The sequence below is a fragment of the Paroedura picta genome, chromosome 1 (genome assembly GCF_049243985.1).
Source record: "Paroedura picta isolate Pp20150507F chromosome 1, Ppicta_v3.0, whole genome shotgun sequence".
NCBI classification, from domain to species: domain Eukaryota; kingdom Metazoa; phylum Chordata; class Lepidosauria; order Squamata; family Gekkonidae; genus Paroedura; species Paroedura picta.
In genome coordinates, this window is record NC_135369.1 from 14,793,083 (window position 1) to 14,856,273 (window position 63,191).

A 63,191-nucleotide genomic window follows, 5' to 3' on the forward strand; every position below is an offset into this window, starting at 1 on the left:
GCATCTGGATGCCACACACCTAGACCAGTTAGAATAATAGAATCTTAGCGTTGGAAGGGACCTCCTGGGTTGTCTAGTCCAGTGGTCCCCAAACCCCGGTCCGGGGACTGGGACCGGTCCGTGGATCAGTCAGTACCGGGCTGTGGCTCCTCCTCGTCCTCCTCCCCGGCTGGTGCCTCGGGGGCTGCCCTGCCACTCTGCCGCTGGCTCACCTTTGGTGCTCTCCAGCAGCCGCCATGGCTGGGACTCCCCCTTGGTGTGACACTGTGCAGCTGCTGCTGGCAGGGCCCCCCAGCGGGTGGCGGGAAGTCAGGGGCACCAGTGAGAAAGCAAGTGGAGCAGGGGCTCAGGCGGTGGTGGTGACGTCCCTCGGCAAAAGACTACCCCCTACCCGGGCCTCAGTAAAATTATCAAATGTTGACCGGTCCCTGGTGATAAAAAGGATGGGGACCACTGATCTAGTCCAACCCCCTGTTGGCAGGGTACAAATAAATGACAGAACAAATGAGTTAAATGTTCCATTTGGGTGCCAATCCCAAATCTTGGGAATTGTGTAGTAAGAATGTGGTTAGAATTCACAGAACTAGTTTTTTTATAAATTATTTATAATTTTGGGATGGTTCACAACAATTTAATGTTTAAAACCACAGCACAATAAAAGCATAATGCTCTGGACTTGAAGGCTGTGGTGAGGATCAATTAAACCAAAAAAAGCAGGCTGTGCTCCATTCTCATCGGATCTCGGATGCTAAGCAGGGTCAGCCTTGGAAGTCCAGATTTCCAGCGCAGAGGCAGGCCATGGCAAGCCACCTCTGAACGTTCCCTAGCCTTGAAAACCTCACTAGGGGTTGCCAGACGTTGGCTGCGACCCGGACTGCAAAAAAGTAAAAATATGAACGGATGGGTCACGGTTAGGTCAGTTGTGAAACCTTGACAATTGGCACCGGGAGATAAATGTGTAACTCATTTCCCTCCAGATGTTCTGTCAGGGGTTAGCAGGGGAGGGAAACACGGAGGAAGGAGGAAGCAGCTAGGAGTGCAGAAATAACAAGCGAGGAGTTCAAGAATCGGGTTGGCTGTTTGGGGGAAGATTTGGGGAATGAGAGGAGGAGGAGAAGTAGAAGGGAGTGAAGCCCCAGCGAGTGGAGACTGAACCCAGATCTCTTCTTCTGCTCATAAAGCACAAGCTTTCCAACCCAATGGCCCTTGGAAAAATCGGTGGACATCTGGAGTGCTATTAAAAGGTTAAATAGCAGTGCAGGACAGGGGTTCGAGAGCTGCCATAGGAGCTCAGAGGCTTCAGGTTCAAATCCCCAGAGAGCTCACTGGCTGATATTGGGTTAATCTCGCTGTTTTGGCCTAACCAACCTCACATATTTTTGCTCCTTGGCGAAGGAGGCAGTGATAAAAACTGAAAAAAAGTAGCTTGGGACTTGATTTGTGGGGGGGAGAATGGCAAGGGGGAATCAGTCTTTCTCCCTGTGCTGTTTTCCCAGTATCAAACGTCTCGGTGGAGTGGCTGTTTGCCCCACTGGAAAAACTGTGCAGATGTTTTGTGTCTTCCTAAAGGGAAAAATAACAGGTTCATGGGGATGCCAGTTCTGCATTGGGAAATATTTAAAAATTGCAGGCTTTGAAAGAAGGAGGGACTTGCATGGTAGCATTCCATACGAGTCTGCTTTTCAAAGCAGCCATTTTTCTCCAGCAGAACTGATTTCTTGCCTCCTGGAGATCAAAATTGCAGGCCTACAGCGATCACCCAGAGCAGGCTTTTGCAACCAGGGTTTCATGAAATCCTGGGGTTTCTTGATAGTCCTGGAAGGGTTTCCTGAATGGGTGGGACTTCATTAATTTCTCTATATATATTTTAAACATTTATCAGGTTATATGATCATATCTGGTCATGTTGCCCCCACCCCGCCAAAAATGGCCAATGATGGGCCTGGAGGGGGTGGGAAGGGGAGGGTCCCTGGGTGGGCATGTCCACAGCTCTGCTTCCCAACCGTGTTCTGCATGATCACACCACTTCTGGAGTTTCTTGAAGCCTGAAGAAGGTTTCAGAGGGTTCTCAAAGGTAAAAAAGATGAGTAAGGCTGACCTAGTGGTTAGAGTCTAACCACTAGGTAAGCCTTTCTCAACCTTTTTACCATTAAGAAACCCCTGAAATATTCTTCAGGCTTCGAGAAACCCCAGAAGTGGTGTGATTGTGTAGAACACGGTTGGGAAGCAGAGCTGTGGACATGCCCACCCAGGGCCCCTCCCCTTCCCACCCCCTCCAGGCCCATCATTGGCCATTTGGGGTGGTGGGGGGCAGGTCAACATGACCATATATGGTCATATCACCTGATAAATGTTTATCAAATCAAAAAAATATATAGAAAATTAATTAACTCCCACCCATTCAGGAAACCTTCCCTGTCAAGAAACCCCAGGGTTTCATGAAATCCTGGTTGAGAAACCCGGGACTAAACAAATGGATGACAACTCAGCAGGAGGATGAATAAACGAAGAAAGAAAAACACTTGAGTGTAGGCTTCCAAATTCAGCTGTGATAAGCATTACTTGTTAATTCAAAACAGCAGCTGGAATGGCTGAAAACCACACCGGTTAAGGTGGTTTTTCAATAGACTTCCTCAGCAGCTTCTATCTCAAAACACAACAATAAAGATAAATTCCACAGTAATGTTATAGGGGACCTAGTCTACAAAAAGGACACCGTCTATAAAGTGACTTTCGGTCTACCGCAGAAGATTACTGTGGGATTTGTCCTTATTGTTGTGTTTTGGGGTATTGGCTGCTGAGGAAGTCTAGCAAAAAAACAACTTAACCGGCGTGGCTTTCCAGCCATTATTTTGAATAAGCATGTAATGCTTATCACAGCTGAACTGGAAACCTATACTCGGTGTTTTTTGTTCTTGGTTTATTAAACCGCCTGTAGGGTGCCAACCCTATCTCTTGTGCTGCGTCCCCAGTCAGAATCAAGAGCCCCGCAGCTGCCTTTTTGCCAATAAGAAAAGCTTAACAGTCCTGTTTGTGCATTTCCCAGCTCTTCGTTGACTTTGATTTCATGTAGCAGCAGGAAAGAGCAAGAGTCCAGGAACATCTTAAAGTCTAACCATATTTGTGGCGAGGGAGGAGCTTTGGCGAGACACTGCCCACTTCATTTGAAATCAGTGACTCACGAAAGTTCCTCCCCCTACAACAGATTTGGTTAGTCTAGGTGCTACTGAATTCTTGCAACTGCTACTGACAGACTAATGCAACTACTCATCCTGATTTGACCTCATGGGTGAGCGCGTGTTGAAATGCCAGAAATTAGGGGAGAGGGAGAGAGCTGGAAAAGGGAACAGATTTCCGCACAAGCTTCTGCAGGAGTTTTCAGCGTTCTGCAGGGCCTGCAAAACGGAGCTCTTCCGCCAGGTCATTGGATGAGGCTGGGACACAAGGTCAATCTGCCCCGCCCCCCCACTATAGCATCTATAGCAGCAGTAGCGAAGAGCAACTGGCACCCTTTATCTCCCCCCCTAGGATGGGTATTGGGGGCGGGCTAGTTTTGGTTTATGTGTTTTTGCTGTATCTTGGTTTATTGTGTTTAAGTATGTTTATTGTTTTTCTGTGATTTTATCAAATGTTTTTTTACTGGGGTTCTTATCTGCTGTAACAAACCTCGAGTCTTCGGGGAGAGGCGAGTAACAAATATAACAACAATAATAAAAAGTTCCAGGCTAACTCAAACTTACTCCGTTCTAGGTGGTCGACGGAACGCCCTGTTCCCCCGAAACGACCTGGGTCTGTGTTCAGGGACGCTGCGTCCATGCCGGCTGTGACCGCGTCATCGGCTCTAAGAAGAAGTTCGACAAATGCATGGTGTGCGGAGGGGACAACTCACGGTGCACCAAGACCTACGGTGCCTTCACGAAGCCCAGGTGAGTGGCGCTCTTTTCAGGTGTCGTTGGGAAGGAGAAAGCATTCGGCCAGGTTCAAAATGGCCAGCAGTGCCCTTAGCCAGGTACAGGCGGAAAGGACACCTCAAGTAAGCGCTCCCATCAAAAAGCAAATCAATATTCAAGCATTTTCCCATGGTACAGAGAGTTTTCTACTAGGCAAGAATGCTCCTTTCACCAGGGACCAAACCACTGTGAGCAGAAGGGATCCACAAGATGCAGCATGGTGTAGTGGTTAAGAGGGGCGGCCTCGAATCTGGAGAGCTGGGTTTGATTCCCCACTCCTCTACATGCAGCCAGCTGACCTTGGGCCATTGCCCAGTTCTATAAGAGCTGGTATCAGAGCAGTTCTTGATGAGCTCTCTCAGCCCCAACTACTTCACAGGGTGTCTGTTGCGAGAAGAGGAAGGGAAAAGTGTTTGCAAGCTGCCTTGGGGCTCCTTCCAGCAGTGTAAAGCAGGGTATTAAAAATCTACTCTCTTCTTGTGTACAGTGCACTGACATAGAAATTTGTACGAAATCTTGTCAGATATTGAAAGCAAATCCAGGTTGGCCCTGATTAGACTTTCGAGGGGAGACCACCAAGGAGGTCCAGATCTCTGCTAATCTTAGCATAATTCCACACAATTACAATTCTCCATGGTGTGATTATTGCTGCTTCTGATGCACTTCCTTCCATGGCCCACTCTGGAGTCTAGCTGTAATCCCAGGAGTCCCCCAGCCACCACCTGGAAATTGTCAACTACCCCTTCCATAGTTCTTTCCCTCAAGGGTGCCAAGATATTCTCCTCAGTTTCTGACACGTCTTGCCTTCTGCCCCTCAGGTACGGCTACAACGACGTGGTGACCATCCCGGCGGGAGCCACCAACATCCTGGTCCGCCAGAACAGCGGCTCGGACTCTTCCAACGATGGCGTCTACTTGGCCCTGCGCCGGCAGGACGGCTCCTACGCCCTCAACGGCAAGTACGTCCTCGTGCCTTCCGAGCAGGACGTCCACATCCAGAAAGGGGTGACCCTGCGCTACAGCGGGGCCACCAAGGCCACGGAAGTCATCACAGGGCGTGGGCCGCTGAAGGAACCCCTCACGCTGCAAGCTTTGGTAGTGACGGACCAGAGGGCCCCTCGCCTCAAGTACACCTTCTTCGTCCCCAAGCGCGCCAAGAGTCCGTCGAATCAGTGGCTGAAGCAGAGGGCCCGCATCTTAGAGGTCCTGAGGAACCAGCGAGGCCGCAAATAAGAGCCGTGAGGCGATTCAGGGCAGGCCTCGTGGGCCATCCCGGGCCCTTCTCAACCGCAAAGTGACGGGTTTTTTTGAGGGAAGAAAGGGGCCCGGAGGCAGACTCTTCCAAAGATGACAAACTGCGCCAAACCAGCAGTACAAGGGGTCCTAACTAGTATCACCGTTGGGGTTTTGTCGTTGTTGTTTTAAGGTTAACAAACAGGTACCATATTGGCCCCTGCTTGACAGCTTCCAGTTTCTCTGGGCCCTTCTAGAACTTTCCGCAGCTTGCCGGACTTTTCTCCTTTGGGGGGACCCCCAACCTGGTTATGCCTGGCAATGCAGAACGTTAACCAAGCGGTCCCTCAGAGGCCTACGGAGGACGCTGCTCACATGGATGATGCTGGCTTTCCAGGCCTGCCTGCTTCCTCCCTGAGGGGAATGAGAGACTTTGGGGACGACCAAACCAGGCTTTAGAAAGAAACGGAGGGAAAAGGAGAATGAGAAATCTCTCTTGTGCTCGAGCCCGGCTTGACCAGAAAGGCTGGTTTGCGGCCCACGAGCACAAAGGGAGACCGAAGCGCTCAGGCAGCACGGCTGGAAGGATTCCATTTTGGCTAGTTGTAACTTTCGAGAGGCCTGGTCCCACGATGCATTGCGGCTGTGCCGTTGGCTCGGACTGGCTCCTGACCACACCTCTACTGTATTTATTATCGGATTTATTTATTGGCCATCCTGGATATGCAGAGCATGACTTGTGGGGAGGTTTTCTGCCTTTTCTTCTTCTTTCAAAATGCCCTCACCACATCTTGGCAGAGCCACGGCTCACGTTTTCTGGGGCAGCCAAGAAATGTGCTAGAGAGAGTCTACCTCGGCCCACGAGCACTGCCTCCTTTCCCCTCCCAAAGTAACTCTTCCCCCCGCCCTTTAAGGGCTGCGGTCTCCCGATCAGCCCCAGCCACGCCTCTCTGGTGTTTTGGCCCATGTGCGCTTTTTCTGGTGGCCGTGCGCCTAGGCACCATAGAAATTACAGGCCTGGCCTTGAGGGTAGCCGGTTCCCAGGCCTCACCCTGAAGACGCTGGACTCCGGCCCTCCCTCTTCGTACTGCCAAGAGGGAGGGGAAGGGCTCAGGCCTTTTGCCGGCAGGGCCAGCGAGATCCCCAGTGTGCACGCTGAGAAATTTCTCTCTCGCGCGCGCTGTCTCTTTTATTTTTATTTTTGGCTTTGAGAATCTTTTGCTTGGGCTGGTTCCAAATAAGGCAGGCGGCCAGCAGAGTCAGGAACCCTAACGTGAGGGCCGGACACAGCTCTCCACAGATGTAGAGGGAGAGTAAGCCTGGATCTTGCAAGGCGGCGGCAGCTAAATGAAACCCTTTTCTGCTGAGAAAGACAATGAAAGGGTGTTTGTGTATGGGGGGGGGGGGGGGGAAGGGAGGGAGGAGAGCTGTGCTCAGCTTGCAAGCCGAAAAAGGGGAGCAAAAGTTTAGCCGCCCAAGGAGTAGGAAGAAGCAACCAGTCTGCTGCTTGTGCTGCCTCTGAGGGGGAAAGAATTATTGTGGTGTGAGGCCCACTGCTAGGAGATACAGGTCTGAGTAGGCAACACAGCAGAGGTGGCCAAACTGTGCCTCTCCAAATGTCCGTGGACTACAATTCCCATGAGCTCTCCTGCCAGTGCTGGCAAGGCCTCATGGGAATTGTAGCTCATGGGCATCTGAAGGGCCACAGTTTGGCCACCCCTGAATACTGGTTTTGATGGACAAAGGGTCTGATTTGTTAGCTTTGTGGGAATACATTGATAAGGGAACGGAAAGGAGGCAGTCCTTGCAGGCTCTTCTCCCTGCTGGAACAAAGGAACCTTCATGGGGATTCTCTGCCAAGAATCAAAGAAATATCTTTGTGTGCGCCAAATCTGCCTGTTCGCTCCCTGGAGGGAGGGAATATATTTAACCCACCCCCCTCCGTAGAGCCGGAGGGGCCCTTCCCCTTGCTTCGTTATGATCTGGATCTCCACCCCACACCCAAAAAAACCCAAAAACATTTGCACCAAACTGCGAGGGGAAGGAGCGACATCCGCAAGTGTAATAATTTAATTAAGTTATAATTTAAAGGGAGAGGGGCAATGGCCAGGAACCCGAGGTGAGCCCCCCCCCAGGGGGGTGGGGTGGGGTGGGGGTCAGAGGGAAAAATTTTGCCACCCATTTCTGTATAAACAGCTTGTTAATATTTAGTAACGATGGTTGAGAGTCGGATTTTGTTGTTGTTTTTAAATAATAAAACTCTGCCAGGTTTATTTAATGCTATTTATAAAACCAGCTCTTGGGTGCCGTGTGTTTCTTCCGGTTTAAGCGGACGTATTAGCAGCCCGGCTACGGCGCGGTTTTGGGGAGGGTTGGGATTTGAAAGGGAAACTTGTGAAAGCGAGGGAAAATAGAGCCAGCAGTGCGGGGCCCGCAGCCCTCGGCTCAAGCCGTTGTGGCCCCAGCCTGCCTCGCCCATGGTTGCCCCGTTCGGTCCCCACCATCACCCATTAAAAGATTTCGGTGGAAGTCACTGGTGGGTTTGAACGTTCTCCACGATGCCTTCAAGGGGAATAACGTTTGTGCAGGGAAGGAGCTTTCGGGAGTCAGGGCTCACGCCTACAGATAGCAGCAACTCACGAAAGCTCACACCCTGCCACAAATTTTTGCTGGCCTCTAAGGCAGCCTTTCTCAAATTTGTAGCCATTGAGAAGCAAACCTTGTCACTTCAAAATGGTGCGATCGTGCAGAATATGGTTGAGAAGCATCGCTGTGGAAACGCCCACCTGGGGCCCTTCTCCTTCCCACCCCTCCAGCCCCATCACTGGCCATTTCGGGAGGAGGGGGGGCGGTTAACTTGACCATGTATAGTCATACCACTTAATAAATGTTAACAAATTTAAAATGTATATTAAAAAATTAACGCCCACCCATTTGGGAAACCCGTCCAGGGCCAGCAAGGAATTTCAGGGTTTCACAAAACCCTGGTTGAGGAAGCCTGCTCTAAGAGGCTGCTGGACTCCTGTTCTTTTCTACTAATAGTGCGATAACTGGACCTTGAATACCCAACAGGGTCAACCAGTTCTCCTGTCCTTTTATCTTCACAACCCTCCTTGTGAGGTGCAGTGGGGCAGCCAGTCACCCTTGGCCCAAGGTCACCCAACAACAGTGGATTTGAAGCCAGGTCTTCCAAATGCCGATCCAAAAGACCGCGCCAGCTCTCCGAAATGGCCCCCATGGTCTGTCAAAGCAGAGATCTGAACTACATTGGACTGGGCAATGATCCCTTAGGATTCCCAAGTGGGGACCGGCTGATGACCTTTGAACCGAGAGGACCGGCTGGCAGATGGTGAAGCAAACGTTGTCTCCGAAGAGACTCGAGTAAACATTTTGTTGAGATGTAGTGAAGACATGTGCCATTTTCCCACTGGCTAGAACATGTGAAAAGGGGGGAGGGGGAGTCTGCAGGAAAGCAAAAGAGAAGCAGTGCCCCCAACCCCCTCCAGTGTGTTTCTCTGGGTTTGGGATGCAAAGCCAGGTATCACCGTGGAAGGTGGTCTCAGCCTTTCTCTTTTTAGAGAAAGGCTGTGGGGCGGGTTCGGATGGCAATGTTAGCACATGCCACCTTTGTGACAGAAATCGGCCCTCCCTGCCTTGGAGGGAGACCCCCTCCCAGCCTACATCACTCCGCCTCACAGATGCACTGGTCAGACCTCACGTGGAGTCATGCGCACAATTCTGGAGGCCTCACTTCAGAAAGGACATGGACAAAATGGAGAGGGAGCAGAGGAGAGCAAGGAGGAGGATCCAGGCTGAGGGACTTGGGAATGTTCAGTCTGGAGAAGAAGAGGCAGAGAGGGGAAGGATGGCTGTCTTGAAGGATCTGAAAAGTTGGCACTTGGAGGGAGGGAAAGGAAAGGTTCCTGCAGGCAGCAGAGGACAAGCCCTGCAGTAATGGGTGGAGAACGGTACTGGCTAGATATCCGGGCAGTTCAGCAGTGGGAGGGGCTGCCTAAGGAGGTGGCGAGGTCCCCTTGCTGGTAATTTTCAAGCAACAGCTGGACAGAGATTTCTCCTGGATGCTTGAGGCTGATCCTGCATCGAGCAAGGGGTTAGACTAGATGCCCACTCAGGTGCCTTCCCACTTTCTGATTCTAAGGTTGCGTCTCCTTATCCATTTTAACCTGCACACAAAGGGGGAGAAAGAAAATCCTGCCTCCGGTCTGCAGAACCCAATGCCGTTCCTCCTCGTCCTCTTCCATATTCTCCAGCTTCCTCAGAGAAACACAAAACTGAAAGGGAGTTCAAGGCCCATCTAGTCCACCTGCACAACACAGGAAATTCACAACCTCCCCCCCCCTCCCCAAACACACACTCCCTTGCTCGCTCTCACACTCCCTCAATGACCCCTGGAGGAAAGCACAAAACCTCGAGGATCGCTGGGCCAATCTGGCCTAGAGGAAAATTCCTTCCTGACCCCAGAGCCTCCTCAGATCTTCTTTCCAGACATTCGCCTCCCCCTCCGTCGCTCTCTCTGACTCATCGCAGAACCAAAAGGCTGCCGGGCCCGGGTCCAGGCCCTTAATCCTCCCGAAAACCCTGGAGTTGCAGATCGAATTCCGGAGCCCGCAGCCTCGGATACAGTTTCCAAGCCTGCTCCTGGAAATGGGAGGGGGGGGGGTCAGAGGGCTGCTGGAACGCTTTCTAGCCCCCACGGTTGCGATTTTTTTGACACAGAAAGGGCCCCCTCCCCCTCTTCCGGGTGGGGAGTTATCAGGAGGGAGGCTGAGCCCACGAGCACAGAAGGTGGAATCGGCAGACAAAACCCAGCGAGATTTTTTTTTTTTAATACAAAATGTCTTACTGAAATACAAATAAGCAAACACAGAGATGCACTGTCGGCGTAAACACTGCTAGCTGCAGCTGCAACGGGTGGGGTGGGGTGGGGTGGGGTGGGGGCTTCAGCTGCATACCCACAGGACCCCTCCCCAAAACCATTTCTGGCAGTGCTGAGCCCCTTGCAAAAAAACACCCCTTTCCCCGTGTTACTGTATTGGCTCACACACATGCAAGCTCATCCCTTGGGACCCCCAGGGCCATGTTTGAGGCGATGGGGCAAGTCAACCTGTGGTCCCCCAGATGTCCGTGGACTACAATTCCCATGAGCCCCTGCCAGCTGGCAGGGGCTCATGGGAATTGTAGTCCACGGACACCTGGAGGACCGCAGGTTGACGACCCCTGCTGTAGAAGACCTGGCTGGTAGCGTTAGCTCTATCACAGGCCATTCAGAAGTGTGGATGACCACTAGACCTTAGCGCAGCCCGACGGGGGGGGGGGGGGACGTGTGCTGCATTTGGGGAAACCCACAGCTGCAGCAAAACACCTTGCCTCCCCCTACAGGCAGACCGTTCCTGCAGCTCGCCCGACCGCCTGGCGCACAAAGGCACATGCGTCGCTCCGGTCTCACCTCTACATATTCACGAACGACCTACTGAGGAGTGTCCGTAACGGGAGCTGCGCCTTTTCCCTGCGGCAAATTCAGTATCCGTCACGTCTTCATCATACCCATCCCCCAAGGTGCCTGGCTTCCTCCTCCGTTGTCCTCTCCCCAAACCCTGCCAAGTCGGTACGGCCGAGGAAAGCGGCTGCCGAGGAGACCCAGTGAACTTCCATGGCAGAGCGGGGACCAGAATTTGGGTATGGCCTGACGCTCTGGTCACTAAATTACACCAGGCAATGCGAGGTGCAGTCTGCAGGATCGACCTTGGGTGACCTTGGGCTCGCCAGATCTGACCGAGCAGTGATATCAGGGCTCTCTCAGCCTCACCCGCCTCACAGGGTGTCTGTTGTGGGGAGAGGAAAGGGAAGGCGACTGCAAGCCACTTTGAGACTCCTTCGGGTAGAGAAAAGAGGGATATAAGAACCAACACTTTTTCTTCTTTTATACCCCGCTTTTCACTGCCTAAAAGAATTTCAAAGTGGATTGCTATCGCCTTCAACAGACACCCTGTGAGGTAAGTGGGGCTGAGAGAGCTCTGGCAGAGCTGCTCTGTGAGAACAGCTCTAACAGGACTGTCACTAGCCCAAGAGTCACCCAGCTGGCTGCATGAGGAGGTACGGGGAATCAAACCCAACTCTCCAGATTAGAGGCTGCTGCTCTTAACGACAACACCATGCCGGCTTTTTTGAGCGGGATGGGGAGGGAATTAAAACAGTCATGGGAAGGGTTATACAATTTCAACATCATGTCACACGAGCAAAGGAATCAGGACAAGTGGAACTGAGGATTGCAAGACATTTAAAAAGCAAGTTTCTAGGCCTCAAGACTACAGAAGAGGGCATTGGGTGTGCATTTGGGGAACACTTGCCTATTCTAAGCAGCACTTGGTCCCGTAGTTCTATGACCTATGGAAGTAGAATAAAAATGGAGGACAGAGCCCATTGAGGGCAGCACCCAGCCATTTCCCATGCGTGGAACCTTCTTGTTCGGGTGAAACGGCTTCAGGGGCTGGCAGGGACTATTGCTACGACAGCGGAAAAGCTCTGCTTGAGCCTGACCTATGCAAATTAAGGATATCAGTGCAAAACTTGCACTTGGATTCGTAACGGTTGCAGAATTCGGTTTTTCTTGGCATAAAATCTAGCCTTACCTCACTTCTTATTTTCCCTGGGAACTGCACAGTAGGCAGAGAGCTGAATTCCAGACTCTCTTCGTCAAGGCTGACAGGCTGATAACGAAGCTAATTAAACTAATCATCCCGGCTGCACGACAGGAGCAAACAAGGTAAACGTATCCCGTAATATCCGTTCCCCGCTCACAAGTGGGATCACGGGCACCTTTGTTGTCTTGGGGGTCGTGGCTGAATTTTGATTGGGGCGGAAGGAGAAAAAGGAGAGACACAAAAACACATATCATTGGGGCCAAGTAAAAGGAAGAAGAGCAGCTCATATATTTGTACCCTGCTTTTTACTGCCCAAAGCAGCTTACAGTCGCCTTCCCTTTCTTCTCCCCACAACAGACACCCTGAGAGGGAGGGGAGGCTGAGAGAGCCCTGAGATTACTGAAGAAGAAGAAGAGTTGGTTCTTAGATGCCGCTTTTCTCTATCCGAAGGAGTCTCAGAGCGGCTTACAGTCTCCTTCCCTTTCCTCTCCCCACAACAGACACCCTGTGAGGGAGGCGAGGCTGAGAGAGTCCTGAGATTACTGAAGAAGAGTTGGTTCTTATGCTTCACTTTTCTCTACCCGAAGGAGTCTCAAAGCGGCTTACAATCGCCTTTCCTTTCTTCTCCCACAACAGACACCCTGAGAGGTAGGTGGGGCTGAGAGAGCCTTGGCTCAAGGTCATCCAGCTGGCTGCATGTGGAGGAGGAACAGGGAATCCCACCCGGTTCTCCAGGCTAGAGAGCCGCTCTTAACGACACCACGCAAACTTGCCTCTAGTGGCCAAACCGTGGCTCTCCAGGTGTCCCTGAACTACAATTCCCATGATGGACATCACAACACTAAAAGATTACTCTCCACAGCAATGAGGACTAGACTCTTGCTTTTTATAAATTAACAAAACCACACACACACACACGCACGCACATTAAAGCTGAAATTTTGTCCAGGCTGCTGGATTTCGCATCCCGTAGAACAGGGGTAAGTCAAACTGCTGCCCTCCAGATGTCCATGGTCTACAATTCCCATGAGCCCCTGCCAGCGAATGGCAAAGACCCCTGCCCGAGACCCTGGAGAGCCTGCTGCCAGTCTGAATGGGCACAACACTGACTTTGACAGACCGAGGGTCCGATTCAGTAGAAGGCGGTTCCATGAGTTTGTGGGCTGAATTCCCCTGAAGGATACCTTGGAGGTGTGTGGGCACCTTTTTTCTTAGCGCATGGATTGTGTAGCATCTCGCCACAGGACAAAGCTTCACGCAAGGAACTCAGCCTGACAAAACAGCCCAGCCACCGGGAGAGGAGGGGGGGGAAGAGATCCTCTGAATCTATTCCAAAAGCAGCATTACTTGGTAACATGAGCACTGGGGAGGGGGGGGGGTTGCAGCGCTGAACCAGCCCGTTTCCCCTCCCGCATGCACAAACCAGCAGCCCGGTTGGGCTCAGTTTGGAGGGGAGGGGGGCTACCCAGAACTTACGGGCAGGGCAGAATCTGGCTGCCGTTAAATTCCATTGCAAACATGAGCATGCCATTTTTGCATTCGTTTTGCAGTGGACTTCACAGTTTGTGACAGCCAGAGGGTCGGTTTGTTCCGTGGACTGGGGTGGGGGGCAGCTGTGGGGAGCCGGCAGCTTAAAATCTGTAGTGGGAGCTGTGAGGGCCATCAACCAAAACAGCCAAGAGGCTCCGGTGTACAGGCATATGGGAATGTGCACTAGGATCTTTCCGGGACTGAGACACACGAGATGGGGTCCCACAGCTCCCACCCACTAACAGTGGCATTTTACCTCCCAGCTTTCTCACTAGTGTGGCAGAAGGCGCTGGCGTGGGCAGTACAGATCCACAGGATCCAAGCCAGTGCGCAACACAGGAGTAAGCCCTGGGGCTCATACATCAGATGGGGGGGGGGGGGAGAAGAGAGGCCACGCTAAACGTAGTTTTAGCTGTGTTGGTCTGCACTAGAAGGGCAGGGTTAGAATCCAGAAGCACCTTGGAGAGTAGCGAGATCTCCAGGACCAAGTTGGAGTCCAGGGCCACCTTTCAGACCAGCCGAATTTAATTTCAGATGCAAACTTTGGTGTGCGGGCACGCCTCTTTGGATAAGGCGTGTGGAGAAGTGTGCTTGCACATGCATGCTTACATCTTGGCAGAATGCTTAGATCTGTTAGCAGCAGAGGAGAAGACCCACAGGAATGGGTTTAAGCCACATGTGGAGCAGCGCTGGCTAGAGATGAGGGAAGACGTTTTCGAAGTCAGAGTAGTTCGGCAGTGGAATGGGCTGCCTAAAGAGGTGATGTGCTCCCTTCAAGCAGCGGCTGGACAGCTAGTGATCCTGGATGCTTCAGGCTGATCCTGCCTTGAGCAGGGGGGGTTGGACGAGATGGCCTGTAGGGCCCCTTCCAACTCTATGGTTCTAGGGTTCTAACTTAATTTATTTTATGTATTTACATTTGTATTTATAGGCCGCCCCTCTTGAGCCAGTCATCTTGGGGTGGCGTACAGCGCTAGGAACAATAAAACACCATAAATACATTTAAAACTATTAAAATGTTAAGACGTGTTGGTTTTAAAGGTGCCACCGGATAAAAACTTTGTCCTGCTGCTTCAGACCAGCACGGCGACCCACCTGACCGTGTCTGAGATTTCCAGGGTCTGAGCTTTAGAGAGTCAAAGCTCCCTTGGTCAGATTGCACGGAAATCAGGGGGAAGGGCTGTGCGTGTGTATAAGGGTGCAGGTGGCCACGCATACTTGCATCTGACGAAGGGAGCTTTGACTCTGGACAGCTTCTGTTCCGAATATCTGGTTGGGTCTCTAAGGTGCTGATGGACTCCGATTTAGCCGTGCTAAAGGAAGCACTCTGCAAAGACAGAAGTTTCCACGGAAGAAAGAATTTGAGAGTATGCGCCTTCTTCCCCCTCACTGGCAGTCTTCAAGCAGCAGCTGGATGCATACTGATAATAGATGCTTTGGGCTGATCCTGCATTGAGGAGGAAGTTGGACAGGATAGCCTGGATGGCCCTGTCCAACTCTATGATTTTTATGTTCCTAAGAGGGGACCTCTATACCCTGTTGTTGGCCCTCCGGAGGAACTGGTGGGCAGTAGAATAGGCAGCCTAAAGAGGTGGTGAGCTCCTCCTCACTGGTAGACAGATACATACCCTGGATGTTTTAGGCTAATCCTGCACTGAGCAGGGGGTTGGACGAGATGGCCTGTAGGGCCCCTCCAACTCTATGGTTCTAGGACTCTATGATTCTATTAATCAACCAAAGCGTGAGGCTGGGAGCAACTGAGCCTACCAATTCTTCCTCTTTTTTGACTGTCAAAGGTTCAGGTACCTCAATCTAGACTTTTTGGAGGACAATGAGCAATGCACCAGCTAGTCTTGAAGGTCCTTCTAGGAGTGAGAAGGTCACCAATGGACCAATCCCCTGAGGAGCATCCTACCCAAAGGACATGGAGTCATCCCTTCTGCCGGACCATACTACAGCAGAATCTTCATCCAGCTGACAAATTATGCTTGGGAGGGGGTTTCCAATGATCCCTCTCCCAGGAGCGCAGATGGGTTCTGATGCGGTTCTCGAGAAGAACCCCCCTCAAGACTCGAGAGCAAGAGAACACACTGCAAGGCAGAACGGCAGCAGACTTATTGGGTGCAGGGGACATGTGGAAGGGGACACGCTCTGATAAGATGCGCTGACCTGAAGTCAGTCAAGAGGAGAAGCTGCCTGCAGGTGCTGTGGCATCCCCCAGAGACAGCCAGATGAAACCCAAGAGGACCTCGAGGGCACATATACACCTTCGGTTATCCTGGCGCTTCCTCTAACCATCACCGTCTGATTTGCATACGTGAGGACGTGGCAAATCAGAGGCTGCAGAGAGCCGAAAGGGCCAATGGTCCATTGGGGCGAGAGTCAGAGCTCTCATTCATCTCTCGCTCACGGGCAAGCGAACACCAGCAGGGCTGTGATCACCAGTGGCTGCAGCAGTTCCCTCGGGATCCTTGGTGACCCGTATGGGACCCAAAGGGTCAGCAGGAGGACAAACGTCATACTGTTTCTTGCATTTGACCGGAGAGCTGGGCGATGTCTGGATTCAGCGGAGGGGCGGAGGACAACACGCTCTTTAGAAGCGAGAACAGCAAGTTGCAGGAAGGGGCGATGTCCCCCACACCACGCTGCAGACCCGGTCCATGTTGGAGAGACCTCCGAGGGCGATCTCCGTGTGTGGCTTTCCTAGGGATGAGGCCCCAGTTCGGAGAGCAACCCACAACCTGTAGGCGACCCACCTGTCAAGTTCCACCTTACGGAGGGGGAAAGAGGGGTGCATGCTTATTCCCAAGCGCGGACTGCGCTCCGGACATGCCTGGGACGCTGCCCCCCTTCTGGGATTCGGAGCTTCGAGCCACAGCCGCTACCACTGCCTCCTCCTCCCCTGCAGGCTGTCACACGGAACCAAATACCACCGCAGTCTTAGCTCTTGGCAGAAGAGAAAGGCGGCAGGGTGGCGAGGGCGACCTCCCTCCCTGAGTAAAGCCACGAGGTCACACGTCGTAGTTGGGCAGGTAGCTGTAGGAGGGCCCGCTGGCCGACGGGGAGCTGCAGTTGCATGGGAAGAACCAGCAGATCATGAAGCCTAGAGGGAGGGGAGAGGAGAGGAGAGTGGTCAGACCCCTGCCTGCACCCCAAGCCCTGTTTTAAGGATTCACGGGGCCTGTAGTGTCAGAGCCGGTTTAAGGATTTGCGGGGCCTTAGCAGAGCCCGACCGGTGCTATTCCTTGGGCTGCACAAGTAACTGCAGGGCCCAGGGATAGATGGGACTTTGGAAGCCACTGACGGCTTTGCTTTGCTGAACACATTTCTGGGACCTTGGCGGGACGTGCAAGTGCAGAGCTGGCAGGGGATCATGGGGATTGTAGCCCATGGACACCCGGAGAGTCACCGTCTCTCTAAAGCAGTGGTTCTCAACCTGTGGGTCGGGACCCCTTTGGGGGTCGAACGACCCTTTCACAGGGGTCATCGCAGGGCGAACAGCTTGGTGGGTGGGGGCACCATCCACACAACAGCCTTGCGGGGTAGATCGAGATAAAGCGTTCGTCTGCCTGGAGCAGCGGAAAAGAGCGAGATCGGCATGGTGGGGCAAGAGGCAGGACTGAACTGAGAAACCCCAGAAAAGAAAAGAAAAGAAAAGAAAAGAAAAGAAAAGAAAAACCATTTAGATACACTCATGAACAATGGATCTTCACTCCATTGGTCAGTTTCGGTTTAATTTCCGTGAAAGAACACTTGACTAATTTTGTGGTTCGGGGTCACCACAACATGAGGAACTGTATTAAAGAGTTGCGGTATTAGGAATGTTGAGAACCACTGCTCTAAAGGAACCTTCGTGCTTATGTGGCTCGTGACCAGCGCAGACAGGAAGTTAGGGGAGTGACAACAGGTGGCTGGAGGCCAAGTGGGCAAAACCATGTGCAGTTCAGGTGTGGGGGTCATGACTCTGGAGCCTGGCCACATTCAGCCATGGCAGGCGGTGGGGCAGGAAGATACCATGTAGGGCCCCTGGAACGGCAGTCCCAGTCCCACGTGCTACATGGATAAGCGCTTCTGCTGTGTCCTCATCGCAGTCATATATTTCAATGGCCATCGACAAGCCAGGGGGAGGCCAACCGTCCCCGTGCCCTCTGCACCCCCCCCCTCACCGTGCACACGCTATCGGGCTTACCCCGGCCAAACACCTCTCGCAGAAGGGCGATCTTCGGCTTCCGGGTATGCGCCACCTCTCGTGGCTCCTTCCGGAGTCGGTTGCGGAGCTGCTCGATCGGGGTCTCGTCTGTGATGATGGAGACCAGCTGGGAGGGAGAGGCAAGCGGAGGGCAGGGTGATAAGGGGCCGGGTCGAGAGGAGGAGAGATGGAAACACTCGCTGGGCAATCCGGTTTTCCCCTGGAGGGGGCCTCCAAACATCTAAGACGCCCCCTTCCCTCACAATGGCCAAACTGATACCCGGTGTTGGGGCAAAAGATTTGAGTCCCAGGAATTCCCTGATATGGGGGCGCCCATCGCTCTATGGCAGAGCGTAATCAGTATAAAATCATAGAATAGAATCATAGAATCATAGAGTTGGAAGGGTCCCTACAGGCCATTTACAACCCCCTGCTCAACGCAGGATGCCTGGATCCAGTCCCTGGCAGCTCCACTCAAAAGGGTATCAGGATTTTGGGGAAGGTGCAGGATGAGTTTATGGGGAGCTGTCACCAGTCAGAGCAGAAAACCCTGGCCGGGGGGGGGGGGGGGCAGTGACATAAGGCACTCCTGTTTCCCAACTCCGTGGTTCAGCCCCTGCTTGCCATGCAGGAAGCCCCAGGTTTGATCTCTGGAACCTTCATTTATTTATTTATTCTCGGACTTCTATGTCACCTTTCCCCGAGGGCTCAGGGTGGCTTACAACGTATCAATATAATAAAACAAAGTAGAATCATTTGGATATTAAAATCCAGATGGGTCTCACCACCTGCTCTCGAGTGGGAGGAAGGAGGAGTCAAGTGCTGTGATGTTTTTCGCTAAGTGGCACACGGATGCTATTGCCTGCATAGGGAGGCCAACCTGTTGAGGCTATTCTGTGAGCCTCGACAGGAGGCCTGGTGGAACAGCTCTGTCTTGCAGGCCTCGCGGGACTGTTTCAAACCCCGCCGAGCCATGCTTTAATTCGGAAGAGCATTCCGCCAAGCCGGCACCAGGGCAGAGAGAGCCCAGCTCTGACTGAGGCCAGTTTAACTTCTCTGGGGCCAGGGATCTTGAGTAGATTTCGTGTACTCGACGTTCAGTGTTTCTGGGGGGAGATACGGGAGAAGGCGGTCCTGCAGGTACCAAGGTCTCCTCAATCTGGAGCCAGTGCGGGTGGAAGAGACCTTCCATTCAAAGAACCTGCTGAGGCCTCAGGAGACCTGCTTCCAATCTGAGTAGGCAGTAACAGGCTGGATGAACCAAATGGCCGACCGTACAGGCAGGTTCAGGCACTATTGGGCAGCGCTCATGCCATCATGCATGACTTCTCATTCGGGCCAAGTAATCTGCGACTACAAGATTTTATTTGGTTGGATGGGTGCTGATTGTTGGGTTATAAGGACTGATGTTCAATTAAAGAACTTTTCCCATTGACTGGCAGAGACCAAAGCCTCCTGAAACCCACCTGGTCGTAGAATATGACTGTGACGAAGAGGCCGAAGAGGACAGATTCCACTAACAGAATGATGCGGTGAGCACTAGAGGAAGGAAGGGGAAAAGGACAGTCAGTTCATCAGCTAGGAGCTCCGTGAACCCACCTCAGTTTTCAAGGGGGCGGAAGGAAGAGCTGGGCTTGATTTATCAGGTCTGTGCAGGTACCTGAGGAACCCAATCAGGGGGGTGAGGGTGGGGAGATAGGGCAGTACAACTTCCTCTTTGGTATGTAACACTCCACCTGCCTGGGAAACCTCCCCTAAAACAGCCTTGCTCAACTTTTTTAACCACTGAGAAACCCCTGAAACATTCTTCAGGCTTAGAAAAACACCAGAAGTGACACGATTGTGCAGAATATGGTTGGGAAGAATAGCTGGGTCCACGCCCACACTTCGGAGCCCCTCCCCACCTCCTCCAGACCCAGCATTGGCCATTTTGGGAGGGGGAGGCGGGTCAACATGACCATATATGGTCATATGATCTGATAAGTGTCTAACAAATTTTAACAAACATATAAATAGGCTGGCTGGTTCTGGGAGTGATAGCATAGATAGAAGTCCAATAAATAAGTAATAAATAAATAAAATTAATTAACTCTCACCCATTTGGGAAACCCTTCCAGGGCTGTCAAGAAACCCTGGTTGAGAAAGCCTGCCCCAAAAGGATGAGTGGAAGTGACACAGCAGAGCCAGGCAGCTTCAAACAAACAAACAAAAAGGACACCGGAAATTTGGGGATTAGGAGCAATGCCTGACAGTATCCTGGCGAGTGGGGTCAACCAATTAAATCAACCACAAGCAGATTCGGAATGGGCAAACAAAAAATATTTATTTGCACAAGACATGACTAATTAATATATGGAACTTGGTGCCCTCAGATGTAATGTTTTATACCTGCTTTAAGAAATTCAGGAAAGCTCACAGAGATAGAAGAATTCTAGCAATGTCAGTGAGCCATGGTAGCTTAAATCAGGGGTAGTCAAACTGTGGCCCTCCAGCTGTCCATGGACTACAATTCCCATGAGCTCCTGGGGCTCATGGGAATTATAGTCCATGGCCATGTGGAGGGCCGCAGTTTGACTACCCCTGGTAAATCATGCTTGAAGGGTTGCCTGAACGGGTGAGAGTCAAGGAATTTGTTATATATTTTTAAAATTTGTTAAAGAGTTATCGGGTCATGTCGACCAGCCCTCCCTCCCAAAATCTCCAATGATGGGCTTAGAGAGGGTTGGCCAAAGTGGGCATGCCCACAGCTCTGCTTCCCCACCATATTCTGCATGACTGTGCCTCTTCTGGGGTTTCTCAGAGCCTGAATAATGTTTCAGGGGTTTCCCAATGGTAAAAAAGTTGAGAAAGGCTGGCTTAAATAGAGCCTCCACATTTCGAGGCATTACATCTGTGACTGCAGGCCACCAGTGAGAATGAAGAGTTTAGAAGAAGTACTTGGCTAGCCATCCATGGAAACAGGATGCAGGACGACAGAAAGGGTGTGATTCTCTTATGTCCGTCCTATAAGGCTGCATATAGCTGCTGCGTGTCAGTCAAAAGTTCTTCATTTCATCCAAGAATTTCCCCAAAGAGACAGGATAAATTTCAGCAGCATTTGCTGGCTAGGAAGTGGGCAGCCATGCAGCAAAAGAGCAAAAATTCAAATCTGGTAGCCCCTTAAAGGACCAACAGAGCTTCCCCAGGCTATAAGCTACCAAAAGTTAAAGCTTTCTTCATCAGATTACCATGAAGGGAGCCACTGACCCTCGAACTCTCATTTCCTGGAAAAACTTTGTTGGGCTTCAAGGTGCTGCGGGATTCGGGATCTGGCGAGGAGGCAAGAAGCTGAAAACTCCTCACGGAGAATCTGGGGCGCGTGTTGCCCAGATGGTTTCCTTGCCTTCTCCATCGGACAAAGGCTTACGGGCCGTGACGTGACAAGAAAAAAGCCAGGACGCTGCTGAGGATGCCTGGCCCAGAGAGGGCAAGCTGGCGTGTGCATGCAGACGCCCTTCCCAGCCCAAACCCCTGACACTGCTACCAAGAGATCACTTCCAGGGCAATGAACCTAAGGGGGGGGGGGGCAACTGCTCTGGGCCAGTTGGGGCAAAAGGCGCCTGGGCACCTGCTGCTGCTCTTTACCCGGAGCGGTTCAGCAGCTGTGGAAAGGCCAGCCCTGAGCATCCTGCCCAGGCCTGGAGCCAACGCTTTGAAGCCCGAGGTTGATCTTGGCACGATCTCTGTGATGCGGCACTTTCTTTCAAACGAAAATGGGACACTCGGCAGAAGGCAGGGGTGAAGGATTCACTGGGCCTTGGTGACTCCCTGCCCCACGCCTCTTATAAACCCCCCCCACACACACAAAAAAAAAACCCTCTAGCTGAGAGGCAAGAGGAAGAAGTAGGTACTTACGTCCGGAGGGGGTGGCCAGAAGCGCTTTCTTCAGCTCCTACGGGGTCCAGGGGCCAAAGCCATGTGGTCAGGACCAGCCCCATGGCATAGAGGCTAGCCAGGCCTGCAGACAGGAAAAGTCAGGAAGGGGGATTTTTTTTTTTAAACAACCTCTTATTTTGTAACAAGCTCTTAAGTTGACGGATCGTAACTCCCTGAGAAGAAGAGTTGGTTTTATACCCTGCTTCTCAATACCCGAGTGTGTTTCAAAACAGCTGACATTCACCTTCCCGTCCTCTCCCCACAACAGATACCCTGTGAGGGAGGTGGGGCTGAGAGAGCTCTCACAGAACTGCTCTATGAGAACAGCTCTAAGAGGACTGTGACTGGCCCAAGGTCACCCAGCTGGCGGCATGCGGAGGGGCAGTGAGGCATCAAAGCTGGCTCTCCAGAGTATAAATTATCGCTCTTAACCGCCACGCCAAGCTGCCTTCCTCGATGAGACTCAAGGCGGATTCTGTCGGTGCTGCTGCGGTTGTCAAGGTGCCGCTGCCACGGCGACCCTGTGGAATTCTCAAGCCCAGAGATGCTGAGAGAGGGCTTGCCACTGCCTGCCGCCCCATCACGACCCTGGCCTTCCTTGGTGGTCTCCCTTCCTAATGCTGACTAAGGCCTCCCATGCTTCGTTTCTGAGGCCTGACCTGCCGAGGTGGGTCAGGAGCAAGATGGGCTGCCAGCGTGCAACCTGCCCTCAAGCTGCTTACAATTTATGCCGATCCAAGGAATGAACGGCCTCCAAAACGTCAGAACATTAACTGCAGCCTCGGTCAGGGTCTTGCAAATGGGAGGCCCCTGGCTTCCCTGATGGGTGTCAGGATTATAGAATCTCTGTCATAAATTAGCCTGAGTTCCTCCATGTCAGTTATATTGCAGTTATATTGCTTGGCGCCTGGTTGCCCCAGGTCCTGTATTCTTGCTAACCATAAAAGTGAATAATTTGTTTTTGTAACCTTATCTCATGTTGTGGCCTCTCGGCTGAGCCTGGGTTTGTTGTCACCTCACCAAGGCCATGAGAATGTATCTCTGTTTTTATTACACATGTGTCTTTTCTCTGGCTCCCCTCCCTTGGGAACTGTCAAGTTTTGAGCGGGAGAATTGTATTGATAAGCTGAAGCAAATCTGTACTCTAGTCAGATTTGACTTCTCAGTCCTTAGCGTGTAGTACTTTCCAATAAAGCTTTCTTTAATTAAGAAGCCTGTTGTGAGTTCTCTTCACGTTTGACAATGGGAGCCCATCCGTCTCCTGGTGGGTCATCCCCTTTTCCTAGCATTGTTGCCTTTCCCGGGGACTCTGGTCTTCTCATAATGTGACCAATGTATGTCAGGCTCAATTTAGTCCATTTAGCTTCTAGGGAGAGCACAGGCTCGATCCGAGCTAGAACCCACTTCATTTGTCTTTTTGCCGCTCCACAATACCTGCAACGCTCTCCCCCTGACACTGCAGTTCAAATAGGTTCTCATACAATTTATGAAAAGCAAACCAAGTCCTCCAACATACAATGGCGTCAGGCTAGGATTACGGAACCGAAAAACAGGGCAACAACAACAAAAAAGCTGCCTGATTCATGACAAGGGAGTTAGAAGAAGAATACCAGAAGGAATCTCAAAGCGGGTTCCTCCCCCCACAACAGGCACCCTGCGAGGGAGGTGGGGACGAGAGAGCTAGGAGAGAACTGCTGTGAGAACAGCTCTATCAGAGCTGTGACTAGCCCGAGGCCACCCAACTGGCTACACGTAAATGAGTAGGGAATCAAACCCGGCTCGCCAGATTAGAAGCTGCCGCTCTTAATCATTGCACCACGCTGGCCCTTTATCAAGCAGGGCCAGGGCATTGCAGATGGATCAGTATTGGATATCCATATTCACAAAGCCAGATTCTACAGGATTCAAGGGTTACGGGATTCAAGGGTTAAGGGGAGGATTCAAGGGTTAAGGGGAGAGCCTAAGAAAAACAGCTGCCCAGTTGCCACCCCCTGCTGCTGGCAGATTGAGCAGAGGGGAGAGCCAAGAGCAGAGGGGAGAGCCAAGGGCGGCCTTCCACCGGACGTCCTTCCTGCAACCGCTTGACGGCATCGAGGGCCAGGCGGCTGACGAGTGTTCCGGCCCTCGGGCTTCTGTCCCCATATTGCTGCAATTCTTATCTTTATTGCTAGCCAGAGCCTCTTAACTGAAAAGCAGGGCAGAAATTTAATAAAACAAAAGCCAGGGAATGAGGGCATATGCCGTATGGAAACGGAATGAGGAGCGGCTGGGGCTCGGGAGGTAGAGGATGTGCCTTGCACGCAGAAGGCTGCTGGTTCAAGCCCGGCGCCTGCCTTTCTCTGCAGATGGCTGCAGCTACCAGAGCAGGAAAAAGCTGAGCCGGATGGACTAAAAGCACACGGCACCTGCAGGTGGAATGATTTGCCAGGAGGCAGAGGGTGTTACGGAGCTACGTCAGTCAGACAGGGAGCTGCAGGCATAACCTGGGCTGGCTCCAGAGGGTAATCTGCATTTGCATTTTGGAGACTGACGGAGGACAGCTGGGCAGATCAACTGACGCAACGCCATTTTCCCAGGCTGTATCTACATTCTGTAGCACGTCTAATATGCCTTGCTTGTTCAGGTTTCGGAAATTCTTATCCTACCACATTGCTTACTAAACTCTAGTCATGTTGGCTACACCGACTGATGCTGCCTCATCCGCTTCAGTGAGAAAGGCAGGCCATAAATACAACATGCCAATAACAGGGACCGGCTCCCCAACCTTTTTTGAGCCCTGGGGGCATCTTTGGAATTCTGACACAAACCCAGAAAGGGCCGCCACGAGAGGCAGAGCTGCACATGAAGGAAGGGCATTTTTTGAAATTCACTGGGAAAGAACAGTGGAAAAGAGAACAAAGCCAACCCTGCAGTGGTGACTGTCACTGAAACACAGTATCATCGAATAATAGTGTTGGAAGGGACCCCAAGGATCATCTAGTCCAACCCCTTGCAGAATGCAGCAAATCCACAACTGCTTGCCCACCCACTGTGACCCCAATCCCATGCCCAGATGATGCCCTTTCAAAAAAACCAGAATCTCTGGCCAACCTGGCTTGGAGGAATTCTCTCCCAATCCCAAAGGAGTGATTGGAATTTCTCGGGGCAGCAAGAAAGGTCCACAAGAGCCAAGCACTGACACAATCCACTGACACAATGTTTTAGGATGCTTAGGGCTGATCCTGCGTTGAGCAGGGGGTTGGACTAGATGGCCTGTGTGGCCCCTTCCAACTCTATGATTCTAATCCCTTCTGCCCACCCACTCACAATCTGCCTAAGTCCACAGAACCACTGGAACATTATTTTAATGTGTGCACCCAATCAGAACTCCAATGGCCAGCCAGAAAACCCTACTAGGCAGGAGCCTAGTAAATCAACGGCTAAGGGGCAATAAGGAAGCAGGCAGAACTGTCTAAGGCAGTGGTTCTCGACCTTCCTAATGCTGCAACCCCCTTGGGGTCGTGGCTGAGGCAGTGATGCAGCTGTGGCCTCGGCAACCCCTGGGAAAGGGTCGATCGACCCCTCTAGAGGTCGCGACCCCCAGGTTGATAACCACTGGTCTAAGGGATCAGAGGACCGATGGTCAAGCAGGAGCTACTAAATTCCTGAGATTTAGCAGAAAATAAGAAGGAATCTGGGCAAATGACAGCAGACAGGGCAAAACGCCCCCACGCAAACATGGACTTCAGGTCATGGGAGAGACAAAGAAATCGACTGGAAAATTGAGCCCATGATTTTGTTATTTCAAATCATACATCTGGAACAAGAGCGGCCCCTGGTGGGACAAAGCTGTAGTTGCTGCATCGTTTTCATGGCAGGAAATGCACCAGCTATCGTATTTGTTTAGCTTGTTTCTAGATTGTGATGTTTTTGATTCTAAACCGCCTTGGGCAGGACTCTGAAGCCGCAGCACAGGGGAAAAAATATGCTGAATAAGCACGGAATGGTTTCATAAGCCATGCCGGAGTCATGCAACCAGACCTTAAGAGTCCAAACGCGCAGGCTACTGAGAGATCCGTGAAGGAGTCTCCAGGGTGGTTTCATTGGTGAGATGCAAAGGAGTGGGCAGATCTGAGTGGACTGAGAAGAGGATTGAGTGGGCAGGTCTGGGAGTGCAATACAGGTCAGGAAAACGGCAGGGAGAGGAGGAGCTGGGCTACCAGATGACCCCTCTCTCATTCTACAGATCCAAGCTTGTGTGTTTGTGTGTGTGGGGGAGCTCCATGGCTGCTATTCCCCAATTAAAAACCACCAGGTGACCCGTTCATGGACCTCTCCGCGATTTCAATGGAAACAATGGCAGAGCGTGGTTTTGAGGTCAAATTTCATGATTATCTCCCTCTCCCCAAATTTTTAATACTGTCCATATTACTAACAGCAGTACTGTCTATTGTTATATGTCAGGGGTGATCAAACTGTGGCTCCCCAACTGTCCATGGACTACAAATACCATGAACCCCTGCCAGCATGGTGGCAGGGGCTCATGGTGTTTGTAGTCCACGGGCAGCTGGAGAGCTACAGTTTGGCCAACACAGTTATATGCCATGATATTAAGTCAGGGGCCCCCCAAGGTGGTGCATACTGACCCCCTTCCTGAACTCTTCCAAGTATTTTTATAAAGTGGGTGGGCCCAGATAGGCCTTTAGCCTAGAAAGGCTTCCAAATGGCTCTGCAGATTTTGAAAAATGTTACTTTGGAAGCAGATGCCAGCACAGCACAAGGGTCTTCGTTGCATGATTGAAGGAAAGCTGCGGCAGCCATGTGGTGGCAGGCTCCGCCTCCTGTGGCAGCCATTTTGTGGCTGCGCCCACTGCATTGTGTCAGAACTGCAAAGGTGCATGTAGGGTCCCCAAACTTGGGAACTCCTGGTTTAACTGTACTGCATCTATACTTCTTTTGGTAAGAAAATAGTTGCGGTAAATCAACTTCTGTTGGCATAAAGCAGGCTTTCTCAACTATGTTTTCGCTAATGGGTGGGAACAATATTTTTAATATATTTGTAAAACTTGTCAGGTGATATGACCATATATGGCCATGTTGACCCCCCCCCAATGACCAATGATGGACCAGGTGGGAAGGAGCTGGGCTCCAGGTACTTCCCAAGCATATTCTGCATGATCGCGCCACTTCTGGGGTTTCTCAAAGCCTGAAGAATGTTTCAGGGGTTTCTCAAGGGTGAAAAAGCTTTCAGACAGCAGCAGCAAACAGTTCAACAAGCAAGCCCAAGCAATGCTATATGCCCATCAGTTGTGCATGATGGAATGTAGGCCTGCAGAGGCCAATGGTCTGGGCCATTAATCAAGGAACTGAAAAGCCACTGTCACTTGTAACGCAACCCCCCCCCCATTCCTTTACCCCCACATCTGTAAACTCACTCGACATACCTGTATAGAAGAGAAACTGGATGAAGTATTTCTGGTTCAGCTCCCCAACACAGTTATTTATCCTTGAAGCAAGACAGGACAACTGCATTAGTTCAACACAAACTCCGGCACATGAAGGGCAGCAGCTAAAATCCCACTCTTGTTGAATTTTTACTTAAGAGCCCTCTTACCTTGTCTTTCTCTGCAACCTGGCTCAAGGTTCATTTTAAAGTACACAAATTACCCGGGTGTAAGTCCACAAACTTTACAGACATTCAAGGACTTCCACAAAGACTTAAGTGCCGGCTAAAAGTTCCGTCCGAACAATTCTTTAGGATGCTTTGGGCTGATCCTGCGTTGAGCAGGGGGTTGGACTAGATGGCCTGTATGGCCCCTTCCAACTCTGTGATTCTGCCCTTTCAGAATTAGCTAAAATTTAATGGGCTGGATACTTTCCAGACAAAGCCAAGGAAGGTCATTCAACAAGATGAAGTGTGGCATCAGACACAGGCCACTCACACTTGACTGCCAAGAAGGTACTATAAGCAAACACGCAAGACTGCGTGGACCACACAAAAGTGTCACGTGGACGCCTAAGTGGGAGGAGTGGTTGAGCAAGTGTGTGGAGCCTAAGCCATGAAGGGCCTTAATACGGAAGACCCAATGCCCGAGCACAATCATCCAAGGCAGGGGTAATCGACCTGTGGTCCTCCAGATGTCCATGGACTACAATTCCCAGGAGCTCCTGGGAATTGTAGTCCATGGACATCTGGAGGACCACAGGTTGACTACCCTTGATCCAAGGAACAGGCCTCCTCCAGTTAACAAATGAAGCTTCCAGGTTGTCTTCAAGGGCATCCCCAGACACAGTTCCCTCTATATCTTGTGACTACTAGACACAGATGGACCGCTGCTTCACATGATTATCCAGTCCCCTCTCGAAGCTGTCTATGTTTGTGGCCACCGCCACTTCCTTCAGCAGTGAATTCCACCCGTTAATCACCCTTTGGCTGAAGAAGTGTTTCCTTTCACCTGTTCTAAACCTACTGCTCATTTCAGCAATCTACTCTCTGGGTTACTGCAGCAAGGATCAGCACGGATGAGTCAGGCATGAGACCGATAAGGGAATGAGTTTCTGCCCTGGGCAAGTGCTTGTCATTGAAGCTTGCTCACGGCACCCCTCAAGGTGTACCTGCCTTGCCAGCCAGCCTCTCCTCCCTCTTGCCTGGGTTCAGCTTCATGGGGTCACCTGCAGCATCTTGACCTCAGGAGACAGACAATGGCCTAGGATAGAAATGGCCTCTTCTGATTGGGCAGCTGGCTCCGGGTGGAGAAACACACCGCAATTTCATTGGTGGGGCCTGGAGAGGGTGGAGTTTGGGGCAGGGAGGGACCTTAGCAGGGTACAATGCCATGGAGTCCACCTTCCTAAGCAGCCATTTTCTCCAGGGGAGCTGATCTCCGTTGTATGGAAATCAGTTGTAAAAGTGGGGGATTTCCAGGCCCCGCCAAGAGGTTGGCAACCCTAACTCCTGATTCTGTAAACTTAGGCAGATGGTGAGTGGGTGGGCAGAAGGGGCTGTGTTGAGCTTGGCTCTTGTGGGCCTTTCTTGCATGCCCAGGGAAAGGCCTATTGTCACTTTGAGGTCAGGAGGCGAATTTCGTTCAGGCTAGACTGGCCAGGGATCCATGGAATTGGTGTCACTATGGATGGGCAGGTAGCTGTGAATTTTGCAGGGGGTTGGACTAGATCAGTGGCCCCCAACCTTTTTATCACCGGGGACCACTCAACGCCGGGGACCACTCAACGCCTTTTACTGAGGCCTAGTGGGGGGGGGGGTAGTTTACTCCTCTACTCTCAACCACTGCCCTAGCGCTCTCTGATCGCTATGGTAATGTTTAAACATCCCTTCAAAATAAGATACAGACACGCCACAACAATGAAGTGTGTTGTAAAGGGCCGGGGGGGGGGGGGAAGGCATCCTTCGGGGCCCACCTCCAATTAGTCGAAGGACCACATGTGGTCCGCGGCCCACAGGTTGGGGATCGCTAGACTAGATCAGTGGTCCCCGCAAAGGCCATGGCGCCGGGCCATGGCTCTCCCCCCCCCCCCCCGCAGTAAAAAAACTTCCCAGGCCGCAAGCTTGCGGCCCGGGAAGCTTCTTACTGCGGGAGGGTGGGGAGAGGGAATCAGGGCCGGCCGCGCCCATGTGGGCGCGGCCCGATGCGCGGGCGCGGCCCGTGGGCGCGGCCCGATGCGTGGGCGTGGGCCGCGCGGGCCGCGGGCCGCACCCTGATGCCCTGCCGGTCCCCAACCTCAGAAAGGTTGGGGACCACTGGACTAGATGACCCCAGAGATACCGTTCAACTCTGCGATTCTGATCAACGAAGGAGGATGGCTACATAGACAGGGGTTTTTATGTACCGCCATTTTATTTGTTGTTGGAGGGGATTGCTAATGTTTATGAATGGGGTTGTGTAATTTTTATACTGTATATTGTTTTCATGACACTGTTGTGAACCGCCACGAGCCAGTTCACTGGGAGTGGCGGCATAAAAATCCCACAAATAAATAAATAAAAATTAAATAACCCCGGGAGGGGAGGAAGGGATAGATGGATAGAGACAGACAGATGGGTGTCACCTGCATCTTGGTGACAGTCCGCTCCAAAGCTGATGATGATCTTGCTTTTAAGTTTCACAAAAACCCTGAAAAATGCGGGTCCAGAATGCAGCAGGATAAATCCCGCAGGGTGGACTCAAAAGCCCCCTATGGCAGCCTGGCGAATACCGTCAAATGGAAAAAGCACTGACCCCACTCAAGCGTAACACCTCTAATCCTCTCCAATTTCCAGGCGCTTTAATGATATCAAGTGATCGGCTGCTATCAAAGGCTGCTGAGAGATCAAACAATGCCGACAAAGAAGCATATCTTTGTCCGACTGCAAGTGGGGATTGTCCCTCGGAGCAACCTAGCCCGTCTCGGTTCCAAGGGCAGGCCCGAAGCCAGACGGAAAAGGGTCAAGCCTGGGTGGGTCTGGACGGAAGCTGTGATCGACCAGTTCGACCACTTTCCTTGAGACAGGCTGTTTCAAGACTGGCCTAGAATGAGCTACAACATGACCAGCCACTTCTTTAACCAAGGAACAAGAAGAGTTGGTTCTTGTATGCTGCTTTTCTCTACCCGAAGGAGTCTCAAAGCAGCTTGCAGTCGCCTTCCCTTTCCTCTCCCCACAACAGACACCCTGTAAGATGGGTGAGGCTGAGGGAGCCCTGATAGTACTCCTCAGTCAGAACAGCTTTATCAGTGCTGTGTCTAGACCAAGGTCACCCAGCTGGCTGCATGTGGGGGAGTGCAGAATCGAACCCGGCATGCCAGATTAGAAGTCCGCACTCCTAACCACTACACCAAACTGGGAAAGGAACATCTTGTAATGATGGTCCTCCTACGTTTCTGAGAAAATGAGGGTCATAGAAACTGGAAGAGCTGGAAGAGAACCCAAGGTCCATCTAGTCCAGGGGTAGTCAAACTGCGGCCCTCCAGATGTCCATGGACTACAATTTCCAGGAGCCCCTGCCAGCGAATGCTGGCAGGGGCTCCTGGGAATTGTAGTCCATGGACATCTGGAGGGCCGCAGTTTGACTACCCCTGATCTAGTCCAACCTCTGGCCCAATGCAGGAAATTCACAATTCCTCCTCCTCCCCATTCTCCCAGTGTCCCCTGCTCTGTGCCCAGAGAGAGGCAAAGAACCCCTCCAGGATCTCAGCCAATCTGAAGAAGAAATCCTTCCTGACTCCAAAGTGGTACTCAGCAGTGTTCAAGCAGAGGCTGGGCAGATACTGACCCTGGATGCTTGAGACTGATCCTGCATTGACCAGTGAGTTGGACTCGATGGCCTGTAGGGCCCCTTCCAACTCTATGGTTCTAGGATTCTATGATTCCCCCTGGGCCTATAAGAAAGGACCACAAGAGCAGACCACTGGCTCATCCCTCCCTGCCCTCCCTCTCCCCATCTGCCTAGATTCATAGTGAGTCACAGAATCAGCGCTGTTGTCAGATGGCCATCTGGCCTCTGCTTAGAAACCTCCAAAAAAGGGGAGCCCACCAACTCCCAAGGAAGCCCAAGGAACTGCTCTGACTGTCGGGAAGGTCTTCCTAATGTTTAACCGAGAACTCTTTTGACAAATGGCAACCTGGTGGTCCAGACGCTTCAACCCACCCAATCTGATCCAAAACTGGCACCCGGGAGGGAGCACAGCATGTGCAGAGAACCAAACGAAAGGATCACTGCCAATGGTCGACTCCTTCTCCTGCATGGCCCCTTCCCACTCCTGAATCTATGATTCCAGGCAGTAAAAAGCAGAGTACAAACCCCCCCCCCCCTGACTCTTCTCTGTCTCCTTCTGTCGTTCCAGATTCCCAACAAGGTTTTACATTTGGAAGCTCAAAATCCCTGAACGTTCCGGAATCCAAGCAGACCCATGCGGTTCCAGGCTGAATCATTCCGCTTGGACCTCTGCCTCTGCAGCAGCCAGCCACAAGATCACCGCCGTCTCAGGAGGTCAACCTCACAATGGCCTGGCAAGGTAGCTTCCCACCCAGAAGCCTCCCAGGCCAACCAGCATGGGCGTCTCCAACACCACACCAAAACAGCATCTCTTCCCCCGAGACACGAGTCCCTTCCGGTGACCTAGGCAGACAGGCCAAAAGCAGAATTCCCCAATCTGTCCTTGGGACTCAGTGCTGGGAAACATGAGTAAGGCTGGCCATAGTTCGCACAAGGGAACGACAGAAGGTTGGAACAGCTTCTTGGTGAGGAAAGAGACGGCCAAGGGGGTGGGGGTGGGGGGGACAAGAGGTTTATAAAATTATGCGCAAGGGGGAGAGTTACCAAGACAAACTTCCCTCCCTCTCCCAAAATACTGGCACTCAAAGGCTTGCAATGAAGTGGATGGGAAGGAGGTTCAAAAGGGAGTAAAGACTACTTTGCACTGTGATTAAGGTGTGGGATTTGCTGCCAGAGGATGGACACCTGGCACAGCCAGGCTTAGAAGTGGATTGGACCAGGGGTAGTGAACCTGTGCTCCTCCAGATGTTCATGGACTACAATTCCCATGAGCCCCTGCCATGAGCTCATGGGAATTGTAGTCCATGAACATCTGGAGGACCACAGGTTGACTACCCCTGGATTAGACAGACTGATGGAAGACACGTCTATCATGGGCTTCCTGCCCTGGGTTTTATACAGATGTTTGTAACCCGCCACGAGTCGTTGGGAGTGGCGGGTAAGAAATCTAATAAAGAAGAAGAAGAATCAGAGGCAGGCCACCTTTGCATCCCAGAGCCAGGAGTCAACATCAGGGGGGAAAGCTCTGGTCCCTAGGTCCCCTTGCTGGATCTCCAGAGAAACTGTGTGGCCACCGCGTGGGACGGGACGCTGGTCTTGGTATGGTAGAGGCGGCTGCCTCTAATCTGGAAAACTGGGTCTGATACCCCACTCCTCCAACCCACCCCCCGATGAAGCCTGCTGGGTGACCTTGGGCCAGTCCCAGCTCTCTCAGAACTCTCCCTCAGCCTCACCTACCTCACAGTGTGTCTGCTGCGGAGAGAGGCAAAGGTAAGCGATGGTAAATCACTTAGAGATTCCTTCTCAACATTGGACAAAATTAAGAGGGTGCAGAGGAGAGGAACAAGGATGACTCGGGACCAGTGGGCCCCGCCCTCTGAGGAAAGGCTGAGGGACTCGGGAATGTTCAACCTGGAGTAGAAGAGGCTGAGAGGGACATGATGGCTCTCATGAAGGATTTGAAAAGTTCTCAGAGGAGGGCAGGGAGTGGCTCCTGTTGGCAACCGAGGAGAGAACCTGCAGGCAAAGGTTTCAACTACGTGTAGAACGATATTGGCTGGATACTAGGAAAAACATTTTCACAGCCCGAGTAGTTCAGCTGTGGAATGGGCAGCCTGAGGAGGTGGGGAGCTCCTTCTCACTGGCAGTCTTCAAGCAGCGGCTGGACAGATACTTAACATGGTGGGCACCACCCACCTTGCAGGGTCTGTTGTGAGGAGAGGAAACGAAGGGGATTGTAAACTGCCCTGAGACTCCTTCACGTAGTAAAAAGCAGGATACAAAACCAAGCTCTTCTTCCTATGTTCTTGTGAAAGGAATTCACACAGGATACCCCACCCCATCCTCCAGTTTGATTAAAAGAGCCATTTCCTTTCAGACAATCTCTGCCAGATACCTCTTGAAGAAGAAGGGTTGGTTCTTATATGCTGCTTTTCTCTACCCGAAGGAGGCTCAAAGCAGCTTACATTTGCCTTCCCTTTCTTCTCCTCACAACAGACACCCTGTGGGGTGGGTGAGGCTGAGAGAGCCCTGATATCACTGCTCGGTCAAAACAGCTTTAGCAGCGCCATGGCGAGCCCAAGGTCACCCAGCTGGCTGCATGTGGGGGAATGCAGAATCGAACCCGGCATGCCTGATTAGAAGTCCGCTCTCCTAACCACTACACCAAGCTGGCTCTCACCAAACATGTGAAGCCCCCTAATTGGTGAAGACTCCAATCAGACTTGAAGTCCCCTTCAGACTTGCCGATCTATTTGGGCTTCCATGTCTCACAGATGCAGAAAAACTCACCATGGGCAGTGATGATCCATGCGGCGCACGCAGCGGTGGCATACCCGGCAGTGGTGAGCCCTAGGAGGCCGGTACGTCTCGCAGCGGTTGCACACGGTCCAGTCCTCGTTATTCTGAGAGAAACATGGAGGAAAGAAGCCATGGGACCAAAGGCCACCTCCCTGGGCCATTCATTGACTAATTCTTACTTCAGAGTAAACCTGCACCTAGGCCGTGCCACTATAGGTGAAATCTCTTCTCACTGAACATTCGAATACCAGAGCCAGGAGGCGACACCAGGGGAAGGTTTCGGCCTCTATGCCCTGTTGCTGGCTGTCCAGGTTGGTCAGTCAGTGTGTAAGGCAGGAAGCTGGACTCTCCCTGGTCTGACCCAGCAGGGCTCTCCTGTGTCCTTATGAGGGGAAGGCCTCAGCCTCCCTGCCCTGTGGCTGGCCCTGCAGAGGGACTGGCTGGCCCCTGTGTGAAGCAGGAGGCTGGACTGGAGGGACCCTCCCTGGTCTGACCCAGCAGGGCTCTCCTGTGTCCTTATGAGGGGAAGGCCTCGGCCTCCCTGCCCTGTTGCTGGCCCTGCAGAGGGACTGGCTGGCCCCTGGGTGAGGCAGGAGGCTGGACTGGAGGGACCCTCCCTGGTCTGACCCAGCAGGGCTCTCCTGTGTCCTTATGAGGGGAAGGCCTCAGCCTCCCTGCCCTGTTGCTGGCCCTGCAGAGGGACTGGCTGGCCCCTGTGTGAGGCAGGAGGCTGGACTGGAGGGTCCCTCCCTGGTCTGACCCAGCAGGGCTCTCCTGATGTTCTTGTGAGGGGAAGGCCTCGGCCTCCCTGCCCTGTTGCTGGCCCTGCAGAGGGACTGGCTGGCCCCTGTGTGAGGCAGGAGGCTGGACTGGAGGGACCCTCCCTGGTCTGACCCAGCAGGGCCCTCCTGATGTCCTTGTGAGGGGAAGGCCTCGGCCTCCCTGCCCTGTTGCTGGCCCTGCAGAGGGACTGGCTGGCCCCTGTGTGAGGCAGGATGTTGGACTAGAGGGACCAGGGTGTGGCCTGCCTGATGGATGGGGCCAGTAACAAACTGTGAGAACCCTAGTGTTGCCATGGCTTACAGCAGATCCAGCCCATTTCTAGAGGGCAGCAGGATTAGAAGTCTGGGGAACCGTAATTACCAGGCTGCTGCCATCTCCAGGAGAGCTGGCAATGCATGTGGAGGTTCGCTGGGCACGTGGTATACCAACCGGATGGCCAAGTTCTCAGTTGTGCCCCACACGAGGCCAACACATTCAATTCCTGGGATTGACAGTGCAGGGAGTGCTGTGAAGGAGAAATCCCCACAGATGAGGATTGCCACCCCTCCTCCCTGTCCCGCAGTCTACAACTGATGGAGGACGGAGAACCCGGTAGGGGCTAGTTCTTTAAGGGTGACTGTTTCGCCCTCCCTGGCCTAGGTTTCCATCACGCAAGCCAGGTCCACTCTGTGCTCTGCAGAGTAGAGGCTTCCTTGTTGATCGACCTGGCATTGCACAGCATCGGTGTCTGAGGCGGGTTATTCACCTTTGCCTCAACCCGTTACCCGTGAGACGAGGCAGAGGTTGGAAGGGGTTCGAGCATGCCCATATCTCAAATCCCTTTTCTTGTTGGACTGGATGGACCACTGATCCAACAGGACTCTTCTGATGCTCTTAAACTCTCTGATAGGGAAAAATACTTACACGCAATGAGGAAACTGGCATATCAGATACTGTTATGCACTGAGGGATATCCAACCACGCACAGACTGAAGCAGGATAGACCACAGGTTTACCAGTTCACCAAATAAGTTAATGCATACATTGATACACCACCTTTCCACCCAACCTGTGTTCCCCCCCAAAGTGATGAACCAACAATGTTAAGATACAGATAAAAACACGCAAAATATTTAAATCAAATGCACAAATGCAAGCCCAAAGGGAATGTCCATCTGCACAAAAAAAGAACAATTAACTATATCGTTTGTGCCAAGGAGGAAAACCTATGCAGATGGCTATCTGCATAAACTCCAGCATTCTGGGTTGTATCCAACTTGCTCCCTTGGCAGAACCTCTGTAGGCAACAGCCTCCTCAGGAGAAGGAGCTGAGTTCCACTGGGGCAGGGGTAGTCAAACTGCGGCCCTCCAGATGTCCATGGACTACAATTCCCAGGAGCCCCCTGCCAGCATTCGCTGGCAGGGGCTCCTGGGAATCGTAGTCCACGGACATCTGGAGGGCCGCAGTTTGACTACCCCTGCACTGGGGTAACACAGATTCCCCGCTGGCAATGACACTGGGAATGAGTGTCAGGGAGGGACCCAACTCGGTGCCAGCACGGAGGGACCCAACTCTACATGCAAACAGAAGCCCTCTCTTCAATGTCTCCATGCTCTCTGGGAGGCATCTGCCCGAGGCCTAAGAGCCACTGCCACGCAACACAGACTATGGCCTGGCTCCAGAGAGCGCGGCTGGATGGCCCAAGGCAGAGAGCTATTACCCGACATGGGGGTTAACGACTCACCCGGCTGCCCTTGTGGGATGAACTGCTGCTGCTCCGGAGGTCAGAGAAATCAAGGGCGGTGTCGGGGAGCGGGACCATGCCTGGAAAAGGACCAGAGGTCACAATCCTCCGCAAAAACACAAAAAGCCACTATCACCGCTGCTTTGCAAACAATATAAAAGTGGGTGAGATTGAGATTATAGTCCCTAGGCTATTGGCAAGTGGTCATCTGCACACAGCCTGCCATACCCTGCTCCCTCCACCCCTCCTGGCAGCTCCGCTTATGAGGAAGAAGAGGAGTTGTTTTTTATACCCCGCTTTTCACTGCCCGAAGGAGTCAGCGGCTTACAATCGTCTTCCCTCTTTGGGGGTCGAACACCCTGTGAGGGAGATGGGGCTGAGAGAGCCATGATAAGACTACTCTGGGAGAACAACACTGTCAAGGCTGTGACTAGCCCAAGGTCACCCAGCTGGCTGCAAGTCAACCCTGGCTCGCCAAATTAGATGCTGCCACTCTTAAGCACGACACCACGCTGGCTTTATTATGGCTTCCCTTCAATCTTTCTACCAGTGCTGAGGGTATTTTACAGAGGCCACCACCCCTATTAGAACAAGCAACCCTCACTCTGGCCTCTGTCACCTGGGCAGGCAACCAGGGGCAGTTAAGTAAGTAGGTAAATAGATTCAAGTGGGCAGCCATGTTGATCTCACGCAGCAGAACAAATTTAGAGTCCGGTGGCACCTTTAAGACCAGCGAGGTTTCATTCAACATCCATGACATTGTATCAGGGGAAATGTGCACCCGCACTCAAAAGCTCATGCCTTGAATAGAACTTTGTTTGTCTTAAAGGTGCACTTGTCACTCCACCATCCTTATCCATGGTTCCTCTATATATTTCTGAAATAGCCTGCAGGGTGGAACGTGTCCGGCTGTCGAGTTGGAATAGGACTGCGGGAGAGAGAGACAGAGAGAGCTGCCCCAAACTGCAAACCAGCCCTAATTACCTGCTATGCCTCCTGTTGTGAGGCTCACAGAGACAGGCAGGGAGAGGGAGATTTGCACCTCCCGGTGTCCCCTGGGTCCTAGCGCCCATTACATTCCTGTTTGCAATGGGCTTCCTTGCTAGTGTGTGTATGCCTGGAAATACTGCCTCGATGCCCACGTGGATGCAAATGGTGGTGAGCAACTTTATTTAAAACACTTATAAGCCTGCGCTTTCCCTGCAACCGCAAGACCCAATTCCTCGCTTTGCTCATGCGCTGTCAGACTGATCTCTCTCTGCTCCCTTCCCTTGGGTAGCTCAGTGTTTTGTGCCAAACCAGACAGGAAGCAGGAAGGTTTGTGGACACATCACCCAAAGCAGGTTTTTCCTGGTAATCGAGATGCTGCCGCCAAATTAGATGCTGCCGCTCTTAAGCACGACACCACGCTGGCTTTATTATGGCTTCCCTTCAATCTTTCTACCAGGCACTTTCTACCAGTGCTGAGGGTATTTTACAGAGGCCACCACCCCTATTAGAACAAGCGACCCTCACTCTGGCCTCTGTCGCCTGGGCAGGCAACGAGGGGCAGTTAAGTAAGTAGGTAAATAGATTCAAGTGGGCAGCCATGTTGATCTGAAGGCTAATTTAATTTTTTTTTTTTAGAGTTCTAGCATAATCTAACCCTCTGGGTCCGGTTCTGGAGGAAGGAGTGTATCCAGCGCAAGGCTGTACCCCGTATCCCCGTACTGGCAAGGCGGTGGACCAATATCTCATGGTCCACGATGTCGAAAGCAGCCGACAGATCCAGAAGGACCAGCACGGCTGACCCACCTCTATCCAGCTGGCGACGGAGATCATCCAGCAGGGCGACCAACACCGTCTTCACCCCGTGGCCAGGGCGGAAGCCAGACTGATATGGATTGAGTGTTGAAGACTACAGAAGACTACAATTATATGTTGAAGACTACAGTGATTACAGAAGACAAATTGCAAGCACAATTGAATTAGGTGTGATTAAACAGAGAGGCAGTAGGTGTGGAGGTATCAGCATTGATAATGAGACAGGAAACCTAGGTCTCGATCCAGTCCAGGAGGCTGCATTGCCTCTGCTCCAGAAGGTTGACATTGGGCAGCTGATGGGGAGGGCAGATATTTTCAGGTATCCGTAGAAGTGAGCAGTGACTCCTGAAAGCTCCTTCCCTGCCACAAATGTTATAAATGCTTAAGGTGCTCCTGGACGCTTCCTCTTTTCTACTTCTTAATCTTTAATTAGCAAGTTTTTAAAAATAGTTTCCAACTGCACATAGAGATTATCTATTTTGTTGAATCAAAATGCCTCCTATTTCTGAACTGTGATGCCAATAGTTGTTGTTGTTAGGTGCGAAGTCGTGTCCAACCCATCGCGACCCCACGGACAATGATCCTCCAGGCCTTCCTGTCCTCTGCTATTCCCCGGAATCCATTTAAGTTTGCACCGACTGCTTCAGTGACTCCATCCAGCCACCTCATTCTCTGTCGTCCCCTTCTTCTTATAACCAATAGTTATACATGCAGTCTGAAAGCTCTGCCCATGAGGCTGGGAGTTTGATCCCAGCAGCCGGCTCAAGGTTGACTCAGCCTTCCATTCTTCCGAGGTGGGTAAAATGAGTACCCAGCTGGGGGGTAAACGGTAATGACTGGGGAAGGCACTGGCAAACCACCCCGTATTGAGTCTGCCATGAAAACGCTGGAGGGCGTCACCCCAAGGGTCAGACATGACCCGGTGCTTGCACAGGGGATACCTTTACCTTTATACTGGTCTAAATGACTGCAAATGAACGACTTTGACTTTCATTCAGCAGGGCAACTATTCTTAAACCAACAATAAGCAAAGTGCCTTCCTTGTTTCCAGACGGACCAAGGAAGGACCACGGTGTCTCCCACCCGCCCCAATTAAAGTAGTTTATGGAGATAAAGCAAACCCCCCTAGGAACAGAATGCACCCCTCAGAATGATGCAGGCACATTATGCAACCGAGATGTTCTATCTCTCGGTGACGCAGCAGAGGCCGTCTTTGCTAGATAAATATTTAGATTTTAGCCTTTGGAAGCCAAAAAGCAAGCGGGGCGACGAATTTAAATAATGTTAAGCTCAGCTTCCGCTCCAAATGCCGCTGGCAAAGATGTCCGATGGCGCCTCTCCCCTTCACCCCAACCCACCCCTGCCAGGGATAAACAATGCTGAAGAAGAGCAGGCCCCAGGGCTCCCTTCCAGGGTAAGATGACACTGTCAAGGAAACCAAGGATGCGACTTCCAGCTGGATTGCAGGGAGCAGAGACGGAAAAAATAATCCCAGCAGCTCAGGAGCGCAGTGCCTCGTCCTGCAGCTGCTTTGCCTGGAGATTTATGCATTGTATTGTATTGTATTTATATATCACCCTCCCCGAAGGCTCAGGGCGGTTTACATGAAACAACAAAATGGTACAGGTAACATTATTCTGGTGACAGTGAGGTGGTAATAACAACAATAACATTAACATAACAACAACAACAACAAACATTAAAGGAAGGTGAAACTGCAGTAGCCTTAGCTCAACTCGGACTGAGACCCAGTGGTTGGGTGGATTTGTTAACAGTCATGGTAAGACAGGGGAGGGCTTGGGGAAGCGATGGACAGGTCGACCTCAACCAAATGACAAAATAGCACTGCAGAACGAGCAAGGGGCTGGCACTGGGCAGGGCAGAGGCCTCCCCCTGACCAATATACAGCTTCTAGCTAGATGGCTCCTATAGATGGCTGCCCTGACCTGGATTGTCTGGGCTAGCCTGATCATGTCACAGCTCAGAACAGTGGTTCTCAACCTGGGTCGGGATCCCTTTGGGGGTCGGGATCCCTTTCCACAGGAGTCGCAGCAGGGCAAACAGCTTGGCCGGGGGGGGGGGTGGCATCCACACAACAGTCTTGTGGTGTAGATCGAGATACAGTGTCTGTCTGTCTGGAGCAGTGGAAAATAGCGAGATCGGCATGGTAGGACAAGAGGCAGAACTGAACTGAGAAACCCCGGTGAAAAAACAATTTATATACAACTTGATTCCAAGCCTGCCCCTAAGGACTGGCTTTGAAGCCCCCCCCTGCGCTGAGCACAGCCCCGCCCCCTTAACCAATTATTTATACCGCTCCCCAAGCGGTGCACAGATCATGAACAATGGATCTTCATGCCATTGGCCAGTTTCAGCTTAATTTCTGTGAAAGAACACTTCCATAATTTTATGGTTGGAGGGACTGTATGAAGGGCTCACAGCATTAGGAAGGTTGAGAACCATTGGTCAGAAGATAAACAGGGTCAGCCGTGGTTGGTACTCAGAAGGGATACCACCTAGGAGGCCCAGGGTTGCTATGCAGAGGCAGGCCATGCTTTCTCAACCAGGGTTTTGGGCAACCCTGGGATTTCTTGGTGGCCCTGGAAGGGTTCCCTGAATGGGTGAGTGTTAGTTCATTTTTTAGATGGACCTAAGTGGCAGGATGACTTCAGAGGATCAGAGTGTACCGTGCTGGGAATCATCGAGTTGCAAGGGACCTCCAGGGTCCTCTTGTCCAACCCCCTGCATAATGCAGGAACTCTGAATTGTTCCTGGCATTGAACCAGGATCAGGTCTCGGACTAGAACCGAGAGCCTCTTGGAACGGGAATGAGATCACAGCTTCTGATCTAATCATATTTCCCAGTCACCTTGACTCCTAGGGCATCAACTAAGCGTTTGTACAGGGCCTGCAGAATCACAGCTCCTGATGTCGGCAGGTCTGCAGCCCTTTGATTTGGGTGTGTGTGTGTGTGGGGGGGGGGTACGCCCACATGAACTCAGCTTTGGAATGCAAAGAACTGTCTTGCTGGCTCAGACCAGCATTCTGTTTTCAGCAGAGACCATCAGTTGGAATGATTGTTCGATGCCACGTTTAAAACGTTGGATGACAGCCTCCAGTGACACGTCTTCTGGCAAGGTGTTCCATTGGATAATTGCATATACATTTGAGAGAGACCAAATTTTGTAGCCAATAGCCTCCAGTGGCATGTCTTAAGGCAAGGAGTTCCATAGGATAATGGTATATACCAGGATTAGTCAACCTGTGGTCCTCCAGATGTTCATGGACTACAATTCCCATGAGCCCCTGCCAGCAAATGTTAAAAACTGTAATCCATGAACATCTGGAGGACCAAAGGTTGACTACTCCTGGTTCTATACATTTGAGAGGGACCAAATGTGTGTTTGTGTGTGACCTAGCGATACACAGACCGTACCCTGGCTGCCTTCCAGTCCCAGGGGCAGAGGATCAGGTACTTACCTGGGTCTGCGAAGACAGCCCGCGTGTGACTGGCCAGCAGCAGGATAACAATGAAGTTGAACGCCACGGCGTGGAACGGACACCAGAGGCTGCGACAAAAGGAAGCGACAAGATCAGCAGCAGCCTGCCAGCTTTTTCCCCTCCCCTGCTATATTTCCCCAGGGAGCCGATGCCACGAAATCCGAGAGTTCTTTCTAACCCTGCATCGTCTTCATTGTGATCGCTAAAACTTCTATTATCGGGTTGCAAATGGCCCGTTCTGAAAGCAAAGCAGGGATCGGCTTACTCATGCAACCAGAGTTGGGTTTCTTTCTGGAAGAAAGGGGAGGATATAAATTTGGTGGCCAGGATCCAAAAAGTTACTTCAGGGGCACACAACAGTTTGGCAGTGCCCGATGGGGAGTCATATTTCAAGAAACTGTGCTAAACACGCTTCTCTGGAAACATCGATCTTTTAAGAAGAAATATGGCCTGGGGTTGGTGGGTGGGGAGATGCTGTCTGAAAAGCAGAAACCACAAGTCCCACTTGTCACTAGGAATAAGGGACATACAGTTCTCTAGATCTTAGCATACAGCCATGAAATCACTGCATACACACCTTTGTCGCTCTACCCTAAGCTCTCCAACATAACGTAGCAGTTAAGAGTGGCAATCCCTAATTTGGAGAACCAGGGGTGACCTTGGGCTAGTCACAGTTTTTCAGAGCTCTCTCAGTCTCATCTATCTCAGAGGGTGTCTGTTGCGGGGAAAGGGATTGTAAGCCGCTTTGAGACTCCCTCGGGTTGTAAAAAGTGGGGTAGGGGGAAAAAAACAGCTTAACTTGTGATATTAGACAGGTCACCAATTGGGTAGAAGAAGAAGAGTTGGTTTTTATACCCTGCTTTTCTCTACTAGGAGTCTCAAAGCGGCTGACAATCGCCTTCCCCGCCTCTCCCCACAACAGACGCCCTGTGAGGTAGGGGAGGTTGAGAGAGGGCTGTGACAAGCCCAAGGTCACCCAGCTGGCTACATATGGAGGAGTGGGGAATCAAACTCAACTCGTCAGCTTAGAAGCCACTGCTCTTAACCACTACACCACTCCGGCTAAGAAAACCTCATCAACAAACACGGATTACCTGTGGGACTCTGCCAAGTTCCATTCCATCACCACCACCCCTTCAAGCAGGTCCTTTTCCCTGGACATAAAGACAACAGGTTCCTGAGCTTCTGCAGAGCTCTTTTTCCATCCTGACAAATCTCTCAAGGAAGGGCTTATGACAAAAGGATGTTTAATTGTGCCTTGTCATTTGGAAGTGTCTACATGCATGCAAAAACTCACTTGCATCTGGCTCAGGGCCTGAGGGTGCCAGTGCCCCTGCGTGTACAGAGAGTTCGTTTCAATGGGAAAGGAATGAATCCCTTGACAGAGAGCTACAGTCAATATGAATCTGAACCTCTGCCAGGGTCTTTTACCTCTTCTGAGGAGGGATGAATCTTTCTCTACAAAATAAAGAATCTTTTAGTACAAAACAAGGTCCCTGCAGTTACCATGCCTGACATGCATGTTCCAGCATAGCCCAATCTTGTCAGATCTGGGAAGCTAAGCAGTTTTGGCCCTGGTTGGTACTTGGATGGGAGAAGTCCAGGGTTACTGTGCCAGCGGGGTGTAGTGGTGAACCAGCGGCAGCCTCTAACCTGATGAACTGGGTTTGTTTCCACGACACAACACTGGTCCCATTACATGATACAGTAAGCAGCTTAGGGTCTCTAATGGGGGGGGGGGGGACAAGACACAGTAGAAACAAATCAGCACTCAAGAAAGAAGCCTATGAATGACAAACCTCTACACGTATGCAAGGCACCCTTGAAGCTAAAACACCTCTGCACATATGCAAGGCAACCTTTTAAATATATAAAATTTATTTTATAGCCCACCCTTCCTGCTTGGTTAAGGATCTAGAATATAAAAAGGTAAAGGTAAAGGTATCCCCTGTGCAAGCACCGGGTCATGCCTGACCCTTGGGGTGACGCCCTCTAGCGTTTTCATGGCAGACTCAATACGGGGTGGTTTGCCAGTGCCTTCCCCAGTCATTACCGTTTACCCCTCAGCAGGCTGGGTACTCATTTTACCGACCTCGGAAGGATGGAAGGCTGAGTCGACCTTGAGCTGGCTGCTGGGATTGAACTCCCAGCTTCAGACAGCATTTCGCTGCCTTACCACCCTGCGCCACAAGAGGCTCTTCTAGAATATAGGGTGGATTAATTAATTATATTTATTGACCACTGCTCTCGGTCCAGCTGGCTCACAGCAGTTTACAACAGTAAGCAAGTCTAGAAGCTGTCACCTCTGCACATATGCATGGCAGCCTTTTAAATATAATAACTATATATAACTATATATAATAAGGATCTATTAAATTTGCAGATATTAAACTGGGAGGGGTAGCAAACATGCGAGAAGACAGAATCAGGATACAGGATGATCTTGACAGGCTGGAAAATTGGGCTAAAATGCATAAAATTAATTTTAATAGTGAAAAGCATAAAATTCTGCATTTAGGTAGGAAAAATCAAACACATGACTATAGGATGGTGAGACTTGTCTTGGCAGTAGTAAATATGAAATGATCTGGGGGTCTTAGTAGATCATACACTGAACATGAGTCAGCAGTGTGACTCAGTGGCTAAAAAGGCAAATGGGATTTTGGGCTGTACCAAAAGGAATATAATGATAATATAAACATCACACAAGGTGATGTTACCATTTTACTCCACTGGTTAGACCTCACTTAGAGGGCTGTGTTCAGTTTTGGGTACCACAACTGAAGAAAGATGTAGAGAAACTGGAGCATGTCCAGAGGAGGGCTATGAAGATGGTGAGGAGTTTGGAGCCCAAGTTGTATGAGGAAAGGTTGAGGGCCCTTGGTCTGTTTAGCCTGGAGAGAAGACAATTAAAAAGTGATATGATAACCATCTTCAAATACTTGAAGGGCTGTTATAGAGAAGATGGAGCAGAGTTGTTTTCTGTTGCCCCAGAGGGTCAGACCAGAACTAACGGGATGAAATTAATTCAAAAGATTTTTTGGCTAAACATCCAGAATAAGTTACTGACAGTTACAGCGGTTCCTCAATGGAACAGGTGGTGGGTTCTCCTTTAGAGGTTTTTAAGCAGAGGCTAGATAGTCACCTGACAGAAATGCTGATTTTTTTGAACTTAGGCAGGTTGTGAGTGAGTTGGCAGGAAGGGTGCCAGTGTTTGTCTCTTGTGACCCTTCCTTGCATACCCAGGGATTTGCCACTCCAGGCCAGGCTGGATTCAGGAGATTTTTTGGGGGGAGGGGGGATCACATGGGCATGGAATTGGGGTGGGCAGGTAGTTTTGAGTTCCTGCATGGTGCAGGGGGTTCGACTAGATGACCCTGGAGATCCCTTCCAACTCTATTCTAATCTAGGTCACCTCTGCAGATGTGCAAGGCAGCCTTTTAAATATATATGTAATAATAATAATAACTTTATTTATATAGCCCGCCCTTCCCGGTTGACTTAAGATCTAGAAGCTAGGCCGCTTCTGCACATGGGCAAGGCAGCCTTTCAAATATAGACACGATCAGGCCTCTGGGTCACCCTGGGCGCGTGCAGGAACTGTTCAGTCGTTGCAATGCTCAAGAAATCCTCCCCAAAATGGGCCCACTGGGGAGCCTTTCTCTCCAAGGGCAGGAATAATAGCCCCCAAACGCTTTCCAGACAAAAGAAACGACCCCCCACCCGGCCCTCGCGACACCGTGCCCCTGCTCATGTGCAGAGCGCCTCCGCCTCGTGCCGGGCGACGGCGCCCTTGAGCGTGTGCGAAGCGCCCTACCTGGCCCGGAACCCCGGCAGGAGCAGGACGTGCTCCAGGACGACGTAGTCGGCGTAGCCCACGCTGAGGTAGGTGAGCAGGAGGCAAAGGACCCCGCACGGGTCCGCCTGGCACCGCTCCTTCCCGCAACAGCGGCATCGCCCCCCGGCCGCCGCCGCCGCCGCCCCCATGGCAACCCCGGCTCCCACTTCCGGGCCCGCCTCCCCGCCCGCCGCCAGCCAATCGCGGGGACGGGGCGGGGACGCGGAAGCGAGGGGCGGCGCGGCCGCTGGGGCTCCTGGGAGTCTGGTTCCCATGGAGACGGGGCCTATGTGGGTGGATGCGATCTGGCGGCGGGGGTGATGCTGAGCGGCCTCGGCGTGCCCTTCAGCTGACCTGCCGGGCGAGGGCGCCGCTTAATCCGCTTTACAGGGTTGCTGGGAAGGAAGAGGAGCTTGTCTGCCGCTCGCGGTTGCCAGCTCTGGGTTGGGAAATTCCTGGAGACTTTGGGGGTGGAGCCGGGAGTGGGCGGGATTTAGAGCAGGGAGGGACCTCAGTGGAGTGTCATGCAAGGGAGTTCTTTAACATCCCCCTTCCAAAGCAGCCCCTTTCTCCAGGGGACGGATCTCTGCCGTCTGGAAATGAAAAATGAAATAATTTCAGGGGATCCCCAGGTCCCACCTGGAGGCTAGCATCCCTACCTTGGAGAAAATAGGTGCTTTGGAGGGGAAACTCCATGACATTGCACCCCACTGAAGTCCTTGTCTTCCCCAGGCCCCATCCCGAAATCTCCAGGAGTTTCCTGACCTGGATCTGGCAACCCTGCAAAACTGACCAGTGTGATTATTAGCTGTATATATTCAGATATTCAATTGATTATTTTATGTATATCCTGCCACTCCCACACAGTGGCTCCTCGCAGGTCACAACAATAGTAATGTAAAGGTAAAGGTATCCCCTGTGCAAGCACCGGGTCATGTCTGACCCTTGGGGTGACGCCCTCCAGCGTTTTCATGGCAGACTCAATACGGGGTGGTTTGCCAGTGCCTTCCCCAGTCATTACCGTTTACCCCCCAGCAAGCTGGGGACTCATTTTACTGACCTCGGAAGGATGGAAGGCTGAGTCAACCTTGAGCCGGCTGCTGGGATCGAACTCCCAGCCTAGTGGGCAGAGCTTCAGACAGCTACCTTACCACTCTGCGCCACAAGAGGCTCATCACAACAATAGTAGGCAAAACCCAATAAAATCTGTCCATTGACAGGGAGAAATTTTATTATTATTTATTATATTTTTTGCCACTCTCGAAGTACAGGCTCGTGGTGGGGTACAATATTAAAAAAGTCCCATAACAATAAATCCAATAATCCCATAAATAAATCCAATAATCCCATTAAAACCACACAAAATAGTACACAAACCCCCCAAATAACCCTCCCCCATAGCACTGCCTCAGTAGGGGTAGGCCAGTGGCTGGCTCAGGGAGCTGCCCTGGCCTCTTACTGCCCTGGCCTCAACCAAAAGCCTGGCGGAAGAGCTTCATTTTACAGGCCCTGCGGAACTGGGAAAGTACCCCACTTTTCCCCCAATGGGAACTCAGAGTGACTAGCAACTTTGGTTTCCCTGCCTCCATTTTATCTTCACACCAACAACCCTGTGAGGTAGGTTAGGCTGAGAGAGAGTGTGGCTGGGATTATCAAGGGAGATTCTGTGTGGGGTTGCCAGGTTTAGGTTGGGGAATTCCTGGGGATGCATGGGTGGAGCCTGGGGAAGATAGGGGTCTCAGGACAGTACAATGCTATGTCCAAAAACATCCCTTTAATGTAGAGGAGCTTACCTCTATAGACTAGAATAATAGAATCAAAGAGTTGGAAGGGGCCATACAGGCCATCTAGTCCAACCCCCTGATCAACACAGGATCCCACTTGTAGGCTGGCAACCCTACTATGCTAGACTGAGGATTTGAACCTGTGGCTTCCATGTCCAGTGCTCTGACCATCACCCAATGTGTTAAAAACTTGAAGGAAGTCTATCAAGCAGGACTAGATTCTTAGCATTATGGAAGCCAAAATTAAACTGTTTCCCCCCTTCTCTTCCATCCCCTTTCTCCTTCTCCCTTCCTTGGATGACATCTCCATCCTAGATACCCCTTGTTACTGCAACACGGAGTCTGATGGCCACCAAGGCCACCACCTTGTTCCTCTGTTTTTGCTCTTTGTAATGGTTGGGGTTTTAATGGGTTTTTACTATTCTATTGTACTGATGTATTTTCATTATTATGTAAGTCATCGCAAGCAGTAATGGCCTAGAGCGGCAATTAATAAGTTGAACTATAAATAAGCAAATAGATGTATTAACTGCTCCGTTTAGTGAAGAGGTACAAGAGCCTCTTGTGGCGCAGGGTGGTAAGGCAGTCGACATGCTGTCTGAAGCTCTAACCATGAGCCTGGGAGTTCGATCCCAGCAGCTGGCTCAAGGTTGACTCAGCCTAGTGGACGTCATGTCCGTCTACATTTCTGCTTGAGGGAGTGCACCAGTACATGTTCCACATAAAAAAAAAATGACAACAGGAGATGGTTATAATGATATGTAAAAAATCGCCAGTTGTACAAAATATCTGTTTAGAGCCTCTTGTGGCGCAGAGTGGTAAGGCAGCTGTCTGAAAGCTTTGCCCATGAGGCTGGGAGTTCAAACCCAGCAGCCGGCTCAAGGTTGACTCAGCCTTCCATCCTTCCAAGGTTGGTAAAATGAGTACCCAGCTTGCTAGGGGGTAAAACGGTAATGACTGGGGAAGGGAATGGCAAACCACCCCGTATTGAGTCTGCCAAGAAAATGTTAGAGGGCATCAGTGCTTGCACAGGGGATACCTTTACCTTTTACAGTTGGTCCATTATTACATGTGTGGCATTACACCCCCCCAAGGAATTATTAACTTGACATGGCTTGCCTTTTTGTCCTTTCTTGTGAAACAGGCTGCAATTATTTTCTTGTTAACAGATGAAGAGATCAAGAAGCTGCCATATGCTAAGTCAAATCTATGGTCCATCTAGACCCAAACCATTTCCTCTGGCTCAGGTAGAGTGAAACTTTCCTGGAACTTCGTATCTTCAACTGGAATCATCCAGGACTGAACCTGGAACTCTCTGTGCGCAAAATACACTCCTAGCACTTAACCGTGTTAACGTAGATTTCAATAAAACCTCCAAGACGGATTAGCAGTTTTCCTTTATAATTTGCTTCCTGAGCATATAATGTGGGGTTGAGGGGTGCAGAAAGAATTTATGTATTCACATTATGTATGCTCCATCCTTCAAACTGGGACTCAAGGCAGATTATACAGAGGAGTCGATATAATCACCAGGAGTCGATATAATCACCAGGATGGGACAGTCAATTAACAATGAAGTAGGATTTGGGATTGTAGAACCAACCAGATATTTAAAAGAACAGAACTGAAACAAAGCAAATGGATAGCATTATGCATTGATACAGCAACTCATGTCTGATTCTTGGTAACCTTGTGAGTCAACTGTCATCACGCATTTTGATCTTGCATCGCTTCTTTTAGTTGTGTAATGTTCTGGCCTGTGTCCATTTTGACTGTATCTAACTATTGCGTTCTGTCATAGAATCATAGAATCATAGAGTTGGAAGGGGCCATAGAGGCCATCTAGTCCAACCCCCTGCTCAACGCAGGATCAGCCCTAAGCATCCTAAAGCATCCAAGAAAAGTGTGTATCCAACCTTTGCTTGAAGACTGCCAGTGAGGCCTCTTGAAGTGAAGCCTCCAGAACTGCACACAGTACTCCAGGTGTGGTCTGACCAATTCCATATACAATGGGACTATGACATCTTGTGATTTTGATGTGAAAATCACATCACTGTCCTTTTATCACTGACCAGTCCTAGCAGAATTGCTCTCTCCATTGAGTTGTATCGCATGCTATGGGCCAAGTAAGTGAGCTGGAGTTTGGTGAATTTGCCCACCAATGATATATCAGGCTTTATGCCCTGTAGCATTTCCTTGCTGGTGACTTTTCTCATCCACGGAACCCGCAGAAGCCTTCTCCAGCACCAGGGTTCAAACAAATCGATTCCTCTCTTGTCCGATTTTTTCATCGTCCAGCTTTCACAGCCATAAGTGGCTATTGGAAATGCGATAGCTCAAACGAATCTAATCATTACGCATTAAGTGACACACAATTACATAGTAGGATCCAATTTAACAACCAACTGTACACGGTAGTATAGACCGCAGTCCCTAGTCATGTATCCAATTAACTCTGTGAATCATTTTGAACAGTGCTATCCCATTATCTGTGTAGGAAAGCTCCCTTGAATAATTCAGTTTTGCTGGAAATGGTTTTCTATTTGTGTCTGGAAAAGCTTTCCTTCCAATGCTTGATTGTGGAAAGGAACATATGAAGCTGCTTTGTATCTAGTCAGGCCATTGACCCACCTAGATCAAAAGGGTCTCTCCTGTCTGGCAGCAGCTCTCTGGCACAGAAAGACCTGTAGGGTGTCTCCTAACACAAAACGCTCAGGATCAAGCATGAGCTTGATTATTATTATTATATATATGTACTAGAGGCCAAGTCTGTTGCATTCAGGAATACAAGAGGCGCTAGATTGGAGGGGTCATGTGGAAGAACTCTGCGGACGACCTCCCCCTCCCCCCAGGACCTGGAAAGGCTGCAGGCAGATGTTAAGGCAGTGTTTCCCCAACCAAAGCTGCCCCTGGGTGGCTTGGTCGTCTAGGGCAGGGGTAGTCAACCTGTGGTCCTCCAGATGTCCATGGACTACAATTCCCATGAGCCCCTGCCAGCGTTTGCACCCCAGACCCCCAGGGTGCTGGGTGGGGGGCTTTGGAGTGGTGGGGAGGTGGGGTTTTTAGCTCATCACCGGTGTATTCTGGGTTTTAATTTTGTTTTGTTTTTTTGGTTGTTTTTTTTCCTGTTGTATCCTGATTTGAACTGGTTTTTCTAATTGCAGTGGGTAATAAATCCAAATAATAATAATGTTTGTGATGTGAAAGGCGACACAGCAACGAACGGTAGATCCATGGGGCCTGCTGCCTCTTGTTTCTCTTGCACATCCCAGCAGTCTTGGGCAACGCTAAATCTGTCCGTGCATCAAGGTTCCATTCCCTGAAAAGGTTTTGTGATACAGGAGAACATGTCACCTCACCGAGGTCACCCGAAATTAATGCATCTGGGTCAGGGTGATGAATGAGCGTAATCCTCTACTGGCTAGATGCGTCCGTCTCCTTTAGGCTCTTTCCTTATTTTACATCCAGGTCGGCGTGTGTCAGGAGCCAAGCAGCTGAGACCCGGCAGATTCGCCTAACAGACATCACTCTTGGGCTTCAGGCTGAAGCTGTAAGCAGAAGTCTTTATTTGGAGAATCAGGACATAGATCAGTGCTTTGCAAATAGCTCACAGACAGGATTCTTGATAGAGACGTTAAGGAAGGGGGTTACATGGCTTATATACCTTGGAGGGGGAAAGGGGAGCACAGGGGCTGCTTTTGGCAGATTCACACAGAAAGGGCAATACAGTTTCTTCTGATCTACAAGGTGCCAAAACAGCCCATCTGGCCATCTGGTATTTAGTCTGAGCTCCCAGCAAGGACATCCCTGCGAGAGGCAATAAGGGAGGGAATGCGGGAGGATGCTTTGAAATGTAAGAGGAGGATGGGAGGGGCACTTTCAAACGGGCTCAGGAAGGTGCCACAGCTTCACGGGAGATCCGGGAGCACAAAGGAAAAAGCTAAACATCAAAAGGGACGAAAAGGAGCGGGTTCATGACAACGTGTTCCTGGACAATACTGTATTTTATTTCTCCTTTGGCTTTGATACTGATTCTACGACTTCTTGCTTCCTTTCTGGGCCTCTCCTTAGCAGTCATGTATAGCCAAAGGCACCCAGTGAGTTTGCATTCAGCTTCGCTGGACCAAGACGGAACATTACTGAGAACCTTTCCTTTTAACACGGTCGCGTTTGAAGGTCAACACACCAAGTTCATGGCGCTGCCGAATCTTTCCCCGTGACATGGTTGCCCAGCTGGTCTGCAATCCAGATTGTGACGTGTCCAAGTATTTTTATTCGATTGCATTTATTAGGGGGCTGGAGTGGAAGAACTCTGTAAATGTCCTCCCTCTCCTCCTAGGACCTATTCTGCACACAATAGATAATGCACTTTCAATGCACTTTAGAAGTAGATTTTCCTGTTCTGCACAGGAAAATCCAGCTGCCAAACCACATTGAAAGTGCATTATCCTATGTGTGTGGAATGGGCCCTGGAAAGGCTGCAGAACTCACCAGCAGGGGCAGCTCCCACGCAGCAGGGATCTTTAACCTCCAAGCATCGGAGGGAAGAGGAAGGAGGAGAGGGTGGTCAGGGATGGGGGACGGAAGGCAATTGGCTGGCCGCTGGACAGACAGGGCAGGCGAGCTGGTTGGGCTCTCTGGGGTGGGACATCCACCCTGAGTGGGTGTTAAGCACTAGCACTTAAGCCATGAGACCAGCTCCTCCTCTTAGGCCTTACCAGAAATATATAGTGGTACAGATAGCTGTATAACCGTTAACTGTACAACTGCAGTTTTCCATTCTCTTCTAAACATGGTGATGGTGAACGTTGCTAATCAGGATTGCCTGGTTCTGCCAACAGCTTGTGCAGTGGAATCCAACTGAAGCACAGGAGAATGTTTAACCATGATTTTTTCATTTCTCTAGCTCATTTCAAAGTCCCTAGAATCAGGCAACCGATCACTAAGGGAATCAATAATCCCTTGGAATTTTTTTATCCTTTGAATACAGCATAGCATCGGTCTCAGAGACCAGAGGGCAATAATTTCTATGACATGCGGAGCCACAAGGTTCTCCTTTTGGTGCTCAGCTGGAAACCCAGATTTTATTCTGTGTTATATTTAATTATTTTATCCTGGTTTGTGGCCAAAACTGTGGAGAAAGGCAGGCAAGGACATTGGTTGACTGAAAATTGAGCCACCCTGGATGAAACTGATCAAGATATAAGCTCTCATGTGCAAGCACATTGCTTCAGATGTATAGCACATGAAAGCTAGTGTCTTGTTGCTCTTAAAGGTCCCTCTGGACCGGAACTTTTTCTGTAGTAGGCCCAAACCTCTGCCTTACAAGCGTTCTTTACAATACCCCCAGGGATGCCAACTTCCAGGTGGGATCTGGCCATCTGGAATTACAGCTCGACTACAGAGATCAGTTGTTCTAGAGAAAATGGGTACTTTGGAGGCTAGATTGTAGGGCATTCTGCCCCCACTGAGCTCCCTGTCCTCCCCAGGCTCCATCCAGGATTCGACATGCCATGCAATAGAATACAAACAGGCTTGGGCAGCCGCACAGATCTCTTGTCTAGGTGGGGCAAAATACCAGGATCCGAATGCAATTGTAATGTAACCTGCCGAGCTATTTTCCATGTGTCACAAGAATGTGAGTCATGCATTCCAGGGAGATGTGACGGGGTTCTTTGATCTCTCCCCAGCTGCGACTGAGTGGGCTGGAAATTGAGATATTAGTATTTAGGAGGATTGCCCTATCGGTCTGCATATGAATCTGCTGAACCCACTACACCCCAGCTGGGTGTAGCGGTTAAGAGCGGCAGCGTCTAATCTGGCGAGCTGGGTTTGGTTCCCTGCTCCTTCACATGCTGCCAGCTGGGTGACCTTGGGCTCATCAGAGTCCTGGTAGAGTTGTTCTCACAGAGCAGTTCTGTCAGAGCGCTCTCAGTCCCACCTACCTCACAGGGTGTCTCTTGTGGGAAGGTGATTATAAGCCAGTTTGAGACTCCTTCAGGCAGGGAAAAGTGGGGAACAAGAACCAACTTTTCTTTTTAAGGCAGTCTATGCTTGTGGCCATCATGACACTCTCTGGTAGCAAGTTCCATGTTGTAATCATTAGTGTAAAGAAAGTTATCCTTGTCCACTGTCTACACACACACAATTTTTAGGGCCATTTCGCACGGCTTCAAAATAGCACAATGGTTGCTAATTGGAAACGCTACTAATTTGCCATAACCCACGACGTCGTAGACAATCTGCAACAATCCTGAAACCGACCCGCAAAAAGCGCTTCGTTGTAGCGCTTTCAGGGGAATCCAGAAAAGTGGATTCACCCTCCGGATAGCGATACACTCCTGCAACCAATCTGCAACAATAGCGCTAAAGACCTGTGCGTTACCATTGTTGCGGGTTCTTCAAAGTCCCTCCTCCTGAGCCTGTCCTCCAAACTTCCGGCGAAGCGATCGCCATTTTTTTTCTCCGAGTGAGCGGGGATAAACGCACCAGCGAGCCTCTTTCTGTTTAGAGGCTTCCCTGGCTTCAGTCCTTCACCTTTAGTCACTAAGCACAAACCACATAAAAGCCCGTTTGCTGAAATAAAGTCCCTTTATTTTTTACACATTAATTCAGCCGAAAATCGGGCCCGTGAGAGGGGGGGGGATTTTTTTTTTATCACTCGAGGCAGCGTGCCAATGATCATACAATCAAACGACAGCTCACATTAGGCAGCTGGATGGGTCTCTCCGTGGTCTGGGTCTGGCTATGGGTCTGTTTTTTTTTTTTTAAACCTTTCTTAAAGGGAAAGGGGCTGTTTGGGAGCATGCTAACGGCTGCCCATTGGCTGCTTGACGGCCAGGGGCGGGACGAGCTTGGCAATAGCGCTTCCTTTCTAGCGATTTCTGCCGAGACCGGAAGCCTGTGGGAAACGCTAAAAAATGCAACTGATTCCACTACAAAGGCAGGTATGCATAACGACGAATTCCACTATTTTAAATGGCGATTTTTCATTCCGCAAACAATTTGCAACAAAGATCCCCGTGCGAAAAGGCCCTTAGATTTCTTCATGTCTTGCAGATCTATGGAGGACAGCATGCAAAATTGTGGTAATCGGTGCAGAAGTCCTTGTCCATATAGCTGCCAGCTCTGGGCTGGGAAACACCTGTAGAGATATCCGGGTGCCAGCTGGAGGTTGGCAACCCAACTCAGCCACCTGCAGCAGCCATTTTGTGGCTGCATCTACCTTCCTGAGCCAGAATTCCAAATGTGGCCACAGGTTTGAAAAGTCTGGAGACACTTTTACTGGGATATATTTAGTTCAATGTGGTTGTTTTTTAATTATTATTTTGTGGATTGTACTGTTCTTCTCAGATTTTAAGCTGTAATCCGCTTTAAAGCCAAGTGAGAACGGCAGAATAGATAGGAAGGTCACCGATTACTCCATCTGCATGCTATCACAATATTAACCCACCAGGAAACAACCGCTTCAAATCTGACACAAACTTTCTAGGAGGATTTAAGCCACCCTCTCTCAGACTTTCCCCTTCTGGGCTAGAGTTACTATATTTTGAAAAGAAGAAGAAGAAGAAGACGTGTTTCATATTTCTGACTACTTCAAACATGTAGTTCAACAAATCTCATTTTAAATACCTTTCCTATTTTTGCCGTGATGATTGCTCCTAATTAGTTATATTCCTAACATTTCCTTTAGAAAGAGAGCCAGTTTGGTGTAGTGGTTAGGAGTGCGGACTTCTAATCTGGCATGCCAGGTTCGATTCCCCGCTCCCCCACATGCAACCAGCTGGGTGACCTTGGGCTAGTCACAGCACTGATAAAGCTGTTCTGACTGGGCAGTGATATCAGGGCTCTCTCAGCCTCACCCACCCCACAGAGTGTCTGTTGTGGGGACAGGAAAGGGGAGGGTGACTGTAAGCCGCTTTGAGCCTCCTTCGGGTAGAGAAAAGCAGCATATAAGAACCAACTCTTTTTCTTCTTCAGTAATCTCAGGGCTCTCTCAGCCTCACCCACCTCACAGGGTGTCTGTTGTGCGGAGAGGAAAGGGAAGGCAACTGTACGCAGCTTTGAGCCTCCTTCGGGTAGGGAAAAGCGGCATATAAGAACCAACTCTTCTTCTTTAAAAAAAAATACCCCCAAATGGCATCAGATGACCCTACTTTCGCACTCCTACACAGACTGGACTACCTTACAAGGCTGAGGTAAGGTTTGCACCAAGAGAGAATCTATGGAGCATTTCCCACACTTGAGAGTGTTACAAAAAGGATTTAATGGTTAGTCCAGTAGAGGGCTCAGGAGAACTGCTGGTGTTTATATGATCTGAGAGAGAGAGAGAGAAAAGGAGGGAGGGAGAGGGAGGGAGAGGCTGGTTTCTGTTTCTACAGTCTGGGTGCAATTTGAAATACGTTTGTTCCCACCACTAAGCAAGCTTGTTAACTCTGCCACACCTTCTGGTCTCCAGGATTCCATGAGCTGTGAGCTTTTCCAGCATGACCTGAACAGTTTTTCCTACCTTCCACTCCTCCTTTTGTATGCACACGAGGATGAACTCTGTTACTTCTTAATTGTGGATTCAACTCACAATATTGAAAAGAGCCCGTAGCCTAAAATCAGGTTTGGATCACCACATTTCATACAACCTCAGAGAACTTTCCCGTGTTAGAGGACATGTGCTGTTTTTTGGTCCAAAGCCTTGTGTCAGCTGTGGGGAGCCCCCAGGACAATTGCACAGCCGGAAATGGGGGGCAGGCTTCACCCCAAATGACACATCTCCACACTCCGGAGACTGTCCCCTGCAAGGGGACATACGCTGGAATCCAATCCACACACTGGTTCTGGTACCACCAGGTTCTTTTTGGATTACCCCCAAGAGGCCTGTATTTCAAGAGAAAGTTGAATAAGCAATTGGGAACCCTCTAAGCTCAGGGCATCCCCAAATCAGGTTGGGAGCACCACATGTCATATACCACCCCCCCGCAGGAAATCACTTCGTTTGGTTCCATAAACTTTTTAAAAAATATGTATTTTATTAGATTTCCATTAATGATAGGAAAACAGAAGAAAATAAATGCTTATACACTAAGGTTTTACAATATCCACCTCAACACTATGTTATAATAAATTGTAAAAATACCTGTTCACATAATCCAAATAAAAATACCAATATTCCTGAAAATTTTCTGGGGAACTTCTATTTACTAAATTCATGAATTTGTCCATATGGAACGGTGGTATAAAAATCTAATGACTGAATAAATGAATAATGAATGAATGAATCTTACTAAGTTCACCCGTTTTATCCAGGTAGGCAGTCATTCCAGAACCCATTCTGCACACGCTAGATAATGTGCTTTCAATGCACCTTCAAAGTAGATTTTCCTGTTCTGCACAGGAAAATCCAGCTGCAAAAGCACACTGAAAGTGTATTATCCAGTGTGTGTGGAATGGGCCCAGCTCTATCTTCTTGGTTCCAATTTCGAACATAGTAGTCTCACTGCAGTTGTTGCATGGAAGAAAAATTCTTTAGCAGCCACGGGTAGCTTCCCAGGGGAAAAACCTTAGTAACATGTATTCAGGATACAGGGGGAAGGTAATTTTTAACATCTTTTCCAACATAACATGTATTTTAAAATCCAAAACTGTAACACTTTATCACAGAGCCACCACATATGATAAAAAGAACAAATAGCCTCATGGCATTTCCAACTATTCCCATCATGTCGACGACATTCTACAAAATTTGTCCATTTGTCCATTTGTCTTATCTGACACCTCACTCCCACCAGTAGGACACCAGTAGAACAAAAGGAAGATTGGCCTTTGGCTGGATGAAGGGATGAGCTAGTTAGCGGTTCTTTTTTTTGCCTGTCACCTTAGTAGTTGTAGTAGTGTTTTTAAGGGAAATTATGGGATTTTATTGTGTTTTAATCCGTTTATTGTCTGTAAACCACCGTGATCCCTGTTGGGAATCAACGGTATATAAATTTTGTTGTTGTTAGGTGCAAAGTCGTGTCCGACCCATTGCGACCCCATGGACAATGCTCCTCCAGGCTTTCCTGTCCTCTAACATTTCCTGGAGTCCATTTAAGTTTGTACCTACTGCTTCAGTGACTCCATCCAGCCACCTCATTCTCTGTCGACCCCTTCTTCTTTTGCCCTCGATCGCTCCCAGCATTAGGCTCTTCTCCAGGGAGTCCTTCCTTCTCATGAGGTGGCCAAAGTATTTGAGTTTCATCTTCAGGATCTGGCCTTCTAAAGAGCAGTCAGGACTGATCTCCTCTAGGACTGAACGGTTTGTTCGCCTTGCAGTCCAAGGGACTCGCAAGAGTCTTCTCCAGCACCAGAGTTCAAAAGCCTCCTTTGATGCTCAGCCTTCCTTATGGTCCAACTTTCGCAGCCATACATTGCAACTGAGAAGACCATAGCCTTGACTACACGCACTTTAGTTGGCAGGGTGATGTCTCTGCTTTTTAGGATGCTGTCTAGATTTGCCATAGCTTTCCTCCCCAGGAGCAAGCGTCTTTTAATTTCCTTGCTGCAGTCCCCATCTGCAGTGATCTTGGAGCCCAGGAGCAATCATCCTACCATGTCTTTACGCATTTTCTTACTTTACCATCCCAACCCATGACAGTTGATGCCAGCTTCCAAACACCACACAGTTCTTGTTTAATCAGCATTTGGTAAACAAGTTCTCCCAGATTAGGGCATGATCTCGTCATACATATGCCCATCTGCCCCATCTATAATTATCGACAAGGGTGTGACCTATCATTAGACCCCGGTAAAAGAGAAGCAATTGGTGGAACAGGGAAATACGTTGCAAATGTTCAACAGAACATTTAAAGCAGCAGGGTCATTTGAATTGCGTTTGGCCCCTTGAAGCTGTTAATTAGAATCAATCACCAAAAAAGCCTGCTAATTATAATAATAAGCCTGCTAATTGTAATGACAGCTCGACTGGAGAGTGTGCAGGTGCTAACTTGAAAGGGTAAATCAAAGTTGGAGGGAGCAGGGAAATCTGCCATCAGATAAACTGCAAACCATGTAAAGGGTCTATATTAGTCTTGGAGGTGGGGTTTACAACTTTTTTGTTTACTTGAGAATATTTGACGGAAAATTATGTGTGTAAAATATCATCAAGTCTCAGCCAATTAATAGCCAGACTTGGGATTTCAAGGCAAGAGATGCTTGGAGGTTGGTTTGCCATTGCCTGTCTGTCTCCTCGATGGTCTCCCATTCAAATACCGACCCTGCTTAGCTAAATACATTGTGAGGTGAGAAATAAACATTTGGGTGTCCACAAGGAATGTGGCCTTTTTCATGGATCTTTCCAAGTCAGGGATTGGACTAAACCCGACTCTTTGCTCCAGCAAATTCTCTTATTTTAAATTAATTTGCTTAGAACATCAGAAGAGCCCTGCTGGATCAACCAGGGACGGTCCCTCTAGTCCAGCCTCCTGCCTCACACAGGGGCCAGCCAGTCCCTCTGCAGGGCCAGCAACAGGGCAGGGAGGCCGAGGCGTTCCCCTCATAAGGACACAGGAGAGCCCTGCTGGGTCAGACCAGGGAGGGTCCCTCCAGTCCAGCCTCCTGCCTCACCCAGGGGCCAGCCAGTCCCTCTGCAGGGCCAGCCACAGGGCAGGGAGGCCGAGGCCTTCCCCTCATAAGGACACAGGAGAGCCCTGCTGGGTCAGACCAGGGAGGGTCCCTCCAGTCCAGCCTCCTGCCTCACACAGGGGCCAGCCAGTCCCTCTGCAGGGCCAGCAACAGGGCAGGGAGGCCGAGGCCTTCCCCTCATAAGGACACAGGAGAGCCCTGCTGGGTCAGACCAGGGAGGGTCCCTCCAGTCCAGCCTCCTGCCTCACACAGGGGCCAGCCAGTCCCTCTGCAGGGCCAGCAACAGGGCAGGGAGGCCGAGGCCTTCCCCTCATAAGAACCTCAGAAGAGCCTTGCTGGGTCAGACCAGGGAGGGTCCCTCCAGTCCAGCCTCCTGCCTCACCCAGGGGCCAGCCAGTCCCTCTGCAGGGCCAGCAACAGGGCAGGGAGGCCGAGGCCTTCCCCTCATAAGGACACAGGAGAGCCCTGCTGGGTCAGACCAGGGAGGGTCCCTCCAGTCCAGCCTCCTGCCTCACACAGGGGCCAGCCAGTCCCTCTGCAGGGCCAGCAACAGGGCAGGGAGGCCGAGGCCTTCCCCTCATAAGGACACAGGAGAGCCCTGCTGGGTCATGTTGTGCCCTCTTTGTCTTCCCCAGTTCCCAATCAGGAAGAAAGGCAAGGTCTCAAAAGAAAAACAGCATAGTTTATTGGGCCAAGAACTATGTGGACGGGTTCCGTCTTTGCCAAGGGCTCAGATGGAATGCCGTACAGAGCATTTACCATGAGTTGTACTTATACAGAAAATCCATCCATTGTCCATCAGTCATAAACTTAACATAATCAACACATAGTCAAACGTGAGCCATGACATATACCAGGTCCCTTACCATCTTCTATTTTCCATTGACATTAGCATCTATCATCTACTGATACATATAACTATCTTATCTCATATACCCTTTTAACATACTATAGAGCATCATTAATTTTCCTATACCATGCAGTGGCATCAATCTACCTGCATTCCATTCTGGCATTTCGAGGGTCCTCTGTCTCTAATTTATAGTCTTTAATAAGCTGGTGAACTGTTAGCTTATCTATCTAATAGCTTCTATGTGAAGACTTCCAGGCCTGGTGTCTATATTGAGCCCCTCACTAGGATAGTGACCCTTGGTTCACCTGCAGCCTCATATCTTAGAAAGAGAGAAAGAGGCCCTTTTGGGCTAGGAGCTGACCAGAACAAGAATGTGCTAACAGAGCATCTATTCCTACTAGCAAAGCATCTCTACCTAGTGTTTGCAACGGCTAGTATTTTAACATGTCTATAAGAGATTTATAAAAATAATATCTATTGGCAGTACATATTATAGTAATACAAAATGTTTCCCATCACTATCATGAATATGCAGGGTTCTCAAAAGCAGTTGTTTGATTCAATTCTTTTCCTTTTGGACCCTTCATTTCCTCCCTTTTTAACTTGTCACAGATTTCTTTCTGTGTGGGGTATAGTGGAATACAGTCAGCACATTCCTTAGGGATAACTTTTACTATCATTAACTTTGGGGCATTAATGGAGCTTGTTGAAGACCCCAGGTTTGATGGCGGTTTCATTGGGTATGCGGTGAGTTGAGCTCCCTCTATCACACTAGTTATTAGACGCATAAAACAAGGAATACAACAGGGTAAAAACATGAGTCCCGCTAAGGCACAGGTCAAAAAGAATAACACCTTCTTCCACCAGGCTCCATTGAAAATACCTGTCCACCAACCATCATCCAAGAATCCTTTCCATCTCTGTATCGGAACATGAGCCAATTTTCTGATATTCTTAGCTATTTCCATTACCGCTTCTCCATTATCGTCTATTTTGAGACAACAATTGCTGAGATTAAATTTTTGACAAACCCCGCCCTCTTCGGCTAAAAGGTAGTCAAGGGCCATACGGTTTTGGTAAATTGCGGTGCGCATCTGGGTACTTTGAGCAGCAAGCAAGTCCAAAGCTGTAGCAGTCTGGTTTGTAATTAGTTCCAACACTGCCTGTAACCGAATTATACGGTTTAACATGTATATGGGTGTCCGGTACCCCCACATACCATCATCTCTCCAGGTTGCTGGACCATAGACATTAATGATTCTTTGAGGTGACCATTCTTCCCCGTCCCATTCCTGCGCACCCCCTATATCTGTTGTTATTGATCTCTTGCTTCTTGTATCTGGAATGCTATTATCATCATATAGGGGAATACCTAACTGTTGTTCCATTTCTGAGCCTAATAAGAAGAAAAAGGGAGATATGACACCAGGATAGCACCTGCCAGTCCAGTTAGCGGGGAGAATTGTGTAGGCCTTGTCCCCACATATCCAATAGTGTCCTTTGAGAGCGGGATTCCTCTTACTGAGCCACAAGGGGTCGATTACATTCTCATGGTCAGCATAAGGAAAATATTTTGTAGTTAGTAATCCTAATGGTCCCGCTTCGCGTCTATCAGATATTTTACATCTCCACAATTGATTCAATGTTTTCCATTTACAAACAGCACCATATATTGTATCATTGGTTCGAGACCAATACGTTGAAAAACCAACAACTTGAGTCCCATTTGGATGATGCCACATCCATCGGTATGCATAAGGAACTAACCCATCCTTTTTATAGTTATATTGCTGACAATAGAAAAGTGACCAATAATATCCAGAAGATAACTTTGCTCGAGGGACTTGAAGTTCACATGAATCATATGTAAACCCATTCTGGGGATGACTTGGAGTACAGCGTTTTGACCAACTCCCATTAGAGAATTGGAAATGGGTATTATTCCATTTACCAACCAATTTTGAACAATTTACAGGTGTGCAATCGTCTATTACACACTTTTGTGTCCATGTCAATGTCCAATTGCATCGGCTCCATCCCACCACAGGACCTTCCCCTTGGTTTTGTATACAGTAAGATGCCTCCTCGTTGTGTCTAAGTTCCCAGACCTCTTCTTGACCCCAATCCTCCCCGTTGTTATTGTTAACCACCACAAGGTCGCTTAGCAACCATTTGGGTGCCAGGGGAATCCCTCTCCATGGCCACTGGTCTCCTACTAGGGGCCCACCACATACCAAACAGTTTGTCAAATTTAATTCTCTTGCTATGGTTACCATGGTTTCTATATATCCATTCTTCCACGTGTCTTCTGTTATCTCCGTGATTGGTCGTCCCCATCCCCCAACACAAACACAAATTATCACCCACAATCCTCCTGAAATATTAAGAGTCATCATTTTTCTTTTTCCTTTCTGGTCGCTTTTACGGACAATCACTTTGTGCACAGTTTCTTCGAAATCTTTAGCTTCAAGGGCTCCAGTTGTTCAGCTTGCCACCACTCGTCTGGAGGAGGACACGCCTTTACACGGGAATAGTGTATCCACGCCTTAAGCCCTTCAACTTTTACAGCAGTAGGGGTAGACAGCAACACTTGCTTCGGTTCCGACCACTTAGGCTGTTCAGCTGTTGGGTCGAGCTCCTTCACAAGGACCCACGATCCCACTTCAGCAATGGGTTCCTTGGTAGGCTGAACCGGAAGGGCGTCACGTACCTGTTTGTGAATAACAGACAATACCTGCGCCAGTTTCTGTACGTACATTGTCACATTGACCTCCCCTGAATATTTGGACATGTGTCTATTTACGGTGAAAGGGCGGCCATACACTATCTCAAAAGGAGACAGTCCTAACCTTGAGCTTGGGATGGCCCGGATGCGGGCCAAGGCAAGGGGCAAAACTTTTGGCCAAGGCAGCGATGTTTCCTGACACAGTTTCCCCAAATGAGTTTTTAGAGTTCGGTTCATTCTTTCGACCTTGGCAGAGGCCGTTGGTCGGTAATTTGAGTGTAAGGACCATTTTATGGCTAAGTAACTACTCACCCCTTGGGTGATCTGTGAAACAAAATGACTCCCATTGTCACTCTCAACCCCTTTTGGTACTGAAAATCGAGGAATAATATGCTCAATGAGGGCCTGCACCACTTCGCTTGCTTTCTGCGTTGCTGTTGGAAACGCTTCAGGCCAACCAGAGAACATGTCAACAAAGACTAAGAGGTGATGTTTTCGTCCTCGCTTAGGTAATTCAGTGAAGTCTACTTGCCATGCCTCTCCAGGGTAGGAAGCCCTTCGAAGGTGGCCTTTTGGATGTTTCTGAGTAGATCCTTTAGGGTTGAATCGTAAACACTCAGGACAGGATTGGGCAACTTTTCTCACAATATTCTTTAGGCCTGGGTTACAATAAATGTCTCTTAGCCATCGGGTTAGGGCCTTAATTCCCATGTGAGTGGACTGGTGAGCCCGCTGAACGAGAGGAAAAACAATATTTCTCGGTAACTGTATTTTTCCCTTCACTGTCCACCATCCGTTTTCCCATTCTCCCTCTGAGATAAGCTCATCATTGGTTTCGTATAAGGCTGGCGGGTCAGCATCTGGTTCCACCATAACCAGGGGGCAAGTGATGCAGCTAGTGGGAGACTGTAGGGCAGCTTTCTTAGCCCAGTAATCTGCCGCTTGATTTCCCCGTGTAACCTGAGAATCATCGGATTGATGTCCCCGACAGTGTACTATGGCCAATTCCTTTGGGAGCCAGATAGCAGTCATAAGTTT

General features: G+C 50.3%; 2 protein-coding genes across 3 annotated transcripts in view; one reads left to right on the plus strand and one right to left on the minus strand.

Moving 5' to 3' along the window:
* Positions 1–6,578, plus strand: part of ADAMTS4 (ADAM metallopeptidase with thrombospondin type 1 motif 4) — an 18,029-nt gene extending 11,451 nt beyond the window's left edge. Inside the window, exons 8-9 of the mRNA XM_077323050.1 lie at positions 3,751–3,926; positions 4,769–6,578. Coding sequence (XP_077179165.1) covers positions 3,751–3,926; positions 4,769–5,183 — 591 coding nt within the window. The 3' untranslated portion in view covers positions 5,184–6,578. The remainder of the gene's footprint in view (positions 1–3,750; positions 3,927–4,768) is intronic.
* A 3,436-nt stretch (positions 6,579–10,014) lies between these two features.
* On the minus strand, positions 10,015–45,339 carry LOC143830492 (palmitoyltransferase ZDHHC3-like). 2 transcript variants are annotated; one of them, XM_077323051.1, is made up of 10 exons: positions 45,158–45,339; positions 42,435–42,494; positions 41,320–41,408; positions 36,037–36,116; positions 33,521–33,633; positions 26,903–26,964; positions 21,459–21,561; positions 19,031–19,103; positions 17,565–17,691; positions 10,015–16,478 (listed from the first exon to the last, which is right to left on the minus strand). In XM_077323051.1, exons 1-10 carry the CDS (start codon positions 45,325–45,327, stop codon positions 16,387–16,389), a joined length of 969 nt encoding a protein of 322 aa, XP_077179166.1. In that variant the 5' UTR covers positions 45,328–45,339; the 3' UTR covers positions 10,015–16,386. The 2 variants fall into 2 exon arrangements, with proteins under 2 accessions (XP_077179166.1, XP_077179171.1); XM_077323056.1 differs by lacking the exon at positions 42,435–42,494.
* Positions 45,340–63,191: the final 17,852 nt, after the last annotated feature.

Excerpts from the sequence above, each read along its gene's own strand:
- LOC143830492 (XM_077323051.1), bottom strand. The coding sequence starts at position 45,327 with ATGGGGGCGGCGGCGGCGGCGGCCGGGGGGCGATGCCGCTGTTGCGGG. Across the intron at positions 17,692-19,030 it reads CAGTCATATTCTACGACCAG|CTGGTCTCCATCATCACAGA; the intron begins GTGGGTTTCAGG and ends TCTCCCTCCCAG. Across the intron at positions 16,479-17,564 it reads GCGAGAGGTGTTTGGCCGGG|GCTTCATGATCTGCTGGTTC; the intron begins GTAAGCCCGATA and ends CCCTCCCTCTAG.